Source organism: Diaporthe citri, assembly GCF_014595645.1.
Source record: "Diaporthe citri strain NFHF-8-4 chromosome Unknown scaffold_2, whole genome shotgun sequence".
Classification (NCBI taxonomy): domain Eukaryota; kingdom Fungi; phylum Ascomycota; class Sordariomycetes; order Diaporthales; family Diaporthaceae; genus Diaporthe; species Diaporthe citri.
This window is the reverse complement of record NW_025064847.1, coordinates 632,856-690,145: the sequence shown is the minus strand read 5'-3', so window position 1 is coordinate 690,145 and position 57,290 is coordinate 632,856. Positions and strand designations below refer to the sequence as shown.

General features: G+C 48.7%; 14 protein-coding genes across 14 annotated transcripts; 8 read left to right on the top strand and 6 right to left on the bottom strand.

The window, feature by feature from the left end:
- Window positions 1-8,326: 8,326 nt before the first annotated feature.
- INS49_005850 (uncharacterized protein) lies at window positions 8,327-8,990 on the top strand (the record flags this gene model as incomplete). The annotated part of the gene is made up of 2 exons (XM_043166627.1): window positions 8,327-8,361; window positions 8,741-8,990. 2 exons carry the CDS (start codon window positions 8,327-8,329, stop codon window positions 8,988-8,990), a joined length of 285 nt encoding a protein of 94 aa, XP_043027771.1.
- Window positions 8,991-10,442: 1,452 nt separating this feature from the next.
- Window positions 10,443-11,624, top strand: INS49_005849 (uncharacterized protein; the record flags this gene model as incomplete). Its single annotated transcript, XM_043166626.1, has 1 exon — window positions 10,443-11,624. One exon carries the CDS (start codon window positions 10,443-10,445, stop codon window positions 11,622-11,624), a length of 1,182 nt encoding a protein of 393 aa, XP_043027770.1.
- Window positions 11,625-14,298: 2,674 nt separating this feature from the next.
- On the bottom strand, window positions 14,299-15,547 carry INS49_005848 (uncharacterized protein; the record flags this gene model as incomplete). The annotated part of the gene is made up of 3 exons (XM_043166625.1): window positions 14,299-14,647; window positions 14,696-15,427; window positions 15,483-15,547. The coding sequence occupies 3 exons, from the start codon at window positions 15,545-15,547 to the stop codon at window positions 14,299-14,301; spliced, it is 1,146 nt and encodes a 381-aa protein (XP_043027769.1).
- An 887-nt stretch (window positions 15,548-16,434) lies between these two features.
- Window positions 16,435-17,451, bottom strand: INS49_005847 (uncharacterized protein; the record flags this gene model as incomplete). Its single annotated transcript, XM_043166624.1, has 2 exons — window positions 16,435-16,683; window positions 16,759-17,451. 2 exons carry the CDS (start codon window positions 17,449-17,451, stop codon window positions 16,435-16,437), a joined length of 942 nt encoding a protein of 313 aa, XP_043027768.1.
- A 988-nt stretch (window positions 17,452-18,439) lies between these two features.
- INS49_005846 (uncharacterized protein) lies at window positions 18,440-19,775 on the top strand (the record flags this gene model as incomplete). Its single annotated transcript, XM_043166623.1, has 2 exons — window positions 18,440-19,135; window positions 19,701-19,775. 2 exons carry the CDS (start codon window positions 18,440-18,442, stop codon window positions 19,773-19,775), a joined length of 771 nt encoding a protein of 256 aa, XP_043027767.1.
- Window positions 19,776-20,311: 536 nt separating this feature from the next.
- On the top strand, window positions 20,312-21,219 carry INS49_005845 (uncharacterized protein; the record flags this gene model as incomplete). The annotated part of the gene is made up of 2 exons (XM_043166622.1): window positions 20,312-20,891; window positions 20,945-21,219. 2 exons carry the CDS (start codon window positions 20,312-20,314, stop codon window positions 21,217-21,219), a joined length of 855 nt encoding a protein of 284 aa, XP_043027766.1.
- Window positions 21,220-21,298: 79 nt separating this feature from the next.
- Window positions 21,299-23,892, top strand: INS49_005844 (uncharacterized protein; the record flags this gene model as incomplete). Its single annotated transcript, XM_043166621.1, has 6 exons — window positions 21,299-21,868; window positions 21,925-22,323; window positions 22,389-22,986; window positions 23,044-23,363; window positions 23,438-23,580; window positions 23,712-23,892. 6 exons carry the CDS (start codon window positions 21,299-21,301, stop codon window positions 23,890-23,892), a joined length of 2,211 nt encoding a protein of 736 aa, XP_043027765.1.
- Window positions 23,893-26,150: 2,258 nt separating this feature from the next.
- Window positions 26,151-27,443, bottom strand: INS49_005843 (uncharacterized protein; the record flags this gene model as incomplete). Its single annotated transcript, XM_043166620.1, has 3 exons — window positions 26,151-26,773; window positions 26,863-26,974; window positions 27,108-27,443. 3 exons carry the CDS (start codon window positions 27,441-27,443, stop codon window positions 26,151-26,153), a joined length of 1,071 nt encoding a protein of 356 aa, XP_043027764.1.
- A 3,879-nt stretch (window positions 27,444-31,322) lies between these two features.
- Window positions 31,323-32,215, top strand: INS49_005842 (uncharacterized protein; the record flags this gene model as incomplete). Its single annotated transcript, XM_043166619.1, has 2 exons — window positions 31,323-31,512; window positions 31,569-32,215. 2 exons carry the CDS (start codon window positions 31,323-31,325, stop codon window positions 32,213-32,215), a joined length of 837 nt encoding a protein of 278 aa, XP_043027763.1.
- Window positions 32,216-34,125: 1,910 nt separating this feature from the next.
- Window positions 34,126-34,776, top strand: INS49_005841 (uncharacterized protein; the record flags this gene model as incomplete). Its single annotated transcript, XM_043166618.1, has 2 exons — window positions 34,126-34,345; window positions 34,508-34,776. The coding sequence occupies 2 exons, from the start codon at window positions 34,126-34,128 to the stop codon at window positions 34,774-34,776; spliced, it is 489 nt and encodes a 162-aa protein (XP_043027762.1).
- Window positions 34,777-35,769: 993 nt separating this feature from the next.
- INS49_005840 (uncharacterized protein) lies at window positions 35,770-37,488 on the bottom strand (the record flags this gene model as incomplete). The annotated part of the gene is made up of 2 exons (XM_043166617.1): window positions 35,770-36,846; window positions 36,940-37,488. 2 exons carry the CDS (start codon window positions 37,486-37,488, stop codon window positions 35,770-35,772), a joined length of 1,626 nt encoding a protein of 541 aa, XP_043027761.1.
- Window positions 37,489-38,640: 1,152 nt separating this feature from the next.
- On the bottom strand, window positions 38,641-40,622 carry INS49_005839 (uncharacterized protein; the record flags this gene model as incomplete). Its single annotated transcript, XM_043166616.1, has 4 exons — window positions 38,641-39,468; window positions 39,536-40,023; window positions 40,118-40,153; window positions 40,292-40,622. 4 exons carry the CDS (start codon window positions 40,620-40,622, stop codon window positions 38,641-38,643), a joined length of 1,683 nt encoding a protein of 560 aa, XP_043027760.1.
- Window positions 40,623-42,242: 1,620 nt separating this feature from the next.
- On the top strand, window positions 42,243-44,926 carry INS49_005838 (uncharacterized protein; the record flags this gene model as incomplete). The annotated part of the gene is made up of 7 exons (XM_043166615.1): window positions 42,243-42,292; window positions 42,688-42,791; window positions 42,875-43,063; window positions 43,226-43,268; window positions 43,323-43,504; window positions 43,563-43,803; window positions 43,888-44,926. The coding sequence occupies 7 exons, from the start codon at window positions 42,243-42,245 to the stop codon at window positions 44,924-44,926; spliced, it is 1,848 nt and encodes a 615-aa protein (XP_043027759.1).
- A 3,056-nt stretch (window positions 44,927-47,982) lies between these two features.
- Window positions 47,983-50,467, bottom strand: INS49_005837 (uncharacterized protein; the record flags this gene model as incomplete). The annotated part of the gene is made up of 3 exons (XM_043166614.1): window positions 47,983-48,462; window positions 48,568-49,046; window positions 49,108-50,467. The coding sequence occupies 3 exons, from the start codon at window positions 50,465-50,467 to the stop codon at window positions 47,983-47,985; spliced, it is 2,319 nt and encodes a 772-aa protein (XP_043027758.1).
- Between the last annotated feature and the right edge of the window lie 6,823 nt (window positions 50,468-57,290).

Sequence of the window (57,290 nt, the reverse complement as noted above, 5' to 3'; positions counted from 1 at the left end):
TAAATTTAAAAATAAATTAAAAAGAATAATTTTATATATATTATTATAAGTTTAAAATAAAAATAAAATTATTACTTTAAAAAGCTTTTTTATAACTTAATATTTAATAATTAAATAAATATAATTATTATTAATAAAGTATATATAATTATTATATAAAAAAAAGCTTTTAAATTAACTTTTTTTTTATTTATTAAGTTAAAAAATTAATATCTTATTAAATATTATTATTTATTTATATAATTATTTTTAATTATATAAATTAAAATTATATTTTTAAATATATAAGCTTAAATATTAATAATATAAAAATAATTTAAATATTAATTAATTATTTTAAGCTTTTAATAATTATTTAACTTTTTATTTATAAATATATAAAAGATTTTTAATACTTATACTTTTTATTAAATAATATAAATTTTCTTAACTTAATTATTATTATAAAGAATTTAATATATATTAATAATAAAAATAAATTATTATAAGCTTATAAATTACTTATTAAATATTTCTAAAAATACTATAACTTTAATACTTAATAAGCATTAAACTTTTTAAAACGCTTTAATATAAATATTTATAAGCTAAATTAAAATTATATATTTATAAAGTTTAAAAAGCTAAACTTTAAATATTAAATAATAATTTTAATTATATTTTTTAATATTAACTTAAATATTAATAATATTATTATTATTATATAATTTAACTTATTATAATAACTTAATATATTTAACTTTTAATAATATAATAAATATAAGATAAAAAAGCAATAATCTTAAAGGCAATTTATTATATTTACTTTTACTTATTAATTTAATTACTTAAATATAAAAAAAAAGCAAATATATTAAATTTAATAAACTTAATTATTTAATACTTTTTAGCATAAGTAAGTATATTAACTTACTTAATTTAATTATCTTTATAAAGTAATGCTAATAATAAATAATATTATTAATAAAAATAATAATAAAAGTAATATATAAAATATTATAAGTATTAAGTCTTAAATAAGCTATATTTTTAATATTATTATTAATTTTATAATTAAAATAATAAATAGCTAAGCTTTTAATATTAAGTTTTAAAATCTTTAAAATTTAAAATTAATAAAATAATCTTAATTAAAAATAAAAATATAAAATATATTAAATCCTAAGTATAAGGCATTTTTAAACTTTTTTTATTTTTAAAAGTATATTATAAGTTTTCTTTAAAAGCTAAATAATCCTATATTAAAATATAAGCAGCTTATAAATACATTAATTTATTATAATAATTAAGCTTATAAGAATTATAGCTTAATATTTAAGCTTTTAATAATTAACTTTAGCTAAATTAATAAAAGTATAAAGCTATATATTAATTTTATTTAATATATAGCTCTTAAAATCCTATCTTTATAATACTTTATTAAAGCTTAAAATTTAATGCTAAAAACAAGTTATTAAAGCTTAATTAATAATAAAATATTTATAAAAAATATAATATAATAAGCTATTAATTATTTTTATTAAAAAATTTAAGCAAGAAAAGATTAATTTAAGAAGATTACTTTTTAAATAAGCAGTTTTAAGTAGTTTTTAAAAAAGGTTTCTGCCTTATAAGCATAAAAATTCCTTAATTATAAGAATAATATCTTACTTAGCTTATTAAAAAACTTTATTTTAGTAATTTAAAAAAGAATAAATATTTTTATTATAATTAAATATAGCAAGCATTTAGCTAAAAAGGTATTAAAAAATATTAAAGCTATAAAGTAATTAAATATAAGTTTATAAATAAAATAATAATAAGCATAATTTTAATTATATTAACTTAATTAAGATTAATAAACTCTTTATTATATTTTAATAAAAAGCCTATATAACCTTATATTTATAGCTTAAAATATATTACCCCTACTCTTAGCATTTATTATTCCTTCCTTAATAATAATAATAATAATAATAATATTAATAATAATAATAATAATAGCAATAATTAATTTATTATAAATTCTTTAATAATATATATTTATTTAATTATTAAATTAACTATTTATATAGCAATATTTTATAATTTTAAAGTAATTAATATAAAAGGCAGTAAAAAAATAATAATATAAATAATAATAGCTTAAATATATCTTACCCTTATAATTATATTAATATATATTAAATAAGCATTTAATAAATAAAGAATTATTAATTAGCTTAAAAATATATATAATATTAATCTTATTTTTTTAATTAAGCATTTTTAATAATTTCTTTTAATGCTTATATAAGATTATATTAAGGTAAATATTCCTATAATAATTATATATTACTTAATAATAAAGCTAAATAACTAACTTATTAAGAAGTTATTAAATTTACTAATAATTAATAAGCTTATTAATAATAATTATTATTATATAAATAATGCAACCTTTGCATTAAGCTTTACCTTTAATATATTTTTTATTAATAAAAACCTAATTATAATTCTTTATTAAGTTATTAGCTTATCCAGCCCTACTTATAATAAGTATTATTAATAGCATAGCTTATAGCAAAATTGTATAAGGGCTCTTAATATTAATTCTATATCTTTAATTTTAAAAAGTGCTTATTTAAACTATATATATAATAATTAAGCTAAAAACTATTAAACCATATTATAACTAGCTATTAATATATTAATACCTTAATTTATTTAGCTTATTTAGCCTTTTATTTATAAGCATTAAGTATATAATACTAAGGGAAAAAAAGAAAAAAAAAAGAAAAAGAATAATATAAGTTTTAATATTATATTTAATAAAAACTTATACTTATTATACCTTTTTTTAAATTTAACTTAAGCATTTATTTTTATTAATAATTAAAAGTTATTTATTAATTTAAATATAAAGGTTATAAATATTAATAAAGTTAAAGGTACCTTAATGCCTTAAAATTAAAAATAGCTAAAAAATTATTCTTTAAATCTTAAAAAAATAGCAAAGCTTAATAAGTTAATTATTACATTAATTTATTACTATTTATAAGAAGTTATAAAATAAAAGGAAACTTATAAAAGCAAGCTTTATTAATAAATATAAAATAAAAAAAATAAATTATCTTAACTTAATATTATATAAAGCATATAAGAGAGAACTTAAAGGGCTGCATTGCTATATAAATATATAAATAATATTTATAATTAGCATTTTATTTCTTATTTTCTTTATATTTACTTTTTATAATTAGGAATATTAATTAATCCGCTTAAATAAAATATAGCGCTTATTTAAGTAAATATAATTATTATAATATTTAACTTATTAGGTATATAAAAACTATTTAAAGTTATTATAAAAAGTTAATAATAAAAATTTATATTTAAATATATAAGGGTTAACAAACTTTCTACTTAATTTAAATAAGGAATTTATTAATGCTTATAGCTTTGCAATATATTTATCTTACCTTTATATATAAAAATTATTAAAAGTTATTAAAAAGTAAATCTTATAAATTAATACTTTAACCTATTAAAATTTGCAAACTTTTACTTAAATTAAATAGAAAATTTATTAATCTTAAAATTTAAATAGCAAATTTATAAGTTTTAATAAATAGCTAAGCTATTTAAAATAGCTCCTTTTATATAAATAAGTTACTCTTTTCCTTTTATAATAAATGCTTAAATAATATAATAATAATATATTTTATATAATTTAACCTTTAATTTATTATATATTTATAAAAATATATATATAATAAAGTTTAAATATAAAGGGTTTTAAGTTTAACCCTTAATTTAAGCAATTATTTTTAATACTTTTATATACCTTCTTTTTATATATATATATTTATTTCCCCTTTTTTATAATCCTTTCCTTTTTTAAAGTATTTTAAAATAATAATAAGAAACGTTAATATCTTAAGTATGCATACCTAGGTCCTTTCTTTTATAATCCTTTCTTTTATAATTCTTTTTCTTATACTTTATATTTATTAATTTATACTTTTAATATAGCACTTTTAATAATCCTTTTCCTCTTAATAATCCTCCTTTTTATTCTTATTATCCTTCTTTTTATTCTTTCTTAAAAAAAGTTAAGTTTATTTATTAAGTATTTATAAAGCTAAGATAAGATTTAAGGCTTATAATCCTTCTTTTTATTTTTATTATCCTTTTTCTTTTTATTTTTATTTTTATAAAAAAAAGGATACTTTATAAATAAATACTTATTACTTTTATTACTTTATAAAATAATAATAAAAATACTTAAAAGCATTTAATAATAATTAAGAAAAGTTACTTTATTTTAATAAACTTCTTATTAAATTTTAATAAGAAATTTATTAAAATAAAGTAATTTCCCTTAATTATTATTAAAATTAATAAATTTCTTATTATAAAATATACCTATTATTATAAAATAAAGGTAAATATTAAAATTTATAAATATGCTATATAATTATTAATTATTTTATATTAAATTACCTAAATTAATATTTTATATATTATTTATCTTTATATAATATAAATAGTTATTATTACTTAAAATAGTTAAAAAGTTCTTACTATTAATATTTTCCTTATTAATAAAAAGAACTCTTGCTTAAATAATACCTTCCTTTAGCTTTAAAAATATTTTATTTTATTAATTTAGCTTATTAACTAATATATTTTATCCTTTTATTATTAAGTTAAAAAACTTAAAGCCTTATTACCTTAATTATTACTTTATAATTTTATTAATATATAACTTTTACTTAAATTAAAAAATATTATTTTTAAAATTTTTAAATATATATATTTTTTTTAAATAAATATTAAAAAACTTCTTAATAATCTTATATATAATTAATATTTATAATTTATATTAAGTAAGCTAAAAAAATATTAATTAAATATTATAAATAAAATTCTTATTATATTTAATATTTATAATATAAAAACTATTAATATATTTATTAACTTAATTAATAAGCTTAAAGCTATATTTAATAATAATATACTTAATAAGCTTAGCTTTAAAAATATTATTATAAATTTTTATATTAAAAGTTACCTCCTTAATTAAAATCTATATTATATTAAGTATCTTAAATTTATAATTATATAATTTCCTATCTTAAAAAAAGGCTAAAAATTATATAATAATATTATAAATTAAATTATAATTATTATATTAAGTAACCTTATTAAAAATAAGCAATATCTTAATGCTTATTATATAATAATATTAACTTTAAAACTTAATATTAATTATTTTTCTATCTTTATATTTACTTATTTAGCCTTTATAGCTAAAAATTAATTAATAAATATATTATTTAAAATATTATTAAGCATCTTATTAAAAATTTACTTTATTATATTATAAAATTATTAAATATTAACTTTATTAACTTTAATTATTAATAATTTATATTAAATTAAAGCATTAATTATAAAAGTAATAAGCTAAGCATTAAAATTATAATAAAATAATAATATAATCTTATAATACTTAATATTCTTCTTATTAATAAATTTAATTTATATAAATAATAATATATTATATAAAATAATAATAAAAAACTTTATTTTTAAGTTTTTAATATTATAATAATTATAAAAGAAAAACTTAATATAATTTAACTTAATATAAAAGCTAATAAAGAAAGCTTTTATTTATCTTTAAACCTTATAAATATCTTAAAATTCTTATTAATTATACTTAATATATTAAATATAGCTAATAATCTTATAATTATTATATATTAAAATAATATATATTTTATAAAAATCTTTATTTAAATATAAATACTTTTTAAAAAGCTTATTATATATATTATAAATATTAAAAATTTTACCCTTATCCTTATATATAGCATTAACTTAAAGAAAACGGGTTTTAAAAAACCTTATCTTAATGCATTTAATATTAAGTAATAATAAATTTAAGTCTTTATTATTATAAATAAATAATTAATATATATAATATAAGAAAAGCTATTTAAATGCTTTATTAAAACTTTTTTATTATAAAAAAAGATATTTTTAAATTATTTATATAATAAATTATTACTTTAAATTAAAATTTATTTATTAAATATATTTACCTTTTTAGCTAAATACTTTAAAGCATATTATAATTATAAGATTTATAAATTAATTATACTTTTTATTAATATAATCTTAAACTTTATTTAAGAAATTAAAGTTATTATATTAAATTATTATTTTTAAATTATATATATATTAATAAAAATCTTAAATAATAATTACTTATATATAATTTAATAACTTATTTAAGATTTAATATAATAAATAAATACTTATACTTATAAATATTAATTATAAAATCTTAAATTAATTATTTATTTTAAATATAAACTCTTTACTTAATTAAGGTAAAAAGTTTATACTTAATTAAAAATATATAATTTTTATTTTTTAACTAAGCTAAAATTATAATATTTTTAATATATTATATAAAGAATAAATACTTATACTTATATTTATTAATTATAGCTTTAAGTATTATAAATTATATATATAAATATATTAATAAGTATATTAATTATATAAATATATATATTATTAAAAAATAAATATAATTTAAAAAGCTTTTAAAAAAAAAGCTTTATTTATATATAAATTTATATAAAAAATATAATATTATAAAGTAAATTTATAACTCCTTTTCCTTATTAATAAAAAAATTAAGAATCTTTTTATAACTTATATATTTATTTTAAAGAAATTATAAAAAAAGCATAAATAAGTTTAATGCTTTTTATTTTATAATAATTTATATATAATTAATATTACATTATATATACTTAGCTTTAATAATTAATTTTAAAATTACTTTTAAATTGCTTAATATATTTAAAAATTTATTATTTTTATTAAATAAATTAAAGGTTAAAAATAATCCTTTTTTTAAAAGGTTATTATTTTCTTATATAAAGTTATAATAAAAAGAATATTTTTTTTATTTTTATTTAAATTATAAATAATAACTTTAAATAATTAAAAAACTTTATAAATAATAAAATATTTTAAAGTATTTATAATAATAAATATATAATAAAAATCTTTTAATTATTTAATAAAGAATACTTAAAGATTATAAACTTTATTATTTTTAATATTTTTACTTATAAATTTATAAAGCTTTTTTTAAAGCATTAAAATTTTAAAAATAATATTTTTTAATATAATTTTTATATCTTTTTTATTATTAAAACTTTAATTATTATAATAAAAGCTTTTAAATAAACTTTTTTTATAAATAATTTTTAATTTAAAATTTAATTATATAATATTCTTTATATTAATTTAAAAACTTTTATAATTATATTATATTACTTAACTTATATTTATAAAGTTTAATAAATTTAAAAAAAAAAGATAATTTAAAGATATTAATATATAAATTATTAAATATAAAAGGAATTACTAAGTATTAATAAATTATTAAAAGGTTAATAAAACTTATATACTTTAAATAAAAATTAATTATTATTATTATTAATATAATAATTAAAATATAATATAAATAATATTAAAATAATAACTTAATTTTATAAATTTTAAAATATATATTAATATTTAATAATAATATATTTTTATAATAATATAAATAAATCTTAATTTTATTAAATAATTATTATACCTTAATTATAATTATAATTATAATTTAATTATAAACCTCCTTTATTTACATAACATTCCTTACCTTCCTAGCCATAATTATATAAGCCTTAGCAGGCTTCCTATTAAAATTTAGTAAGGAGTCTGCGTTTAGAAATGCGCTAAGTTATGCGGGCTGGAGGAGGTCTGTGTGTCAGAGATAAACCCTGCTTGTCTAACTCTGATACGGTTGGCTGAATACGGTGGGTGGTGAGATGGACTAGTGCCGTTTCGCCGCCGTTTCTAGCCGAACGCTAAATGTTGAACGGTGCCATCGTTCGGACGACCTGACTGTAGTTGTGTTAGAGGCCGTGGTGATATTGATTTGGGTTACACCTTGCTTCAAGTCCACAGCTGCTCAAGTGTCTCCAGTAAGGGTCTAACTTGGTCTCGAGTGCGGCTTTGCTCCTGCATCCTTCAGTAGAACCCAAACTCTTGGTTCATCGCGTCTCTGACGCTGTCGCTCATCTCACTAATGAACCTAACCAAGAATAGGACGTGCTATGTAATCAACCAACGCGTGTCTCCTTAACGCGCACACGTTCGTTGCCATCGTATTATTTCGGATCCGCAGGAGCTCAGTCTCCTTATGTCTACCTCGATACTAATTTTTTACAGCGTTCCCCGTGCATTCGAAGACCATAGCGAATTATCGCTATTAACATCGCCACGGATGATGTTGGATTGCGTGCGTCTCTTGTGGGGTCCGTTGTAAGTGTTGGTTTGCTCTCGGAAGCTGTCTGGCTTTACGGCCGCTTCCATCCCAATGTCCTCGGTTCGAGTATGACCAAACTTTGAGGACTTTCGGCTTGAAATCCTTCCACTTCCACATCAGAGTCGTAAGAATCTTGGTTGTAGGAATTGTAGCCAATTTTCTAGCGAGAACAAGACCATTGGAGTCAACAAATCAGAGACTGTGTTGGAGAAGCTGGATCATCACGACGAAGAAATATTGACGTCGCTATTGCAATTCGGGACGCCCCCGTACCCTCACGTTCCAGACAGCGAGACCTAAACGGCTGGTAATCGCGCGTCTTCAATCCAGGTACCGTCGATAAGACATGAAGTGCCTAGTCTCATGCCTGGGCAGACCCCGGCTCGTCGACTACCGCTACTTCGACGACGAGGCGCACACGGTGCCGGCGCGCCAGCTGCGGGGGTTCGAGAAGCCGTACCTGGAGCCCGGGGAGGCCGCCGAGGTGGTCTTCCCGCTGACGCGCCGCGACCTGAGCATCTGGGACGTGGTGGCCCAGAAGTGGGCGCTGGGCGGCGGGGAGTACAAGGTCTGGGTCGGCACCAGCAGCCGGAACCTGCCGTTGGAAGGGTCCCTTCAGATTTAGGGAATGACTATAGTAATTCTGTAGTACTAGGACTAGTACTAGTAAAGGAACTGGTCGGTAGAGCAAGAAAGGGGAAGGAGTAAATGAGAGACTAATTAATTACTTAGTGTAATAAGTGTATGCTGGAGTTTGTCTGCTGTGTATATCAATATGTTGATTGTCCAGACTTCCACGCCCCTGTCAGCAGAATTGACCACTACACGTGACTGCACATATGTGGCCCACTAGGTATCCCACCTGAAGTTCCATAAGCGGGGAACATGGTCCTCACCATGGCAGACTTTTGCTAAAATTGGTCTCATGAATCTCATACATTTATCCTACATTTCATCGTACTTTCCTAAACAGGCATTCTGGGACAAGCCTAAGACACTATACCCAAGAAGCAGACGCTCATAGATTGCATAGCATGTCGAAGCCCACAAAGCCTTCTTCAGAGGCCGCGTCTTTCAGTCAGCAGCATGCCACGGACGAAAAGAAGCCCTGCGACACATGCTGTGACTTGAATCCATTGTGTTCTGTGGAGCCGAGTACGACGAAGAAAATCGGTATCTTTAGAGGCAATCGCTTTATCAATCTCGACCAGACTTTGGGTGCTTTTAAAGCCAGCGAAGAGTTGGGGTGTCGTATTTGTGGTCTTGTGGCAGCAGTATTTGATCACTTTTGGCCCGCCCGGACGCGAGATGCGCAAGTGACCTTGGGACTGGCGGAAAACAATCCTCCATGGGTGATTGATTGCAAACATATACTTACTAGTGTATCCTTGTATACCAGTACAAGACTAGGCAAGTGTGCGCTCTCCACTCAGCGTTGGAGGTCTACAGCCCGGCACACTCTGTGTTATTAGCTTTGCCCTCGTTCTAGAAAACTGATGATCTCTTCCTCTATATCAGGTCAAGAACACGGCCTGCCACATGTTCCTGTGTTCCGGGAAATCAGTCCATCTGGCTCTTCCTGCGAAGCATTTGACTTCTTGCATCAGCGTCTTGCGGAGTGTATAAGGGAGCATACGTTATGTACTAACGCAAAAACCGGTGAAATGCCAAAGCGTCTTGTTCATATCAACAACGACCACCACGCGACCCTTGTCGAAACCACCATTGGTAGCAGACATGCCAACGCTATCTACGCAACGCTGAGCTACTGTTGGGGTGGAGACCAAAAGTTCAAGGCGGAAAGATCCAATGTGCCAGTATTGATGGGAAACGGATTTCTCATCGCCTCGTTGCCGGTCGTAATGCGAGAGACCATCGGGTTGTGCCGCAAGCTCGGTTTGCTATACCTCTGGATCGATGCATTGTGCATTGTGCAAGATGACGAGGACGACTGGGCGGAAGAGTCGGCTCGCATGGGCAGCATCTATCAAACTCCCACCTGACGATCGCCGCGGGCTCCTCCGTCTCGGTGGACGTGGCATATCTTGGCAATAGACGTGACCAAAGCAGACAATCCATGGAATTTACGGTCCCGCCGGCAACACCGGGTTGTCCATCGACCACCGTGTCTGCCAGACGCGATCCCACCGCTTGGCACATTCGCACAGTCACACACGCGGCCCGGTTCCAAGCAGATCCATGGCGCCTACGCGGCTGGACTTTACAAGAGGAGATTTTGGCCCGGCGCCTGGTTGTCTTTGGAGCCGAGGAGATGCAGTGGCGATGCAGAACGGCCACTGCCTGCGAGTGTCATTCCGACGGTTATGTTTATAGCCAATGGCCCGAGCCATTTTCCGAGGAGGACGAGCAAATCCCGAGAGAGCAAAGAGAAGATGATGTCCTAACTATATTCAAGTACTGGCACCATGATGTGGTACGCCGGTACGGTGCCCGGCGCCTCACCTACCCCCGGGACATATTGCCGTCGCTGTCCGGCATCGCTCAGCGGGTTGCTCGTGCGACTGGTGGAACATACGTGGCAGGTATGTGGCTGGAGACTCTTGTATATGAAATGTGCTGGGAAAATACCTTTGTCGAAGGCGTGGAATCGTTTTGCCGCGACTATACGGCGCCGACGTTCTCGTGGTGTTCTGTGAATGGACCGCGAGAGATTGACCGTTGGATACACTACCAAAATTTCACTCCCGACGCCGTGGTGGTCGACTTCAATATCGATTTGAGGCATACCGGTGCCCAGTTTGGCGCCGTAGTCGATGGATGCATAGTCCTTCGTGGCCGACTAGCTCCGGCCTTGATCGAATATATCGACGGCGAGTACCACATTGTTCTTGATAACAACACGCAAGACCATGATGGTGCGACTTGCAGGGAAGTACTTGGATTCTGCCCCGACACGCACATTCGAGCCGCCCCGGTAGCCACATCATCACCAGAAGACCACCAGGACAAAGTATGGTGCACAGGAGCTCGTGCTGCAGAAGCTCCAAATGGCGTTGGTACAGCACGATTAGGTGGTCCCCTCGAGTCTGGTGGATGTGTGGTGTGGATGCTACTCTTGGGTACAGTCATCCGATACAACGACGAAAAGGAGTTGCAATGCATTCTCGTGCTCGGAAAATCGGTTCGAAGGCCTGGTGCTTATGAGCGTCTTGGACTTGTCTCCAATCAAGGCGATGCCCTGGCGCACCTGAAGCCGATGAAAAACCGCGGGCGGACAGAAACCATTACTATCGTTTAGTGCCACGGCGAAGTATATATGTCAGTCCCAGGTATTCTTTGTTTCTCTGTTCTTGTGGAAGGCAGAGAAAGTCTATAACGACCTGCTTTTACACTTAAAGTACTTGTCCTTTTATCTCAACGTCTACTATTAAGCAGTTATAGCAAAATCATCTCATAGTAGTGAAGAAGATGTGAAATAAGGTGATCTTTTAAATATGTTTCTTCTCTGATTTCAAAATCATCACCCATATTGATCTGTAAGTCTTAAGAATGCGGATATCCGCACCGGCAAAAACTTTTAGTGTTATCCTATTACTATAGTGTAGCGGTGTGGGACGCTGTCTCAGTACCAACTGACTTCGAGACGGCCCTCGACATCAGCAATCAAAGGAGACTAAGCCGGGAAAGAGGAAGTTCGCTTTGGAGGGGACGGCTCTGCACGGCGACTCACTGGCACAGGCACAAGGATTAGGCGTCAGGTACCAGAATCACAAAACGTGCCACGGCTTGTGTCAAATCACTTACTAGATTATCACACCGTTTGCTGAGCAGTAAATGCATAGAGCTCTCAGACACGGTATGCAGGCATTAAATATTTTCTGCCATTGAGACGCATACATGTAGCGCATGATTGTAAGAGAAGCAAGTCGCCAATGACGATACCTTCCAAATCAATCTAAAGAGACCGAATGACCAATGCATCCAATACTAAGTCGCATCCAGTTCATAATGAAAGGTATGAACAGTCAAGCGACCGTGTTCCTCCTCACTCCAACTGCCGCGGTCGCAATACCAGTGAAGTGGCCCGTCAGTAAAAATCGGCCGCCTCTTAGCGAACATATACTCCTGATATGTCCACCCTCGTTGGTTATAATGTGATCCTTCGACAGAACCTAGCTGGTGTTTGGAGCCATTCCCCTGAGGAACGTTGAGACAGGAGATCCTCTCTCCGCCAGCTATGTCGAGAGACATTTGTTCCATGGGTCTTGGTGCCGAGATCCCCTGGATGCCTCGAAGCCCATGATTTGCATCTGTTCCGGCCCACGCGACGAGGCAGAGAATCGAGTTGTGGTATATGTGATGCATACAGTTCAGATCCTTGGACGCAGTATTTTCGTCTTGATCAACACACAAGCTGTCAACCCAGAGATACCTCTCAACCAGAAGCCTGGTTATACTCATGGCGTCCCGAACAGTCCGAGGAATGCCTGGTGATTTATCAGGGTGTAGCGAACCCCTTTCTTTCAATTGCCTAAGGTTCCCTCTAGTGTGTTTAAGACATTCCACGCCGCCCCAGGTGTATGAGAGCGCGATATATCGGGATCTTTCGGCATCGCATGGCACTATGCATTGGTCGACGACATCTACAAGCCACTCAGGCATTGCCATGGTTTTCTGACTTGATCTGATCACGGCTTGCTCTTGACAATCTTTGCCGTGTTCTTCCTGGCACGCACTATACCAGGCACGAGGGATCGAAGGATCCGACCATTGCGGATCGAGGAGTCTTGCCGTGCCGGGAGGTCCTGGTTTATCAGGCCTGGAGACAAGCCTGATCGGCCTCGAGAATTGAGGTTTCCCATCCAAGTCGAAAACTATCGTCCCGCGGCCATAGAACGTTATCCAGGCAGACCACCGTTGGGGAGCGGCCGTCTTGTCCTCACGAATGCTCTCCACACCCTGAATACCCAGTCGGCGTGAGGAGAGGGTGTTTCTATGATATCGGAGAGTGTTCCCAGCTCGATGGAGTAAGAGGCTCTCTCATCATAGGGAGCCTCACTGGCATGCAAGTGAAAGCCACGCATGATCCTTGCGCACACTTGGAAGCTTTCCAAGTCCGCAATTTCCATGAAAGTGGTGACTATGGCCGTTTCATAGGCGAACTGGACCACTGGGGGAGTATGTCAGTGGATTCCTTGGTTTTCGCATGCGGTGCCGGCTGAAAGACCAAGCTAGAGGACATCAAGTACAAAGTGCCTCGTCTGTTAAGTTCGAGAATGCAAGCAAGCTTGTCTCGAGCTGTGACCACAACGGTGGCCAGACCGGTCAGCTGATGACGCTGCCGCCACCCGATCCAAGACTTCCGCATATACGGGCTGTTGTGCAACCCACCAACCAGGAAGGCTAACCAAGTACGTCTATACACTTGGTAGGTGACACTCCCAGGGCTTTTAACACACTTAGGCTCCCTACTATATCTAGCATCTATACTCTTTCCTTAGTGACTCTCTAGATTTACAAGGGACCTGGACTCGTTATTAAACAGTCGTATATTTACCGATCATCAGTTGAGTACGAATTAACCTCGATTTCGATGAGTTTAGGACGGCATTAAATGATTCAATGCTGTGTGCAGACAGGTGGGTAATCTTGGGCGTGGCCGATATAGAAGCAGACACAAGCGAGTTTGCGGGTTTTCTGGCTTCATCCAAGACGCATCCCAAATATTCTGATCAACAAACAGTCCTCCTAGAATGCGCCATGTCAAGTAAGAAATCAAGCGATATATGCAAAGCGCAGTGGGGCGAGATCTGAACGATAATGAGAGGCTGGGACGTGCAATATCCCGCTGAGAGCCTATCGAGACTCCCAAAGACCTAACACATGGTCAGGAGGGAAGTGGTAGGCAATTGCCAGGACAAAAAGTCGCGAATCTCGCGGAGCGTCTACGGTCGGTTATAGGTTCCCACCAATCATGCCGCAATAGCTTTCATAAGCATTCCCAAGATCTCGAGATCTTGTCGAGCATCGGCTGGGGTTGTCTTGGGGACCTTTCCCTCCGTGACCCATTTGTACGCCTCCTGTAGCTCGAGCAGAAATGGATCTTCGTATGTCCGCCGGATTGTGGACTCCCGGTACGATCCGTCCGGTAGGGTCTCCTTGACGACCATCGTCGTCGGCAAGCCCCTGACGAACGGGGTATCTATGCACACTTTTACAGTCTTTTTGTCGCCAAAGACCTCTATCGATGCGTCGAAGCGTGCCACCTGGTCGACACCAGACTCGTATGCGACGGCGAAGTTGGGGTATTGAAATATTGCACTGTCATGGTCAGTCGGGGTAAGTTTGGTATCGGGCTTGGGATACTACCTCCAGAACGGCGAGCCGGTAGTGGCACAGGGCGAGAATCCTATGACACCTTTTGGCATGCCCAGGATCTCCCGCATGGCGCTCAAATCGTGCGAGCCGAGCATAGAAAGCGTGTGCCACATCATATCCGTCTCTGGTGTGACGGCGACTCCAAGCTCGGTCTGAAGAGCTTGCTCTATGTCTTCAGTCGTTTTCTTCCGCAGCGCTTCGGAATCTTCGTCTCGGTAATCGTTGAAAGTCCTTGGGAACGTGCCGGATTGTCCCACGAAGACCGAGTTCGGTCCGATGATGTCTCGAACGCGAGCGTAACGTACTTGTTCAATGCTGCCGACCTCTTTCACCGCGTCAACAAAAGCCGCGGCATATCTCCTCATGTAACCGACCATAGTTCTGCCACCGCCTGCGGCCTTATCCGCAGCGATGATGCGGTCCGTGTCTTGCAAGGTCAAGGCAATGGGCTTCTCAATGAAGACGTGCTTGTTGGCTTGCAGCGCAAGTACCGCTTGGGATGCGTGGAAAGCGTGATTGCTTGCTACCAGCACCAAGTCGACTTCAGGCGCGTTGCATAGTTCCTCGACGTTTCTGGTAGTCTTGGGTCTCGAGTTGCCTGCGAGCTTTTCCAGGCTGTGTTTCATGGCATCCTCAGAGACATCGTAGAGGTACGTGACCTGGAAGAGGTGGGATAACGAGTTCATGCATGGCACGTGGACGACTTGTGTGACCAAGCCGCATCTAAGATCATTCAGCATGCAATCCAATGCCCAAGTGTTGACAGCCCCTGACAAACCCTATGATTCCCATCTTGACGATGCGGCCACTTTGCGCCGTCTCAGTAGGCTTCATGCCCCACATTGTGAAGGCTCAGAATTATCTCGAGGAAGGGTTTGGGGTTGACTGATCTTGTTGTGGTCAAGAGATCTCAGGGACGCCAGAGCAATGGTTAGAGAAGCTTCGAGCGTTCATCATGGAGGGACAGCTGTCACGTAGATTGTATATGAAGGGAATGGGAATGTGGGGTTGATGACTAGTCGACAAAGGGAATAGCATCAACGCTGATCTTGTATGAACGCCTCTAGTGACCCCGAGGCAGGCATGTGCCATCTCAGAACTGAGGAGAGATCTCATGAGATAGGAAACAAGAAAATGTAGGGGTCCTCGACTACTTCAAGTCCCCATAAGAAAAAAGGGAAAATCGCATTTAGAATGAGAGGAATTCCGACTAGGAGCGCCGGATGTTCGACCACGGTATAGTTGGGTAAGCCTTGCCTGTCCAGAAGACAACAAATCCTTTCAAACTGAGGGAAGACCACGTTGCATTCAAGTAAATTGGCTTTAAATGGCCCCCGGGGGCTCTGATTGATTAATGTGTAAGCATAGGGCCACACCATGTAATCCGGCAGCTTGAGGCATCCCTGGATGCTCTACATAGACCACGTGCCTGCGAATATATCCATCATCGAGCGTTCTACGTTTCGATGTAGTTCATGAGTCGCTACCCTCTGGCGGGTGTTGATGACTCCACCGGCTGTGGCACGCACAGTATAGTATGATTCCCCTGCGCAACGCAACCATCATTCGGTCGGCCCTGTTAATGTCGCAGGCTTTTGACCGTGGGATTGCCACAGTGAGAACTTCCGTGTCCAGAAAAAGAGGTCCTGCACATGATGGCGGGGGGGATTTTCAGAGATTAACAAATTGAACGCACGCCTTGTCGTCGACCAGCGCTGCTGACCCTCGTCTCATATCAGCAGCACACCGCCGATGAGACCAGCGACCAGGCCCAGCGTCCGAGCGGGCACGGCCTCGAGGACACTGCCGCCCGCCGTGACAGCACCACTGCCAGAGCTCGTCGCGCTGCTCGAAGCACCCGAGCTACCGGATGTTGCAGAAGCCGAGGGAGTCGCTGCGCCCGTGGCTGCGGATGTGAGCAGCGTGCTGGAGGGAAGAGGCTGTCCTGTTGCGATTGGCGGACTCGGGGTAATTGGGACCTGAGAGAGATGAGCTCAGTATTTGTGTGCGATGCCATGCCCCAAGGGCGCTGGAGGAGGAATGTGGAGACTTACCGTTGCTTCAGATGTGGCAATAGGAGGAGTAGGGATGACAGAAGTAAATGTCGCGATAGGAGTGTTACTCGGGGCCACCGTGGTTGCAGGCGCCGACGGGGCCGCCGCACCACCACCACCACCACCACCACCGCCTCCATTGTCGACCATAATGCCGACACCCGCGCGGGCCGCTCGCATGTTGTTCGAGGCGAGGAATTGATCGACGTTCAGAGTCTCACCGGCTTGAGGAAGACCGGAGATGGTTGTGCCCGAGGGCTCCTGGAAGAGCAGGAAGGAGTACTGGCGTTGGCCCGTCTCCCCGAGGCTGCCGGGGCGGGCGTATGGTACGAGCGGCTGTGCCTGGGTGGAGATACCGGTCTGCACGCCGTCGGCCTTGAACTGGTCCTGGGCGAAGTGGAGCACGGGGGCGTTGGGGTCGGTGGTGTCGAGCATCATGATGAGGAATGCGATGCGCGTGTTGATGGCAGACTGGTCTGAGAGGGCGAATATCGGGTCTGTCGACACGTCCGTCGCCGAGACTGTACTACCATCTGGAATTCCGTCGAACCTGGTCCCCACGCCTTGGTAGCTAACCTCGAGGCCGAGACTGTCTGTGAACCCGGAGGTAAGCCCTGACGGTATGATGCTTCCCTGGGCGAAAGCCGTGGCTGCCAGGCTGAGGAGCAGCCAGAGAGATGTGTGAGTCGCCATGTTCGCAATGAAATCAAACAAACCTAGTAGACGGGTGTGAATCTGTCGTCCGGAAATTTATCAGACTAAAGAAAGTGTGCTGGACTTTGACCGATCATATACCGTACGCAATTCTGCGGACTTGGGCTCCATCTCAAAATTAAGCTTGTTTATAACGTTGTGTCCCGCATGCAGCTCCTCGTCAGGGGCGGAAGGCAAGTAGGGGGTCAAGTCTGAAGATCGGACCGAGAGGTTGGCGTTTCATCACCCCTCGCTGCGGTCACAATTACCAGCATCTCAGCACGGCACCGCCACTCTCGCGGCGCTAACGTCAACACCGTCACGGTTTCAGACGACTTCAGACTCACCAAGCCAATTCGTGATAGCGCCATTTTGCAGCCAGCCAGTTTTTGCCCATTCTAGACCGATTCTCACGGAGCTGCTGCATCACATTTCGGCCGCTGGGTGTTCCAGCTTGGCATGACGCCAGCCTGGCCAGCCAGAACGGCCTGGGATTGGACTTGGTCAGCCCACATGTACTTGTCCTCCCGCATTGGTTGCTGCACAATCATATTCACAATTTAATACCAAAAAGCACATGTTGCTAAACTGCACTTGAGAGCCACAATTGGCGGATTAAAGTCCAGTCTTTCGCATCTCTTACAATAGAAGGTCGGTATCTGGGTCGTGATGTCGCCGCGAAACACGCGACAGGCCGACTCGTGCGGTTACCCAAGCCTTGTCCAGTACGCGCCGTCCATTCGAAAGCACTCGAATCATGGGAGTCATTGGCTCGCATCGCGAAATCAAAGCTAAATATTTGAGAGCCAAATGCCTGTAGTAAGGCCATTGGTATTCAAGACTGTGCATATATAATACTGGATTTGACGACTCATTGTCGACAACGCTTTGGGAGCATCGTATCACAAGTATCACCCATCCCGGCTGTTCTAAGCTGGCCGTTAAAAATTTCCCCTTCAATACTAGCCTTTCAAATCAAGTCTTCACCATGAAGGCACGTCTATCTTTGCCACCGTTTGGGAGCTTGAGCTTCCAGGCGCTCCTGGCAATGATAGGAATGCTAGGCAGCATAGGTACGGTCGCAGCCATCAACCCGATCGTTCAGACCATCTATACCGCAGATCCAGCTCCACTGGTGCACGATGGCAGGGTCTACGTTTTTACCGGCCACGATGAGGATTCTGCAACAAACTACGACATGCGCGATTGGCGTTTGTTCTCGTCAGAAGACATGGGTAATTGGCAGCATCACGGTGTGCCTATAAGCCTGAGCACTTTCTCCTGGGCCAGCGCCAATGCATGGGCCGGACAGGTCATCGACCGTAACGGCAAATTCTACTACTACGTTCCGGTGACAAACAACGCAACTGGCGGCATGGCTATTGGTGTTGGCATCAGTCCACTTGTCGAACACGGGCAGATCGACCCATCGGTCTTCATCGACGATGACGGCCAAGCCTACATGTACTGGGGCAATCCAGACCTATGGTATGTCAAACTCAACGAAGACATGGTATCCTACAATGGGGAGCCCACCAAGGTCGAACTTACAACCGCAGGCTTTGGTGTTCGTGATGGCAACTCTGAACGACCGACCGCTTTCGAGGAAGGTCCCTGGATATATGAGCATATTACCTTGTATACGCTGCGAACTGCTGCGCCGAGGATATCCGATATTCGACAGGTACCAGTGATACAGGGCCATGGACATACGGCGGCATCATCATGCCGAGTGTCAAGGCGGCAGCTTCACCAATCACCCGGGGCTCAGCGATTTCAACAGCACTTCCTACTTCTTTGACCACAATGGCGCTCTACCAGGAGGTAACGGATTCGATCGATCCGTCTCTGTTGAGAGTTTCACTTACGATTCTGACGGTTCATTACCTACCATTCAAATGACTCTAGACGGCCCATCTCAAGTCGGTTCACTCGATACTTATTCACGGCAAGAGGCGGAAACGATGGCTTGGTCTTCCGGAGTAGAGACAGAGGCCAGTAGCAAAGGTGGTATTAATGTCTGCTGGATCAATGATGGCGACTATATCCAAGTCAAAGGGGTAGCGTTTGGTACTGGTGCCACACTTTTCAGTGCATCGGTTGCTTCGGCATTGGCTGGCGGTAACATCGACCTACGCATCGGTAGTCTTGATGGCACACATATAGGAACATGTTCTGTTCCCGGAACCGGTGGTTGGCAAACGTCGACCACAGTCACATGCACCATTACTGGAGCCGTTGGAACCCAGGACTTGTTCCTTTACTTCAGCGGCAATGGTTCTGATCCACCATTCAACTTTGATTGGTGGCAATTCTCCCAATAGTGGTCATGCTCCGAAGACAAATAACACTCAATTACAGCAGTGGTCATGGACGGACTCTGGCTGACACTGCACATGCTCCGACTCGGGAATTAAAGGTGGGAAGCCCTAGCAACCAATTATAGCACATCACCTAAACCCTACGTACAGACCCAATTCACATACCCAATTCACATACCCAATTCACACACTCAATTCAGACACCTAATTCACATATTCAGGGCTAATTTGCCCACCTAAGGCCAACTAGGTGCTAATTAGGTATGTAAATTGAGTGTGGAAGTAGGGTGTAAGAATTTAGTGTGAGTGTTGGTTGTGGTTGTTGGCTGTGGATGTTGGTAAAACCCCTAGTTCCCTGCTGGCGATGTACTAGTGCATCCTCCGTTTTTACCGGTGCGAATCTCCGTCTTCTTGGTGATAACCATCTTATCACCCTGACCCCAAGCAGTGGCCTGTCGGTCAGAACAATCAAGTACAGAACAAAGTCATACGCATAGCCATCGAAAGCTGTTACACCAAACTGAGAGCAAGTCGCAACCATGTCTGCCCCAATCAGTTTCGTTCCAAAGAAGGCTATGGCCTTCGACAGCAAGCTATTCGACATAATCGGAGCCGGCGAGACCCTCGAAATCGCCCGGCACACGATGACCCTCCTCCCCACTCCTCCCTTCCCTGCTGACGCCGTCATCCACGACGCCGCATGCGGCCTGGGGCCCGTCACCGAGAGCATCCTCGCCACCGCGCCGGCCCCGACCGTCAAGATCCACGCAACCGACATCGCCCCGCCAATGATTAACGTCTACAACCAGTCGGCCGAGGCCAGGCACTGGCCTTGCAGGGCCGAGGTCATGGACGCCCAGAAGCTCGCCTTCCCGGACGCTAGCTTCTCCCATGTGTTTCTGTCCTTCGGCCTGCCCATCATGGACGATCCTGTCGCCGCCGCCAGGGAGATGTACCGCACGCTCAAGCCGGGAGGCACCGCCATCACGGCCTTCTGGCTGCACAATCCGCAGGGCGAGTGTGGCGTCAAGGTCTGCCGGGCGATCCGTGGCCCGGACGCCCGGCTTAACATCGAGCCCAACCCACAGCACGGCGACAAGAACTATATCAGGAGTCTGTGTGAGTATAAGTTTTACGGTCCTTTGTCGTAGCAGACGACTAACACACACAAGTGGTCAAGGGGGGATTCAAATTCGAGGATTGCCAGCTGTACGAGCAATCAGCTCTGTTGCCTGTGAAGGACCTGGACGACCTTGCCACTGCGATTTGGAGCGCCATCGGCCAGCCCAAGGGTGGGTGGACCAAGGAGGATGATGAGCAGTGGGATACGGCAATTGCCAAGTACAAGGAGCTCCTACCGAGCCAGCCCGGCTACCAGGTGGACGGCAATGGAAATATCATTCTCAAGGCTACTGCCCAAATTGTCATCGTACGCAAGGAAGGGTGATTAGAGCGGCCATCGCAATGAACTCTTCGTTCAGGAGAAGTCATCGAGGGATTATTAGGACGGACGGGACTTAGATAATATGGTCAAAGCGGAGAAAAGCAGTAAGATAGATCCTAGGAAGCGCTTCACCATCCTCAAGCACTTCTGGTGGCCGTGCTTCTACGCCGTCGTCATCGTCTTCGCCGTCACGCCCCAGCTGCAGGGGATGCTCATGGACTACAACCAGCCTTCATGCCAGCTCGTGAAGACGCCCATGGGCGCGGCCGAGACCCCTGTCCTGACCTGGGACGAGTCCTGTGTGACGTCTGGTTGCGACCGGCTCACCCTGGGTCCGTCTTCTGCTAACTCGTCCCTATTCGACCTCATCAGGGCGAAGAAGGAGGCTTTTACCTCTATTGGCGCCGATGCAGCGACTGCGTTCGCCGCTGTCCAAGATGATCGCTCAGCATTTGTCGATTATGATAAGAACAACGCTGACGAAAATCTGGGCGGGTTGTTTCTCCCTTCGGACGACTCGCTCCCTTTGATCGGATACCGCCAGCGTGTCGGCAGCAGTACAGCCAGCGTCCTAGCCAACCTTTGGAGCCAGATGATCAGCGGAGTCGACATCATCATGTCCCGGGGGACATTCGGATCGACAGCTCGTCCGGTAAGATTCTACCAATCTAGCATTTCCTGGTCGCTTTTCTAACTGGATAATTACAGGGAGGAAGCTCTATCGGCATGATATACGTCATGTTCTTTGCCTTTGTACAAGCCATATACCCCGCGGTATTTTCTCTTTACCCAGCCATGGAGAGATCACGCAAGGTGCGCGCTCTCGAGTATGCCAACGGTGTCACCCGAGGGCCGATCTGGGTCGCCTACGGCATGTTTGAATTCATGTGGGTATTGTTGATATCCGCAGGTGTGACGTTGCTGCTCTCGACACGGAACTTGAACGGGTCCCCGGGGGTCATGTTCTGCGTGTTGGCCCTGTACGGCTTGACAGGCGTGTTCACAGGATACATCATTTCTCATTTTACCCGCGGGCCCTTGAAAACCTTCATCACGACTTTTGCCCTGAGTATTGTGTTCTACGCTGTGTCATTTCTTGCACTTGTGGTGAGATTCCGCCCCAGACTGTGCATAACACCAGTTTCAACCCGATCATTACTGACTCTTTGCAGGTTGGTGCCCAGAAAGCAGACGCGGCGCAGCATGATGCGACTAGCATGGGCCTCGCATTCGGTCTCAACTTGATCTTTCCGATAGGCAATGTTTTGAGAGCCATGTTCATCGGGCTGAACATTTTGCAATTCGCATGCTCCGGAGACGAGATCTCATCAACAGGCTCGATATATGGCCTTGGGGGTCCTCTGCTGTACCTCATCCTTCAATCGACCGCTCTGCTGCTGATACTCATCAACCTGGAGAACAACAGTCTTGCCTTTTTCTGGCGGCAAAAACGACCGGGCCGAGTTGTAGTGGCACCAACAGGTTACGTCCCCAGTCCTGAGGTTCAGCAAGAGCAGATGAGAGTCAAGGGGTCTCACGATGACCTTTTGCAGGTACTGCATGTGAGCAAATCCTTTGGCGCCCTCAACGCCGTTGATGATGTGTGCTTTGGCTTGCCAAGAAATGATATCCTGCCTTTACTTGGGCCGAACGGGGCGGGCAAGTCGACCTTGGTCGGCATGCTTCACTCACAGCTTGTCCCTGACGGCGGCAGCATCATCCTCTGCGGGGATGGCGCGAGGAGCCCTTCGGCGCAGAGAAACCTCGGAGGTAAGACCCTTTGTGTCTCGTCCCATCAGCTCGATCGTGTTCTGACTTGAGACCCAGTTTGCCCCCAGCACGACGCTATGGATCTCATGACGACCGAGGAGCATCTACCTTTTTACGCCCGTGTCAAGGGGGTCCGCGATCCCAAGAGAAATGCCAAGTGCATCATGGTTAAGCTGGGCCTGTCCCCTCATGAGAACACAATGGCCGCAAAGCTGTCAGGTGGGAACAAGCGGAAGCTCAGTCTCGCCATTGCGCTGATGGGCATGCCTTCTGTCCTCATCCTTGACGAGCCAACTACGGCAATGGATGCCCTGGCTAAGCGGGCGTTCTGGGGCATTGTGCGGAGTGTGGCCCGGGACCGGTCCATCCTCTTGACGGTATGTTAAGAGCACAACATGGATAAAACCACAGCAGGCATGAAAGCTAACTCATTCCACCATTAGACCTACAGCATGGAGGAAGCAGATGCACTCGCGACTCGAACGGCTATCATGAAGAGACGCTTCTTGGCGATCGGGACAACGGAAAGTACAGCGACTTGTTCCACATTAACTTATTGCTTACCAGCGCGCCCGGCTCGACGCAGCAGGAGACGTAAGATGTACGAAATAGTATCGCAGCCATGCTACCCGGAACAGAGCTGGAGCGAGACATGGCTGGGGGCCAGATCAGACTGATTGTGCCGGGCACGGAGTCCATGGGGCAGCTGATCGGTCTCTTGGAAGACAACAAGGACAGGGGCTTGGCATTGCATACTCCACTGTCACAAACTCGACGCTGGAGAACGTGTTTGCCAGCGTCATCGAAGAGTCAATAGCATACGATGAAGATCAAGCAGCGGGCCTGCATGGTGATGATATTCCTTTGAAGCCACTTCCGTCCGCCGCTGCCCGGCCAGACGAGTGAAGTAGATGCAGCCAAGCAGCCATCTTACATTCCAAGAATACGCCATGGATGTAGCCGGTCTACGCTCTTGGCGACCTCAATTTCAATTCCAACACGAAGACGCTGAACTATAATTTCTCTGCTCATATGTCATATTGAATCACAAGAAAACGCGTAAAACTTCGAACGGTGGAGATGAAGTTGATGCCCCCTCACTTGTTGATATTGCAATTAATTAGATACTCAAAATCGCCACTTTGAACTGTTCGATATCGGGGAATTAAGGAAAAGAAAAAGAAAAGTAAAGAAATGCACCGAGAAGGACCGCTTCTACTGTAGTTACACACGGCGTGGCCGAGGCCGTGTCGTACACACACTGCTAATGACGGAGCAACGTTTCTGCTCTCTGGTCGCATGCTGAAGAAGCGGTGACGCGTCATCCCGACTCCTTTTGGTGAATGCCAAGTACCTAGCTGTGCGCAAGTGGTTGGCAACGGTTGAAGATGAAATACCGAGGATTCCTGCGGCCAAGCGCTTGTTTTCATGCACCAAGCCCACGCTGTGGAACGGGCTTTGGTTTCTTTTTGAGGGAAGAACGTGACCGGGTCGATGAGTGGTCAATTGATTGCATTCGATTCCGAGTGGTGCCAGCCACTGGCGGTGACTGAAAGTGGGCTCACTCGCTCAGCAGATAAAAGAATTGCAAATGTGTTTTCGTAACAGTTTGAACTCTCGTGACCTTTAGGAGCGAGTCTATTTACGAACAAGGTTTGTAAGCGGCTTTCTCAGCGACGAACGGCTTGTTGGGTGAATTCCTAGGCTGGCTATGTAGCAATGGCCATGCAGAAAACCATGTTGTGTAACCAGGACCCCCACTAGAATGCACAAGACTGGTCATGAAGCTAGCCTTTGTTTTACGCGTATTTGAAATGCCCGCGTATAACTGACCGGTATGCACTCCTAACAGGATAGAAAAATGACAGATCCACCATGTCTTACCTTCACCTCGGCAAGAATTGCCACAGACAAGTAAAAGCAAGTTCTGTTGGGAGTAATATCAGTTACCACGAAATAGTTGCATGTACCTCAGACTTTCTCGGCCATTGCAACGTTTCTGTCTCGGACCTCGACCCGTAGGCATTCGATTTATGACAGGATTGGACGCTGGAAATTCTCATGCGAGGGACTTCGGGCCATGTCTCAATGCAGAAAATGATAGGCGTCACGGGAAGCTGCATCATGGATCGCCTCGGAGTGGTCAGCACCAATTTGCGGCTAGATGCACCTCGGGGACGTCAGACCATGCCGTGTCACCTTACACAGGGCATGCCGGCGGGCGATCCTCCCGAAGGCTGGTTGAACACCTCGGCCCCCGGGCTCTATAACATCAAGCCACACGGTGGCCGAGCCGCAAGGAGCTTATCTCCGAAGCGCGGAGACTCTGTGTACTTGGATCCTACGGGTCCACGGGGTCCTGCAAGGGGAATGATATATATGCACGAGGCTTACATAGCGGGCGGGAGACGAGGTCTCGCACCCCTGTGTGTGCAACCGGTGGCGAGATAACATATCGAATTGACCTTTGACACCCATGACTATGCACGGTGATGACTTCCACAAGGTACGGAAAGGCATCCGTTCAGCCGTAAAACGCCCCTCTCGAAGTATGCAGCCTATTCCAGATTCCCAACTGCAAGAAGCCTGCGTCCGGATCAGGCGAGACGAGAGTAGCCGCTGACCTGATGCACGTCGGCTAGCTTGCAATACCGAGGTCGCAAAGGTCCGTCTGTATCATGCAGCTCACATCATGCATGGCAGTTATCTCTAGCCCTTGCTGCAGCTAGGAAGGAGGAGGAAGATACTGAAGCTGTAGCTGGAGCCTAGATGATGGTAATTAAGTCTTCTCCATGCAAATTCTTCTGAGGGCGGCACTCAGTGAAGACATGGATAAATCAGTACTCAGACGAACATTCCTGGAGATTTTGAATCCATCTTCAGTCTATCTCACTGGACAAGAGAATTCACGTCGCTTTTCAAACAATTACAAGCGTTGAGCATGGGGTCGACAACATGTACAGAGATGTTTGAAATGGATCAATTTAGCTATTAGACTCGAATGTGATAGGAAAAGAGAAAACAGACAACAAGAACCTCCAAAGCAGATGAGGAGCTTGAAAGAGAAAAAAAAAAAAAAAAAAAAAAAAAAAAAAAAAAAAAAAAAAAAAAACAGAGTGGCCAGCCACTTTCATATTGAATGCAGACAAAAGCACTCACAGGCTTTAAACGCCTTCCGAAAACGCACCACCCCCTGCTCCAATATCCACCTGCATAGCATCACCAAGCCCACACACCTCAAACAGCTTGACCGGTGTGATCCCATCAGGCGTGCCGACAACGCCATGGTTCTTAAGCCGCAGCAGCGTGTCCCTGATAGCAGCATAAGCCGGCGCAAGCGTGGCAAAGGAAAAGATCATGATCCTGAACCCCATCTCGCGCGCCTCCTCGACCGTGATGAGCGGGCTGTGCCCGTTCTCGACCGAGTTGAGCAGCAGCGGCCACGGCGCCAGCTCCCGGACGGCCGCGGCCGCCTGCTCCTTGGACCGGAAGCCCTCGAGCAGGCCGACGTCGGCGCCCGCGTCCCGCGCCTCCTTCAGGCGCCCCACGCACTCGTCGTAGCCCAGGGACTGCAGCGCGTCGGTGCGCGCGATGAGCACAAAGTCCGACTTGAGGCGGCGCTTGGCCGCCACGGCCGCCCGGATGCGCGTCATGTACTCCTCGCGCGGGACGACCTTCTTGCCCGACAGGTGGCCGCAGCGCTTGGTCAGGATCTGGTCCTCCAGGTGGGCGCCGGCGACGCCCGAGCGGATGTAGTGTTCCACTGTTCGGGCGACCATGATTGGGCCTGGGGGACAGGTTGTATTGTCAGTTTTGTTCGAGGGTGGGGAGGGGAGGAGGGGGATGGGTGTGGAGTTCTCTGAATTGTATACGTACCACCGTAGCCAGTGTCCATGTCGGCAATTAGAGGGGGGCCAAAGGGGTCGAGGTTGGCTATCATGTCTGCGTTGTCCCTCATGTCGGCAAGCTGGGCGATAGCGAGGTCTGGCTGGCCGAGGCGAGATGCTGTTGTGCCAGCACCGGTCTATTGTAAAAGCCACGGGTCAGCACAAGTAAATCTAGCTATTGTGTATTGTGTCCAGTTGATGAGGCTTGGAGAATAGTAAAGCAAGACTTCTCACCATGTACAAGGACTTGAATCCAAGGTCAATAGCTGTCCGTGCAGACAGTCCATCATAGACTCCGGGGCACACGACAAGCTCGTCTGTGTTCTCCAAGAGATGACGGAGCTTCTTTGCTCCTGTGAAGGGCTCATCATGGGAAATGGACGGGACCTCCTCAACTTTGATGTGAGCAGGTGCGTTGCTATTGAGTTTCAGCCAAGTTGTCGTCGAGATGGATGAAGACCTCGAGGACGGGACTGCGTAGAGTGGTCCGTCTGGGCTTGGGGTTTCTGACAGGTCACCTGGGAGGTGCTTGGTGACAAGCTTGATTTCTTCGATAGCAGCGGGCGCCATGGCGTAGCAAATAACAAATATTGAAGGGGTGTTCTGTATCTTTTGATGAGTTCCAAAGGATGATGAGACTGATGTGCAGGAAGCGAGTGTTTGTCGACCGACCTCATCAGTGCGAGCGCGTTACTTTATACCTTTTCTGCTGCCATATTCAAGGCGGACGCATCTCCGGAAAACCTCATTTCCCATACCCCTTGCCAACCCTCGTGTCTTCTCTTTCCATTTCCGTCCCTCGCGTCTCAACTTTGGCCTCCGTGTCCCGCGTGGAGGGCAGCCAAGATACCGGCAATACTCCTCGATACCAGGCCCGCGATACCGCAGCCAAGATGTGATGTCTCATCGGCACGACGCACTTATGGTCAAGATCACCGAGTCGATAATCAAATAACACAGCAACTCGTCGTCGTCGTGATGGTGTGGGGAGCGCGCCGTCTCGGACACCCGGGCGCGAGATTGCGGCGTCGCCACCACCAGAGCTTTGATGATGCAGAGGCGCCCGCCAAGGGTCCAAGGTTGCAGCCATGTCAGCGACGGCTCGATGTCATACAGAGATGCTGTTGTCAGAGTCGCGATGGGTTGAGGGAGCCAACTTCTTGCTCACACACATCGGGGAAGCGGGCCACAGATCTTTCTCGCCAGCTGTTGGTCTCTCGTGCATATCGTTGGCCATCTCAGCCGGCCACTTCTCCATTTGGGGTCTTGGCGAGTCTTGGTGCGGTTGATGCAGTAAGACGTTGAGAGCATGGACGCAGAGACAAGCATGGACACAAGCTTTGCATTATGCTTGTCTTCGGCTGTGGGTCCAGCAAGCAAGATAGCCTAGTCACGTACATGGTACTTGCATACTCTAGCCCCCCCTGCATCCGCCTATCACGGCTATTGTGCAATTTTCTACGCCATACTCGCCACAACAGGGGCGGAGGATAGCAACAAGGAGATTGTGTCACGTAGGAACATCACCAATAGGACTTTCGGACTAAGTGATACCGACAGGAGACGCTGAGGAAAAGGAGGGTGCCATTAATTATACCAAGCCTCGTATACTCTTCTAACTCGAATACTTGCGCCACGCAGGTTTTGGAAACTAGTTGTTGGGCATTCCCATCTATTCTACTCCTCATTCAGCTACGCCTCAATCAGAAGCAATCTGACTCGAGTAAGACGGGCTGGTGTTACACAAATGACAGGCGCCTTAGAGATGCGCGTTGTGCGGAGCGTAGGACGGAGCATAAGACCGTGAGTCGAAATGAGTCCAGCAGCACAAGACGCGGCCCAGGTGCATGTGACAAATCTTCCAGACGAGGGCATCCTATCATTACTGAAAGTAACGACCCGTGACTCCGGGCTTTGCTCCACGCCCACCGGAGAATAGGACTCTAGATTCCGCATCCGGGGGCCCAAGCCTCGTCCTGAGTGGCTCCGGGCTATGTTCATCAGCATCCACACTGGAAAAATAAAAGTACTGAGGATTCAAGATCGACGGGCCATTCATACGACGTTACAGCTCTTCACCTCTGTAAGCCAATCATACAGGCGCCGGCCTCTGAAACGTCCCGAGGTGGCTGTCATTTGACACAATACGGCCTCGCATTGTTTGTGGAGCTTGGCTAGGAGCTGGGTTCCGCCCAATTACCCCGTAATGCCCCGAGCCTTGCCTACTCGAGGGATTTCAAATCAAAGTGCACCATGTGCGCAACAGGAAACACTGTGAAGAGCTTTTCAAGCCACAATTGTTGGGCTAATCCTATTTGTATGGCCACATTGAATCCTATTGTCCAGCCCATACGACTCCCAGGTTGAAATCCTGTGCACAATCCTCAGCAACATTATTCCGCCGCTCAGAATGCAACTCCCGAACTCTCATGAAAGTGGCATTGCCAGCGGAGTGGAACACATGGCCTTTCCCGCCGCGGAACGCCAGGACGGCAAATGGCTGGGCGGAACTTGGCATCGTCAACATCGGCATCGAGCCGCTGAGGACCGATCGAGCTCGGCATTGGCAAGGGGCCCAGACAGCTCTAATCTCTGATTTCCGTGTCAGATGCATGGGACCAAAATCCGACGTAGGCCAAAAAGGAACTGCCAAGGGGTAGTCGCCAAGTGCCAAGTGCGTATTGTAGACGAGGCTGAAATTCGAAGCTCCAATGGGGACGTGAATGTTACATTTTCGGCAGAATGGGCTTAACGGCGCTGCCGGATGAAGTAGGGCCCAAGCACTGATGGCTTGCGCATAAATCCGCCCGGGGCAGGCCGCGAGCGGCTGCATATGCGCATCGTATCTTGATATGCACTGCAGGCCCGTGGGAGGCAACTGAGGGAATAAAATGTCTCCACCCACTCAGCGTGGGGGCGCTTCTACCTCTGGGCCGCGTCGAGGGCGGCCGCGGGTCACGGGGCAGGCACACTCGTTCCTTCGTGCTCATTCACATTCGCATTGGTTCGCATTTACTTGCACACATACATCTCACTTTGAGTATTCACCACCGGAGCAAACCACCGCGCTCAGGAGATGGTCATGAGGACGACATGGAGCCGGCCGACTGAGGGCTAGGTTAGGTACACTGCATGAACGGCTCAAGGGCTGGCTTTTACACGTGCTTCCCCTGACTCGGTGAAGACATCGGCGAGACTCGATGGGGGCCAAGAGGCTGTTGTCACGCCAAGGCTGAGCCAAGGTCGTCGCCCGTTGCTCCGGATGGCAGCCCAGTGAGTCCAAGTCGTCACCGCCAAGGCCGTCCTCCTGGCACTCCCGTTGGCGGGCAGGGCGGGAGCTCCCGAGTCTACTTCCCCCAGGTGTCAGGTCTGTATTGGGCTAGAAGGTTCTGTCGTGCCTCGATCTACTCTCATCCGGACTCCGAAGATGCGCCAGCGGGCCAAGTCCCGATAGCTTGCTTGTTTTTCTTTTGTGCGTTCGCCCCATCCCCACGTGGGTTGGTCAGCCGTGCTGCCTGCTGTCGATCACCGATGGAGGCTCACTGTCTGCGGCGCCGCCTCCCCAGAGTGTACAACCCTAGTATCTTGGTTCATCGTGTTCGGGTAGACAGGCTCCATCTCTGGCGTCGACGATCAGCTGACGCGAGGTCCTTTCGGCCGGGGCATTCCAAAGCCCGACGGTCACGTCCTTCCCAAGCGTCTGAGGCCCGTCGCACAACCTCGGGTCAAGATATGCACGACAGACATGGAGGGAGCCGTGTTTTGTCATCCCCCACCAGTCTAACTTGGCGGGATGGATGTACATCATAATTTCCTCTCTTGCCAGCTCCGCATTCGTCTACTGCTATCCAAGCTTGGGCTCCTTTTCTCGCGACCCGCTCTCACAATCCTCGGCGTCTATGGCCAAGGCAGAAGCGACTGGGCGCGAGGGCTCGCAGACGCCCCTTGGCGCGTCTAAGTACGTGACATGTCACCCTCCCTGGCAGGAGATGGATCAGTTGAGACGGCATCAAGAGGACGGAATATCTGTCGCCCAACAGGCTGATCTTTGCGACGACGACCCTGACTCGCTTTTCTCGCTCTGATAGCCCAAATTGTGTCACACCCGGCCGAGATCACCATCAATCGGTCCCTTTTGATTCTTCTCTTCCTTGCTCCCATGTCCGCCTAAGGCATGTATGGTCAGCAAAGCCAAGGCTGTGGCTGCCGCGTCTACTTGTCTAGCGTCCACGACATTATCCGCCTGGAATGTGCCAAGGGACCGACCATCGGACATGGGGCCTGCCTCCGCCGTGATCCGCGAAGATGTTGAAGTTCAGGCCGAAGAAATACCGATGTGAAAGACGGTCTCCGAGGTCTCAGCATCCCCCAGCATCATCTTCTCTCGGGAGCCAGCTCCAAGACCCAAGAGGAGTGACGGTACGCACACGCAGCTTTATCAATTTCAAGATGAGCAAAATCGTCGAGAATCAACAGCAGGAAGCGAGCGAGAATGGACAGTATGAGCCTAAAGCCGACTCGGGCCTCTCCTATTCTATGAGGCGGCGATTGGACGACATTGTCGACCTCAGCCTTGCCAATGTTCCACTCCTGGCCTGCTGTTTCATCACCGGCCTGCTGGACACGACCATGTTCCAAGGTGAGAATAAGTGAGACCTGAGTCTCTAAATCCTACTAATATGCCTTCTTCCATAGCATACGGCACCTTCGTCTCCATGCAGACAGGCAACACAATCTTCCTCGCCCTCGGCGCCTCCAACCAGAACATCAAGCCCTACGACTGGGCCCGCTCGCTCGTCTCGATAGGCTGCTTCGCCATCGGCGCCGTCTTCTTCAGCCGCCTGCACAAGCACCTCGCGCCGCGGCCCACGCAGCGCGGCGTCCTCGCCCTGGGCTTCTTCATCCAGGCGGCGTGCGTGTGCGCCTCGGCCGCGCTGGCCGAGGCAGGCGCCGTCAACCAGCGGCAGGTGGAAGGGGAGCACACCGACTGGCGCGAGATCGCGCCCATCGCCCTCCTGAGCTTCCAGGCCGCGGGCCAGATCGTCGCCAGCCGCGTCCTGGGCGTGAACGAGATCCCCACCGTCGTCATCACCAGTCTCATGTGCGACCTCATGTCCGACCCGAGGCTCCTGGCGAGGCCTGTGTTTACGGGCAACCGCAAGAGGAACAACAGGGTCGGCGGGTTCGTGCTGACGCTGGTTGGGAGCATCATTGGGGGGTGGATGCTGAAGGCCACCCGGCAGGTGCAGCCTGTCCTGTGGCTTGTCTTTGCGATCAAGTTTGTCATCAGCATTGGGTGGGTCGTTTGGAAGGGACAGGACCCTAAGGGAGAGGATGTTTGAGTCTGGTCATAGCAGAATTAGCTCAGTAAATATGTGAAGAGAGAGCAGGGCATCGCAGGCCACGGCGGTGGACGATGGGATTGATACACGGGAAGCAACACATATCTGGACGGACGGGTCGTGGGAAGTAAACCGTAGTCAGACGCAGTATACATACTAGACTTCATTCCCATCAGGAGCATAACAAATATTACTGATCTCTTCACTTCTGAAAATAATCATCCCAACAAACTGTTGGATTCAAGTATCACTCCTTTGCTTCATGGCGCTGTCTGCACCGCAGAGCAGACTTCTAGGGTGCCCACGTTCAGCTGGCTGAGTACAGCGTTCATATCATGTAGAAAATAGAAGATTTTGTATGTGGCTCCTCTAACCTCTTGTCTCTTTTCTGATAACCTCCCTTCATAGCCACCCATCCGCCATTCCAAGCTCTGCATTGCAATATCCATCGCCTTTGATTACCTATCCAGCTTCAAGCGCGTATTACGTCCCCTCCGTACATTTATTCAAATCTTCTCTAGATTCCGCATGAGTGGCTTTCTCGGCGGACATAGCGCTCCATTTTAAATTGCAGATCCTGAGGTCTGAGATCCTTCCAAGTTGCCTATACACAATAGCGGGCACCACTATCAGTGCTCTTGCATCTCCACAGAGCACGATGAAACCTCAACTTTGTGTCGATCAATCTCACAGCCCATCAAGATGTGTCTGCCATGAAAACTTTCGCAAGTGTTTGGAGGTGGGCCGGTTAGTGATAATATATCTAATCTTCTCATGTTTGCAAAAAGCAGATTTTCAAGCAAAAGGAAGAGAGACCATAGCATTGTCACAGGGGTCCCGTCGGAATTGCATGCATCAATGCCCCAGAAAGGCTTTGGAAGCCTTCACACTATCCATGCGTCGAAGCCAAAGTTGGCGCGAGATCAAATCCTTTCTTTTCCTGAAGTATCCTACCAGCTCCGAGTCCTGTGTCTCGTTCATTGGCAGTTGCAGTGATCACAATCGATCTCGTCTTCAATCATGAACTTCTTCGTCAAGCATACTGTAAAGGCGTGCAGGGCTCAACGCATCGACTTCAGACCATTATCCAAATGAGATTGGCAGCTAATTCGTCTCCGAGGTCCTCTAGTATGGTCTTTTCCGGCGCTCCCTTTCACTCGGCCCACTACCGGCCTTCTTCCATTCACCAGGTTCCAACATTGCCCAATTCAGCAGGATTGCCGTGATGAAAGTCCTTTATGCTTTCCAAATCGCGGCACGGCTCAGGAAGCCTAGAAGTGTTCCTCTTTCCTAGATTCCCTTATCCTCCAGGCCCGAAACACGAGACGCAAGGATACCACAACGGGGTCTCTCCGCGCCATCAAAGGAAGAATCATTTTGATATATGAATACGGGACTCGATCCTCCGATGCCTCACAATTTCCACAGTTCCACCAAATGCTGTAAGGTCCTTCGGAACTGTTACTTCTTGTTTCAATCAGAACTGGTGTTACAGAATACGTTCAGCTTTGACTACCATTATTATGGCCGTCCCTGCCGAAAACTCTTTCAATTTCAGGGACTCGAGTGGAACGATTCAGCGTCTATGCCCGGCGAGGATATCAGGACATATGCTTAGCCCTAGTAAAGTAAGCGAAGCGTTGCGCCCGCCTTGAACCACACCCACCCCAGCTGCCCCCTCCCCGCCTCCCGCTTCCTCCCTCGCCTACAAGTAATTAAGTGAGCCCTGAGCTCCGATGCTACATCGTTTGAGAAGCTCGAAAAACACTGACGAATGGTAATCTCATTGGCAGTGGCCCATCGAATACACAATCGATTATCTCGTCGAACAAAATTGGCACAACCAAAGATGCGTTGTCTGTGGAAGAGTGGGTGCTTCCAGAAGAAAGAATGGGCTTGTGTGCCGGCACATGGCATGCGTGGATGATTTCCACAACTTTGCGGACTACGCGGAACTAGACCTGGTTGAGATCGGGGAGGCCGGCCAGCTGGGCAAGGGCGTCTTCGCGAAGGAAGACATCCCCAAGTACCAGTTGCTTGGCGAGTACCTGGGGGAGCTCGTGCCAGCAGATTGGTACGTGGACGCCACTGATTCATACATTTTCACCATCGAGGGCGAATTCGTCATCAGTAAGTCTCCCAGCGCCGCCCCGTTCCTAGGTGTGCTTGCGAGGTTCCCTCCCAGCTGAAGCACGTGTGGGAGGCTTCAACCCAACTCCGGGGGCCCGAGGCCACACAAATCACTAGTTATTGTAGTCCAAGAATCAACACACGGCTAACGCCCACCAACAGCGGCAAAGGACTATGGCAACTGGACGCGGTTCGTCAACCACCACTGCGACCCAAACGTAAGCGCCGCCGTAGGCATGTACGGGCACAGGCGGTCCGTCATATTCAGAGCGAACAGGGACATCGCCGCGGGCGAGCAGCTCTGCATCCACTACGGCGAGAACTACTTCAGCAATCTGGGGATAAACTGCAGCTGCGATGCCAACGCCGCGCCCCACCAGCCCGTCGGTAATGGCGATCCTTTCCCCTGGCCGCCGCCGACATGGTATTAAGGCGGCCTTGGTTCAGGCTTATGGAGAGATCAATGTGCGAAACCATGAAAGGACTCGGAATAGAGGATCTGTATCCGCCTAGCTTCCTCACTCGGATCTCACGAGTGCCTTAGATGGACTGGGGAAGAATGTATCAGCAACTTGGAGGATGTGGTCGAGGATCGTGTTTGTTTCCCGAGGAGCATGCCGTCGTCTTGCGGGTGTGCACCTATGATGCGGCACTGTGGACTCTGTCAGTTTTCTATATACGCCATCGTCCCTATTGAAGGATTTCTTTTGTCTGGTCATAGCATTAGAACTGTCAATCCGGACTGAAGGGTATTCATAATTCAGGAGAATCAGAATAAAAAACGTACTGAAACGTGCCGCCTGATAATTATTGGTCCCGTTATACATCCAGATCTCATGTCAAAAACCAGCCTCCTACACCTGGCATTATTTCCTAACGTGAGTACACGTTCCTGATTGAAAATATGTTAGGGAGGGGTTATAGATGATAGATTCCCTTCTAAAGACAAAAGGAGACGAAAAGGAGAAAGAGGGTGAGAAAGTGAAAGAAGAGACGGGGGCAAAATGGTCGAGACTAACGTGCTAAAGTCCCTCATCGGCGTGGGCCCTCTCAGAATTTCCCATTGGGGACATATTTCATAAACACGTCTCATGAAGTCATACGGCTAGGATCAACGGCTCAGCGGCACAGCCTTGGAGTGAGTGAAGTGGTCTTCCATTGAGTCTATCTCTGCCAGAAGGAAACACGAAAATTGAACAAGGGAACCCAATTTGAACGCCTTGTGCCCACCAGGACCATAAAATCTCGAGGTGGCGGAGGGTATGATAAAAGCACATGAAACCCATTTGACCGACCGGCTTGCCCGTCCAAAAACGCCAGGAAAGCAGTCAAGTAGAAGCTTACTAACACCCGAACCGGATGTAGTCACTCGTAAATGGGTTCAAAGATCACCACTTACAACCCCGAGCCACTCATTGCTTCACTCACTCACTTGTTCGTGTTCCCCCAGATGCCCCCATCCTAATCCTCTCCCTCGCAGCATCGACCACTTCGCGGCTCAACGTCACAGCACTGCCGTCATCCTGCCTAGGCATACTCCCTTGCGCATTATTATCGCCCACAGAGAGCTCGCCTTCATCTTCCCTTTCTTGCTCCCTGGCCCGGACGACCTCCCACCGCCGCAGCGGCCCGCTCATGCCCACCCACAGGTCGGTGGGCAGGTACTCGCCGACCTCGGAGCGGAATGCCTCGCGGTCCCGCCAGTCCGACTCGATCATCTTGTCGACCTGTTCTTTAGCCTTGCGCCACACGGCCTGGATCTTCTCGTCGACGGCGCGGCGCCGCTCTACCTCGAGGATCAGGCTATCGTACGCGCTCGCGTACCCCTCGTAGAAGTCCCGTAGCGACTCCATCTCTGCGAGCCGCGCCACGATACCCTCCTTCTCGGCCTCCCAGCGCTCGGCGAATTCGGTCTCGGCCGCGATGTAGCCCGAGAGCCGCGACCCGATGTCTTCAAGGACATGAAAGGCCTGCGTGACGGCCGCGTAGCCTGACCTGATGTGGTCCGCCTGGTCCTTGAGCTGGACAAACTCGACCTCCATCTGCTGCATCTCCACGTTTAGGTCGGCGACGACCTCTTCCACCTCAGGGGAGTCTTGCATAACCACCTGGACAATCTCGGCCTTTTCCTCCGGGTCGAGGTCTGCGACGTTGGTTTCCTGCTCGGCAATGACGCCTGATATTGACACGGCGTCGGCACCGCCGCTGTCCTCGGCTGCCTTGCGTCGCGCGAGGGCGGTGCCGCCTTCTGTGATGCGCACGGCGGTGACGCACATGTCGAAGTGGTGTGTGAGGGAGGCTAGGTGTTCGGCCATCGAATGGGAGTGGTCTGTCAGGGCGGCCAGGAGGTCCAAGATTGGAGGGTTTGGGGGGTGTTGACTGATCGAGTCAGCAGGCGACTTGGACGGTGTGGGCGAGGCGGACGAGTTGAGGATCTTGGCGATGGCGCGGAGGTCGTCGTCGAAGCGGAAGAGGTCGCCGTCGAAGGAGGTTTGCGTGGCCTGTGACATACATCAATGATAAGAATGGCTGTACTGGTAGGATGGATGGCGCAAGGGTCGGGAGAGTCAGTCGGAAAAGGGGGCAATGCATACCTGTAATTCGGCAATGCTGGCTTTCAGAGCCTCGCGCATGCCGTGGACCTGGTTCTCGTCGACAAAGTCCAACAGGTTCTTCGGTTCCTCGCCAGCCGGTCTGAAAAGAGCGTCGACAGTTGTATTCCTCAGCATGTCCATGGTGGTCTCCAGCTTTCCGTTTGCGACGTCGAGGGTCTTGATGATGTGCTTGAACTCCTTCTTGCCGGCATCGTACGTCCTTATCATGCTCCGCCGTACCTTGTTGAGTAGCCTCCTCTGCTCTGTGATCCCTTTGGTGAGAAACGCAGTCTGGGCGCGGAGGATGACGGATTCCTCGTGGAGCTGGCGAGCATGGCTTGTCAGGTCGTTGGCGCGGAGGACGAGCGTCATGGATGAGAGGGCACGCTTGGCGGCGAGGAGGTATTCGACGAGGACTTCGACAGGGATGGATGCGGCGGAAGAGACATCTTGACCATGCTGCTCAATTTGGTCGTCTGGGCCGGCGGCGTGGAGCGAGGAGCCATGTCGAGAGTTTGCAGGCGACGACGAGGCTGAGCTCGCCGCCATTTTGGACGATGCGATCTGCGATCTAAGCGGACTGGATTGAAACCTCCACTGCCTTTCGTCCCCTGAGAATGGTAATTGATAGCAACAACGACTGCGTGGGCTGCACTGTCCAGCAGTCTGGTCACATCTTTGGTGATGTTGGTGGTCGGAGAAGAATGGAGGATGAAATCAGGCAGGAGAAAAGAACAATGGATTGAAGAGCAGGTCGTCCCGTAGGCAGAGAGAGCTACAGGCAGGCCCGGGCGCAGGCACAGGCGGAGCTCAGCTTCCCATGTGATGTCACGATAAGATAAGCCCAGCTGCCGAGCGCTAAGACGGTTAATGGAAAAGGTACGTACAGCCCGTACCACGGTACTGAGCAGCAGCAGTGAGACAGACACGCGGCATGCGACACAGAGCCTATCTCAAGACATCACCACGTAGTCTACATATTCACATAGTCGAGATCCTTTCCCACGTTGTAAGAACCCTGTCCGCACGTGTCTGTCTGTCTACCCGTCTTGCATGCCTGACTGACCCTGGGCGGGCGCGAGTGAGCACCCGGATGGTCTCTGCAGATTGATGCTGCATTCCAGCCGGTCCGATACCCCAGGGTATATCTCGGTCCCGAGTCATACATGAAACAGTCAAAGACCAATGTATTGACCAGGGCCAGGGTTCGTTGGCGTCGGCTGCTCTACTGAGATCACCAACGAACAAGACGTGTTGATCCGGTTCGACAGCCGACGCGTGAGAGCTAGTTGACCTCGCCAGCTCATCTCGAGACGCAGCTGCAGTGCATACTGCCAGTTGCACTCAATTGAGAACAGAACCACAAAGTAAATGGTCCTCTCACGCTCGCTGGGCAATCTTTTCCTTTGTCGCGCTCCTCAGCCGCTTTGCAGTCGCGAGCCGATGAATGAACCGCCGTCCGAGACCTCCATTCCGGAAGCGGACAGCTCGTGCACAGCGGCACCTGGACAACTCCAGCAAGCGATCGGACTGATCTCATGCCCAGGGCCTAGTCGGGCTTTTCCAAGCCGCAAAGTTTTGCGTGCGCGTGAATTGACAGCACGGCGCACTCATAACACAGTGCCAGGTCGTTGATACGGGCATTGTGTCTGGGAGGCGTCAGAAATGCCTCGAACACTCAGAGTCGCGAAACGGGATGGGCTAGGTACCCGATTTTGCGCCAACAGAGCCACACTCAACCACCTCGTGTTCCTCTGATGCTAACTCCCTGGGGATAAACCGGGCCCTGACACCAGTAAGCATGGCCATGAAGTAATACGGGATCTCCTCCTCAGGCGGCATGGTGACCTCGACCTCAAAGTTCGCAACCAGCGCAGGCACAATCTTGGAGACCAACATCTCAGCGAGGTGCCTACCAGGGCAGGTCCGCGCGCCCCCACCCCAGATGAGATTATACCGCTCCATGGCTCTGGTCTTCTCCTCGTCACCGTCGCCGTCATCATCATCACCGCCAAGCCACCGCTCCGGTCTAAAGACGTCCGCGTCATCTCCGAAGATGTCCCGGCTGCGGTGCAGGGACACCGGGTTGCAGCCGACGGTCGTGCCGGGCGGGATGGCCAGCCCGTGGACGACCATGCCGTTGCTCGGCACCCTCCGCGGCAGTGCCATGCCGATCACGGGATGGAGCCGCTGGGCCTCCCTGATGCTCGCCTGAGTGAGCCGGAGGCGCACCGCGTCGTCGTAAGCGAAGGGCTCCGAACGCAAGGGCACCACCTCGCGCGCGACGTGCTGCTGGGCCTCGGGGTGGGTGCCGAGCATCGCAAAGGTTGAGATCAGCGTCGAGGTCATGGTCTCGTGGCCAGCGCCGAAGTTGGTGATGGCCATGCGCCGGAGGTACGGCAGCTTGAACTCGTCGGGCCGGTCCTGGTGCAGCTGGATCAGGTCGGCCGTGATATCCCTGCGGTTGTCGCCCCGGGACTTGCCGCGCAGGACTGCCCGCACCCGCGAGCTGATCTTCTTCTGCACGGCCTTGTCTGCGGTGTCAGCAGGGCCAAAAGTGCCCACAGACTCTCGTACGGAGGATCTATATACTCACAGGGAAGAAAGGCTTGAAACCCTCCTTGGGGGTGTGGTAGGTCACGCCCCAGAGAACGGAGAAGGCTCGGCCAAAGTGTCTGGATAGCGGCTCGATGATAACGGCGAGGGGGAAGAGGCCGAATACGCTCTTCCGCCTCCAGCCCATGTAGGCGTGCTTGCCAGAGGCGCCGTCCGACTTCTCGGCCAGGTAGCCGGGCGACCACGACAGGCTGACGGCGCCGAGGCACTCGACGGTGATGATGTGCATCCACTCCTTCAGGTCCACCTCGGCCCCGTCCAGCGCCCGCAGCTGGTCAATGACCCGGAGCAGGACGGCGTCGACGGCGGCCTCGTAGCGCTTGACATTGTTGGTGTGGTAAATGGGGCCGATCAGACGCCTCTGCAGGCGGTAGCGCTTCATGTCGCGCTCGGCAAGGAGGTCGAGCGTGTCGGGCGACTGGATGCCGAGGCGCGCGTCGAGCTTGGGCTTGAGCAGCTCCGTGGCCACTGCAGCAGGGGCGGTGTTAGACATGACATGAGCAGCCCCCGACCTGGCGGCGCCGGGGCCAGTGGAAGCGAATGCCGAGGTGGTATCACGTACAGTAAAAGGATGACTTGTCATAGCCATTGGTTGGGCCTGGTCGAGATTCAGTTTGTGATAGTGAAGGAGACTCTCGAGACCAGGGATAGACAGGCCGTGCCTGACAGGTGTGCAGGCATGGCAAGCCACTGCAAAGCAATAAAATGCAAAGTAATACAATGGCAGGTGGCTTACTGTAGATCAACCTGAAGGCATCCTTGGTGTTGAACCAGACCTCGTTGGGGCCAACCCGGACAGCCGGGCCATACTCAGTGTGCAGCGTCTTGCCCAGCTGGAGCATGCGGCCGTTTCGGACATGGTAGGCGAGCCAGCAGTTGGTGACGCCGGCAAGTTTGGGGCCTGGAATGCGAGACAAGGGGTGCAAGAAGAGACGGTAAACCGCTACAGCCAGGAGAAGAGCAGTGCCGAGGACGAAGCCGCCGAGGGACAGCCGTGCGATCAAGCCGGCAGCGTGAGAGACCCAGCAGAAGACGACAATAACCTGGGGTGGCATTCGCATGGGCATTGACGGTGGTGACATCGAAATCGGCTTCGGCTTCGGTATTGCCCGCCCTCTCGCCCTGCCAAGGATTATGTCGAACTGCTGGTGGGGAGCACAGGGAGGTCGACGATCTGATCACCGACCAAGCTCAGATTTGATCACACAGATCACGGCGGGACTGAGGCTACAGTGGCGTCAACAAACAATCACACAAAATTCTAATGACAATGCCGATACTGGCAGACCGGGAAATCACCAGCAGACAAAACCCTGTTGAGAATCAGTTGGCAGCGTGTCGATCGGATCGGTTCCGTGGTCCCCTCGCATGTCACCCAACCCGATGTGCGTGTTTGTGTGTGTGTGTGTGTGTGTGTGCACGCACGCCCACTCGCAAAACCGCCCCCTTTCCGATCCACCACTCCTGCACTCGTACCGTCCCCGCCCGGATAACGATCCCGCAAGGTCAAAGAGCTTCGTGTCGAGGAAATGACGTCTCGGTTTGTCTGTGCATCTGGCCAGATACAAAAGAATAAGGGTCACGGTGTGACGAATTTGGGGTGGGTGAAATGCAGGAAATTTTAAGCCAAAGACGTCGCGTGCAGCTTGGAGCTGGTTGGCCGTCTACGCAAAGTCTACTGTGGTAGCTGCCCATCCTTGAGCCACGGGCTGCTGACTCATCAACCTTCAGACGAAATTGGTCGTCGGTTGAACCCTCCAACGCAAATCATCGTGGGTACGCGTGCTGCCGTAGTGCGCTCACACCGGAGTCGCATTCCGGTCCTCTTCTCGGCCGAAGATGAGCCAGGATCTTCATTTGACCTTTGCCCTCATTCAGGGACCTTTTGGATTTAATGATATGGTCCAAATCCAACTCAAAGGTGATCATCACTTACCACTCACCCCTTCTCAATGGACTGCCGTCTGCCATCCGATGTTGCCGATTTCGATGTCGTGCCTCCTCCACTCTCACGCAATACTGTCACATTGAACTAGCTGTGACCCAAAATGACATGTCACAGCCGGGATGCATCTGCAAGCGAGAAGGAGAGATAGCACGTCTCGTTCTTGATCCATTAATCCGCAGTCATGACCTGACTTGACCTGACCTGGTTACCGGTATGGATTTTCGGATATTCCACCCTCGTGCGCAATTACCACAGTACATCGCGCACACGATTCAACCACCGACATACCGACATACTTACTCAAACAAGACCCGGCCCACACATCGCTTAAGCCCATATCTAATGTATCAGTCTCTATCCGGCCCCATAGCCGCACTCGCATGTCCAGATCTGGCCTCCATGCCAGCCATGATACAACCGTTGGTGGCACTATTTCCAGCCCTGCAAAGATGGATGTCTTGGCCAGGTGGAGACGGTGCCTTGCTGAGGCTCTCCAGGCCTCAATCTGAGATCCCATCTGTGTTGGCATAGTGCCATGTGTTGCTATTTACATCGCGTTTGACAGGCCTCGAGGTTGGCAGCTGTGTTTCAGACAGATTCCCATCCTGCAGCAAGCATGTAGAATCGAGCGCGCTCATGCTCAAAGCGGCAGCTTCATGATCAAGCTGCAGCCAGCCGCAGGCATCAAGGGCTCAGAAATGAGGCCGGGCAACCTCTTCTCCACGCGGTGGTTCCCGCCATGCTGATTCGTGTGGGCACCCGTGTGCACCGCGCCTTCAACCCGAAACCGTGAGTCTGCACCGGGATCACCAACCCACGTGGGGCCCACGCCCACCCCCATCGAGTCATGGATGCCGCCCTCTGCGAATGCAGGAACTGCTCCGAAATGCGACCACGCCTTTTCCCACCACCACCTCGCATCCGGCCAAGGGGTCCGCGACGGCACCCGGACTGCTGCATGGCCCACTTCCAATGGGCCATGTCTTGCACCAGCCCGCCGCCCTACCACAGCACCACCCATCCCTTCCGTCCCTCGAGTCCGGTCCAATCTCGTCATTCCTTCCCCCGTCCTAACCTTCCTGCTTCCTTTATACTCGCGGGGCCTTGGGTCCTCCGGAACACTATGGTACGGCCGCCACCGGATGACAATATCGTGGAATGGGAGCCTTTCAGCTTCCCGACAGCGTCCTGGGCGATGCTATCGGATGCCTAATCTACTCGTTCCTGTGCCTGATCGCCAACAGCCTCCTGGTCTGGCTGATCTGGACGCACAATGAGAGGAAGACTTGTACGTCGACGCCGAGGTCCAGCACACAAACAAGCTGGAATTGTTCTAGCTCGTTCGCCACCATTCGACTAACAACAAATCAGACATCGCCTTCATCGCATACTTCACTCTCATCGCCACCTACTCGAGTATTATCCAGCAGCTCTATGACTACATCTTCTGGAGGGACGTCATGGTCGCGCAGTACTACTATGGCAAGGACCATGCAGATGACGCCGAGGTGCAATACCAGAAGGGCATCTTCGGCCTCAAGTTGGTTCTCTCATATATCCGTGCGTGTTTTCCACCCTCTCTCCTTCTCACCTCATCCGTGACATCCTGTCCCTCTGCGCGATCCATCATGAGAGAGACCAGCGCAGCTTTCGCGGTCTTCCACCGCCAGCCAGTACTCAGGCCTAAAGACATCTTCTCAACTAACACACCACGATGAGCAGGCATCTTCGCCTTCACGGTGGAATCAACTTTGGTTTTCTTTTTGTAAGTACACTCTGAACTCATGACTTTGTGTGCTCCTACTAACCAAGACGCAAGTTCCTTTTCCTTGACGGCAACCGTCTATGGCTGGTGGGCAAAGAAGCCAAAAGCCCTACGAATATTATCCATTACGGGCCGGATCGTCCCAATCACCCTGGCAGTGATAATGATCATATTGCTCCAGCTTGACTTCACTCATGCGGACTTCATGGTCTACATGGCCATAGCAAATGCGCAATGTACGTGTCTGTGTATTGAAGACGGGCAGAATTGTATAACTGACCACCATCCATATAGTCTTGCTCAGTCTTGTGGGAGCATGTATATTCCTGCTCATGATTCTCTTCAAGTACATGCAGACGCGCCGGCTACTGAAAACATGGGATGGGGTCCAGTACGGAAAGGGGGGGACATCAACTGCTACATCAGGGATGAGAAGCCTCCGGAGCCGGGCCAACTCAAATAGGAACAGGCCGACCAACGGTTCATTCGACAACTGGCTCGTCATCCGTCTCTCAATAGCTTTTGTGATGCTATGGTAGGTCTTTGCTCCACATCAGCATCTTATCTCCTGGCCGCCTCTCCTTCCACGATGTCTGAAGCACAACTGACCGCACCCCAGCGTATTCGAATACACCAATGTTGGGCCCAGGCTTACGGCAAAGGGCCACGTCGTAGAAAGCGCATACAAGCCCGAGCCCGACACATCACACAAACGGGCACTCTCCAGCGTCAGAGGCTACCTATCAGGGGTGTCGCCCAGCCTCCTCGCCTTCATAGTCTTCGGCACCACCAAGACGTTCCAGAAGAAGATGTACAGGGCCTTCGTGCCCAGGTTCCTCCGAAAGGGCAGCCGCGCAGATGACGACGACGACATGTTCAGGTGCCGGACCCCGGCCCAGCTGCCCTCGTCGAGATACAGCAGCACCGTCCGGGCGTCCTCGACTACGCTGCCGCCGCCCCCGAGCACGGCCACCACGTACGTCAACTCGACGCGCTCCCTCTCGCACCAGGACTCGAGCCTCTCCATGCGCAAGCCCGAGCCGGCCGCGCTGCTCTCCACCATCCCGGACGAGCCCGACGACTTCGCCGAGGTTGACCCGCGGTTCCCGCGCCGCAGCCAGATCGGCATGGCGCTCAGCAAGTTACCCACGCCGCCGAGGGTGGACGACGGATACGGGTGTAGCGGGTCCTGGCAGGACAGCAGCAACAACGGCCCATACTCACCGAAAGCTCCCATCTACTCCAGCATCCGCAGCCACTCCCGCAACGAGAGCCTCCCGAGCCCCCGGCCCCACTCGCGCCACCACAGCTTCTCCAGGCCCACGAGCCGGTCCGTCGACCACGGGCAACCACCCCCTCCAACCACCCCTCGGCTGCCGACGCACTCGATCGAGCTGAGCCGCGGGCGCAGCCGGAGCCGCTCGAGGTCGAGGGTTAGGACGGGCGCCTTCTCCCGGGACGCGTCGCACGACAGCAGCAGCAGCAGGGTGCCGATGTCGCGGTTCAACAGCCTCGCGGGCGGCGGCGGCGGTAGTATCAGGGGCAGGACCGCCGCGGCGGAGACCATCATCGACGACGGGGCCAGCAGCGCCGGTGCTTCTATGACGACCATCTGGAGCGATTCGCCGCGGCGGGGCAGTAAGCATAGTAGGATATGATAAACTGTCGGGACTGGGTCGCACAGGGCCTTGTGTAATTCAGGGGCTGGCTTTGGGATGATTGTTTTAGCATGTACTCACCTTTTTAGTTAGACGTCAAATGCACGCAGACATTATTTTTCCTTTCTGTTACTCTTAACATTGACAAATAATGCTCAGCTGTAATCATAATATGAGCTTCGAGATGTGTTGGCACCACGAGGTCAGTTCTTCAAAGTAGAGAAACCTGACAAAGCTTTTGTCACAGGCGCCAAGTGTTCATTGTGCATTGTACTTTCTCAATTTGGGAAGCCAGCGAAGGCCTTTGCAGGACGTGGCTAAAGTACAATTAGACGCCAGGGTGGGCCATCCCCCAAGGTGGTCTCTCAAGAGGAAGTTTCCCTCCAGACTGCGGTCAGATCACCTACACCGGGCTTCGTGGTGCATAAGCCGTGGAGTTTGAAGCCCGAACCAGGGAAAACCCCCCAATACCGGGGGAGGTGGGGGGCATTCAAGTGACCGAAACTTGAGCCAGCAAAGCTCTCAAGCCTGCCACACGGGCCAGGCCAGGACTCTGGCAAGTACCTTGCGAAGGTAGGAATGCCTGAATACGAGGTGAAAGTGGTCCAAATATTATACCAACGGCCGATCAGTTGCTAGGTTCCCACAAATTGCAGACGGGTGTGCACATTCAAAGCAGCTGCACCGCCTTGCCTTGCCCGAATTGACATATGGTGTTGTACCTCGATATCTGAGATCTGTTGAAGACCAGTTGAAGCTGCCTTAATCTTTAGTCAAGTATTGTTTAGGTGAGCGAAGCTAGCCCGCGATATTCTGTACTACGCCTTTGGCACGAGTTTTTGTTAAAGCTGGTTTCTTGGTTGCTAAAGGGCTGTCACTCATACACATGCGTACATCCATCCATATTTCTTTTGGGAAGGTTGGGGGGGGGGGTTAGGCCTGGGATAGACAGCTTGGAGTTAACAAATAGACATGATTCATGACGAGCTCGGGGTCGGCCAAGAAAAAAGGCTGAGATACAACGTCTGTTTGCCAGAGTCTTGATCTCCTACTCTACATTCGTGTTATTCATAACGGATCTCATTCTATATGCAACGTTCAGTAATTAATGGCTTAGTCCACTTCGATATGAATAGACATAGGTGGTCTACATGTTTCGAGGGCCCATGGAGAAATCTAGAGTGAGTGCCAATTGCGAATCGAGGCTCTGCCATACTTCCAGTGTGGGTTGTCTTCATCTAAAGCACCATCATAATTACATCAACTAAGATATATTGCCGAACGTCGTCTTCCAGAGCGGCACGGGGACGTGGTGACGAGAACCTGGCTCCTGTGTATGTACTACTGCATGAGAGGTGATCGCCCCTCCAGAGAGAATACAACTAAATGGATCTTCTCTGTTGACATATTTAACGCAATATTGTCCTATTCCCACCCTATTGTTTCATGCAGCAGCGACTGTGCCAGAGCCGACAAGTCAACCCTGAACATGGCACCGAAGGCAATTAAAACGTGTTCAGCAAAGACTCAGTGCTTGAGAAACCTAGCGCAGAGAAGCCCAGGCCTCTCGTCCGTCTAATGCACAGAATGGGGTTCGGTCGTCCACGGTGATTTCAACGGTCTGTACTCACAGTTAGGAGGGCCCTTCGAAAGCAGCAATTTCCATGCTGATAGCAAGAGACCAGCACGGACAAATAGAGACTTATCACCTACGCGAACTGCCATGAAGAACATGTCCAACGAAAAGAAAAGAAAGGGAGGAGGAAAAGGAAATTAAGGTCACCAGAAGCATACACGTCACTGCCGTCATCATTTGATCTTGATGGCTGTACATATTCTGTAAATTCTCAATTTGATCTCGATATCGATACCTATAGCTTTTCCCAAGACCAGACCCCAATTCTATACCTAACTACCCAGTCACTTCGAAAACACAATCCGTTTCCCTTTCTGTCCGAAGCCGCTGCCGAACCTCGCCAATGTCCCTAGCAGAAAGAAAACAAGCAGGCTTGGAGCAACCAGTCTCGAGGAAGAACCTGCCATTGCTGGGCATTCCTTGCTCCATCCCTACCCAGTTCGGCGGCATCACGCGCGCTTGTCCCGAGGTTCCCGTGTCCACCTCATCTATCATGTCCGAGTCCCATCGTCTTCCCATCGTGTGCTTCCCAGGGCCTCGTCCGGCCAACCCATGCATAAGGAATCAACCAAAGAACAGAAGGCCTCCTTGACCAGAGACTCCTGGAAAGTAAGTGGGGATAAAGAACTCGACGAGACCGTGCAAACCCATCAACAAAGTCCACTCATGCAGTGAGGAGAGAATGTCAGAGTAAGAAGGACACGGGATGAATAGAGTTCTTGGAAGGGAAGACTGGTTGTGCATTAATTCTGCAGATACACACTGGTTGCGTCTGCCTTCCAAAAACCAAGTGAGCAAAAGCCGTCCCAACCAACCACACCATAAACCTGAAGCGGCGACACAGTGCTTGCTGGCTACACAGATGATGCCTCCCTCCGGCCCCGTCAAACCCTGTCACCAGAACCAACTGACACGCTATCAAAGCTGGATGGGCCCAGATGCAGCAAGCGATCGAGAGAGCAGAATGCGGCAATGAGGAAGAAAGCAAAACAGTTTGAAAAGCAACCCTAGGTATGATGACCATCCGGAACTCCGTTTTTTGTGGAACCGTTGCACCCCGACCTGAAAACCCCTCAGTATTATCCCTTTTTTCCTCTCCAAACAATTTCGACGCCCCACCCTTCGTATGCTCGGGGACCTCATTCATCATGCCATGATAGTGTTCGCTCGCTGCGATTGCCGTACGCCATGAAACCAGAAATATGCTGAAAGACAAGGTAGAAAGAAAGTGGTTGGTGTGAAGCCGATGCGTACAAACTTCGGCTGTCATGTCGCATCCCACCGGGGACTAGAGTGGTGGGATGCGTGAGGTGGATTGTGGCCGATGATGATGAGCCACTGGTCAACACGCACTGAGTGAGAAGGATCTCAGGCGGGTGTCGTGTAAGTGTACATGTGGATCCGCCATGGTTTTCAACCGCTAGTTGCCCCTAATAGCTGTCGCAGAATGAGCGTCGGGACCGGAGAATGGAAATCGATCGTGCATGTAACTCGCAAACTCATCTGGCGACGTACCGGTGAAGGGTTGGAACCCACCTACCATGGACGCCGGCGAGGCCGTTCGTCCGGTGGACTGGCCCATCACCGAAGGCGAGGATCGTGGCTGCCCGTTGGAGGCACTATCGGCCCGGACAATGGTGCTGCCAAGGGGTGAGACGTTGGGGGACGCCCCCACGGGAGGGAGCACGGCCGAGTGCTGGAAGTAGGGGTTTGGATCCGACGTTGCCCATTGTCGTTGAGATCCACGCCCGCGTGGCTGCGAGCCAAAAGCAAGAGGACTGCCGCTGTTGCTGGCCCCATTGCTGTTCAGCCCACGCGCCAGGGAATCATCGGCCCCATCGAATTTTCCGCCTCCCAATGTACCGTCCTTCATCTGTGGACTTGACTGCTTCGATCCAAACTGCATAAAAAAATAAATGTTAGTACTGAGGTCGTCGCTGATGGCGGTCCGGCGCCGGGGTTTGCTGAAGGAGCTCGAGAGCAGACATCATCCATGGGTACGTACAAAGCAGTATTTGTTGACAATTTCCTCGTATGATGACGACGCAATGCTCGTTGCCCCAGGAGACCCGGTGCCAGGAACGGCCGGCAGTGTGCTCTTTGCAGAGGCCGAGGTTTTGTTCGTCGCGGTGGGTTGTTGGTCCTGAGAGAGCGGTCTCCCCATGTTGGTTGTCGTCAAAGACGGGTTCTTACGGCGTGACTTCATTTGCAAGTCGTCCGGCTTGGTCATGGAATCCTTTGCGGCCTGCATCGCAGCTGTGAGGGACGCGCCAAAGTCGTATCTGTTGGAGAAGGCCTGCCCACTCGGAGCGGACAGCCGGTTGGACAGGTTGTCGCTCGGGATGTTAGTAGTGGACTTCGAGCTCTTCAGCCGCAGTGCAGGACCGGGCTCGCCCAGATACTCGTGGATCGACTGGTCGAAGTTGACCTTGGGGCTGTCACCAAAATCGTCGAAGCCCACAGGCATGGACTTGGGCCGTGGGGCTGTGGACGGGTTTGACCGGCGGTTGCTCCTGGGAAGGGAATGAGCAGGTCTGTTCGGCACCAATGGCACCCTTCTTGCCGTTCTGGGGCAACATCTTCTTGCGGAAGTCCACCTGGAAATTGGGACCATTGTTGTTGTCCCAATGTTCCTGGCCGTTGGCCATAAACTTGATAGCAAAGTACAAAGTCTTGGATTCCAAGTTTGCCAGATCAGCCAACTTGATGCTGAAGTTGAACCTGTCGTGTCCTTGCTCAGTCGTCCTGGGCGTGACCTCGGACACATACTCGCCGGTGACCTCGGATGTTGTCTTCCAGTAATCCAGGGTAAATCGACAGATAACGGACTTCTGGAAGGCGATGTTGGCCACGGCCACCGAACCAATCAGGAATTTGTGGTCATTGGAAAGCCACACTCGCTCTAGGCGTACTGGCTGAGCCTTTCGGGCAGGCGTCTCAGAGGGGAAGTTGTGGATCACCATCTCCCACTCGAACGGAGGCGATCGGGCACCGTGTTTGTCCTCGTTGCCGAAGGGATACTCAGTATCACTATCATAATTGTCGACTGGCGAGGAGCCTGCACTGACAGCGAGTGGGCGGTCGACTTGGAGGAAGTGGCGGACGTGCTCGAGGTGAGAGTCAAAGTGGACGGCCTTGGAGAAGGTAGGGGTGCCGGGCATGCTGGACGGCCGGCGGCGAGAGGCGGGTCGCAGGGCAGGACGCACAAGCTCGCCGGACTTCTTACGCAGCATTTGAGGCCTTGGAATGAGTTCGTCCTCTTCCTCCTCTTCCGAGTTTGTTACTGAAGCCTCGGCGGATTTAGACATGCCCACGTCTGGCATTGTCATGGACCTGTTGTGCGAAGTTCTGCGGGCATGAGCAAGGTCGTCCAACGAGCTTGCGCTAAAACTGTGATGCACCCCGTCGGCGATCTTCTCGGCTTGTGAGGGAAGAACAAGCAAGTCCCCGGACTCAACAACATCTTGTGTTTTGCTGGGAGAGCCCTCGCGATGTTGTGGGATCTGGCTGATGGCGTCGTGCAACTTCTTGAGGTTCTCGATGCGCCGACCGCGAAGTTGTGGTAGGTCGTCATCGTCGCTAGATGCTGACGACTCGGGTGGTGAGATAACGGCGCCGTTGGGCATGGTCTGGCCGTCAGTGACGGGAGGAGGTGACTGCCGGACGCTGTGATTGAGCATGCCCTTGAGGTCGGCCACGGTGGCCTCGGGCGAAGGTTGATTTATTGGGCCATGGCTGGCTCCCACCGCAGACGGTGTTCTCCGGTGCTTGGTCAAGTACGAAGCGGAGCGAGGGAGGACCGGACGAGAACCACCAGGCGATGCCTGCAGAGACGGGCGACGGCTGGTGTCTGGTGATGTGGGAGCTGACGAGGCAGGAGACTTGCTAGGGGGCGTGTAAGGCATCCCAGCGGCTGGGCTGTTGTACGGGAAGTTTCTGGTAGAATGTGAAAGAGGGTGAGACAGCACAAGCATCTGGGGAGGAATGCTTTGGTGTTACAGCTGATCGACGCAGCAAAGCGGATCTGGGCAGAAGAGAGGAGGGGTTAGTCAATAAATTTATTAGAATGCAAAAACGGCAATCCAGGATAGTGAGTAAAGGTCGGAAGAGTCGACGCCGACACTGGAGCATGCGGGTCGTGCACCATTTCAAGGCCGGACCAGTCGAGAGACCAGCCAGGACAGATCCAGAGTGATATTTGTTTGCAAGCCATGGACTGGAACATTCACTTACCAGGCAGTAAACGGACTGTCTCGGAAGGAGCGGGCGAAGTGAGAAGATGCACAGGCAATATTCCAGCAACTGAGCAGCCTTTCGGAAGTGGCGGTAAGACGTGGGATAACCGCAAGAATTACGGGCCAACTCGTCTCGATCGCCGATGGACGAGAGTTCGAGTTTGTGTGTGGTGATGTGTTGTGCGGATCACAAACGGGGCTTGGTGGAGAGCGAGCAATGGCGGGCGGGCTCGCTCTTGGGTCTCGTAGGGCAGGAAGAGGGCGACGTCGACGGCAGCAAAGTGGCGTTGACGATGAGGATGTCCTGATGGGTATCCTTTGCTCTTTCCTTCCTTTATTATGGTGCTAGGCTTTCTTTTCCGCCGCCTGTTCCCCGTGGCAGTCGTGGGTGGACGCAACAAGAAGTGGATTGCGACAGACAGATCGACGAGGACCAGGTGTGGGAGAGGCTGGCTCGTCCGTCGAGATGTTAGTCACGATGATTGACGCAACGGCGAGGCAGAGACATATAGATGATTCGGGATCGAGGGAGAAGAAGCCGTTTGCATCTATCTGGTTTGCCGGTCGGGCAAGCTGTGGATAGACGAGGAATGGGAGCCAAAGAGGTGCTGGGCTGGGACGGTACAGGTTGCTTGGAGAGCGTGGGTGGGTGCGGAAGCGGCCTGGTTTTGAATGGGCAGGAATGCTGGCGCGGGACGGGAGTTGTGTGTGTGTGTGTGTGTGTAGGGGTGGTGTGGGAGTGGGTGGGAGACGGTCTAGAGTAAAAGTAGGTAGACAGGCAAAAATTGGTGGTAGCGGTGGTGGTAGCGCTGAGGTAGCGTGGGGAGGGTGGTTGAAGCCAACAAAAAATGCTGTCAATCACCCACCACCAGGGGGAACAGCAAAGACCTTAGCATGGCATAGGCCTCGCACCAGAAAGCAGGCCGGTCCAGGCCAGCCAGCCAGGCCAGACCAGATGCACGGTAATCGCAGGTAATGGTGCAATACCAGCACTAAATTCACTCACTCACCGGTAGGGACAACGCCGTGTCGAAGAAAATGCGTGGAATGCCGGAAACACGCTTTGAGGGCAGGGCGGAGAGGCGGGAGCGAAGAGATCAGCTCGTGGCCTCGAGAGGGTGAGGTGTAGGAAGGGGAGGAGGGAGGAACTGGAAACAAAACTCAAGTTGGTGAGGATGAGAAGGAGAAGGAGAAGGAGGAGAGGCTACACATACATACTTGGTGGTGCGGCGGGTTTCACGGGATGGTACATGGGTACAGGATACATCAGTGGGCACAAGGGTACAAGGGTACAAGGTGCGGCAGGGGTACAGGGGTGTCAGGGTGCCCGGCACACGGTACGTACCTGGAGCAGCACAGAGAAGCACAGTAGCACTTGAAATGGACTTTCTGGGTTTCTCATGTTTCTGGGCACTCCAGGGCCTACGCTATGCTTGGTGCTCTGCTGCTAGGAAAGCTGCTGGCTGTAGCTGCAGATGAAGCAGCAGCAGCAGCAGGGATGGGCAGGGACAAGGTTTTGGGTACCTGTGCGGTACGGTACTGCGCACTACCACTGTAAAAAATAAAAAATAAAAAAAACTGGGACTGGGGGCAAGGAAGCAGCTGGAGAGAGCGAGGAGAGAAAGGCGGAGGGCGTCTGGAGGAGGAGGAGTGTGTGGAGAGAGAGAAGAGAGAGAGAGACAGGAAGTACGGACAGGGAACAGGGAGCTTGGCGGAAGCGACAGGGAGCAGGCATGAAGGCGACAGACATTTTGGGGAAGGAAGGAGACTGAAAATTCAGCAGTCGGCCGCGCACTGTCCCGCACTGTCGTCTAGCCTTCCTGCTGCGGTGCATGGGGGGAGGGGAGGCAGGGGGCAAGACAGACTGGGGGGTTTCGACGGTGTGATGCATCTTAGCTATGGTACGACCACAGCAGATTAACCTCGATATACAGATTGATATGAGATGAGATATCTGTCTATGCTCGCTCAATCACCTCGAGTCCTCGGTCCTCGGTCTGCAGTCGAGTCGATTGACGGCCGTCCCCTCCCTCTGGACTGACGACAGCCTGCTCGGCTGCACCTTCTGCTTCTGCTCTGCTTCTGCTCAGCTTTTCTACGCGGCCTGGCCTCGACGTGTGTTGTTGAGGCCGTCTGGCGATGAATCAGACATAACAAAGATCGGTTGATCCATTGAGGATGCGGTCGAGATTTTCAAGCGAAAACTCTATCACGGCCTCCTTTCTCCATCCGCCAGACAGTCCTCGGGACGGGCGATGATCGCGACGGGGGCCGTCGCTGTCACTGCTGCTTTTTCTGGAGACGGGCACTTCCTCTCCTGGGGCCTGCGGAATACCCACAGACCAGATTTGTCGACCCGGGCTCCAGTTGACCCACCTTTGTAAATAGGAAACGATTCAAGAGCCCTATTTGTTGGTGTGTTGGGGTGGATTTGATTTGGCTTGACTTGGCCTCTGACCTGACCTGAGCTCACTTTCTTCACTTGCTCCGGGCTCATTGCAGGACAAAGCAGTCGTCTATACCCGGGAAAGTCTGAGTTGGGTTGGGCCAAGCTTGCGTGTATGTCTGCTGCATGTGTCGTCAGTAGGGAGCCACAGCCGTGTTTGCTGACCGCTTGGGTGAAGATCACGTATGTCCTTTGTCAATAATGGAGAATTTTCTCGTGCGTGCGTACGTGCGCGTCTATCCATGTGCCCATCTCTCCTCCGTCTCTCCACCAGCACCGAACAAATCTTTTGCACTGAGCGAGCGAAGGCCCAGGCTGCCAGGCCAAGTAGGGTTGGCACAGGGCACGTCTGACCTCACTCATTCTAGCAAGTATCTCACGATCCATCATCATCCAGGCCATACGGTGTGTGTATGTGAATGTTCTTAAAATCCTCTAGTTTGGGTTTACGCGAGCCAGCCAATCTCGCAGTGACGTCGTCTTCGGTCTCACTGGGCAGTCGATGGTCTTTGCTTTTTTTTCTCTCTTCTTTCTGCTCCTTGCTCCTTGCTGTTTGTGCCTTGCTCCTTCCTGTTGGGCCGCTTCCTGAGTCCTCGCCAAATTCTGCCTGGCCGAGACCGCCCCACAGGCCATTTGGCACCTGCCGCTGCTAACAGCTGGCCCGTCTTCCCAATCAGTCGAGTTGTACTTACCACAAATCCCCGGACTCCCGTCATTCGCCAATTCCTTCCAAGACGCCTCCCAATGCTGATCCCCAAGGTGCCTACCAAGGCCCTACCAAAGTTCATACCAAGCATCCTTCTGCCCAGAATCGAAAGTTGTGCCTGTCGAGTCGGGCTCTGCATCCCGATGACCTGACCCAGAGGACAGAGGAGCGCATGCCCTCGCATCCGGGCCTCGTCTCACGGCGTCGTTCACATCGGAAGACAGCTCATCGCACCCACTCGCCTGCTGTGCTGTCGCCTGTCCATTTTCCCCCCTTCCCCAGTCCCCTCAGTTCCCCAGGCCCCCTCCCGTGTGTTCACAGACCAACCAGACCCGGACACAAAACATGCCTCTCCAATAAATACGCTTTGGGCGAGCTGAAGTGGAAACCAGCGTTGTTGTCTTTGGGGCGATGTTGGGGCAGGGCAGGCGATGCAAAGGACCTGTTTCATCCGTCGCACAACACAGCACACAGCAGCAGCGTGTAATACCCTCCATACGGCTGCCGTTGCCATTCATGTCCTCTCTGCCAGCCACGCCACAAGAGCCTCCAAAAATTGCTGCCCCGCCGATCATCGCGTCTCATGTTCTCCAGGTTCTCAGCCTTCAGCCTCAAGTCGCCTACCTGCCTGCCTGACTGAAATAGGACTCGCGCCATCTCCATCACGTTGTCAGGCCTGTCCACTCCGGCCAGCTGGAAGACTGCTAGGCAGCGTTGCCGGACAAGAGTTGGAGCACCGTAGGATTGCGGCACGGTGCACGGTACGCGGCCACCACCGCATCCCACATCAGCCATTTTTATCTCCAGCCCGTCCCCAAATAGAGCAGCAGGGTGGGGGGAGACCAGTTGGCTGGCTAACCCACATCCGGTAGCATCCTCCAGTCAAGGGCCATGATTCTTGGAGCTGTCATCCCAGACGGGACAAGGCCCAGGAGATAAGGACCACATCAAACCACATCCACACCAGCGCCAGATGCTGTCAACAAGCGCGAGCTCCACTACTGTACATGTACTGTGTGCTGTGGTAGTATGTCGCTCACCCTGCTTGGTCTGGCCTGGCCGTGGCCTTGGCCCCTTGACGAGCCGCCTCGCCCAAGCTTCCAAGCTTGCCGGGGTACGCCGGCGACCAAAGCGTTGGCAACGCTCACCAAGGCAAAGACTGTTGCACTAGGAGGCACCCCGACCATCTCGTCGAACACCTTTATATTTTTCGTGCGCAGCATCTCCAATTTGTTGAGGCAATGGCTTCGGACTCGGGCCATACCGACTGCTAGCATCGCTGGTCAAGGGGCCTCTGCCTACCTGGGTACGCCGGCTCAGGATGAGATGCACAGAGGCGGCAACGTTCCGTAGTTGCGTCCTCGATGAACCAAGGACGAGCTGGCTGGTGCAGGTTCTCTTGTGTGATCGCCATCCGAATCCCGTCTGGCTTACAGGGCAGCGGGTGGATGATGGGTCAACTGCAATGCACCTTCCTCAACTCAAAGCAGCGACCGAGCAAGCTCAAACTACGGACGCAAGCCGGCGCAGCACGGCCTCGTCTTATCAGATAGCAACTCTCGTCCCCCTCCCCCATTCTGGCCGCAGCAGCGCCTCGCCACCGGTCAGCAAACGCTGCAGTCTCGTCCCGGCTTGACGCGGCCTGCCCTGGTCCTGTCTTGCTGCCTCGGGATGCTGTAAACGTCGGACTGCATGCAAAATCGAAATTCACCATGCACCCTTGTCACCCGAAAGGGCAGCTATATCCCAGTCTCGCTCCGGTTATCGCTACAATGTCAACAGCGTCGGCCGTTACTCAGATTCCACCATCATCTCCCGAGTCCCGCCATTGTCCCGGCGTCAATGCCTGCTTTGTTTCTGTTTCACAAATTGTCCAGCACCGCCCGTTCAGCCAATTGATAACTCCGAACACCCTGCCGCCGGGCTGCCTGTACTGTATGTGGTGTTCGGCAATTTCAATCTCAACATTCGGAGTTGGTGATGACGGCTGCGTACGCCCTCCAGTAGGGGTGCAGGCGCGCCATGAGGTGGACCAGGAAATGCACCACCCCATCAGCTGGAGTTAACCGTGCCCCGGATCTATGAAACCTGGAGATGGGTCCAATCATCTCCAGGTTCAGATGCTCATCCAGCCGATGTTGGCGTCACGTGGGGAAGTGGGGAGTTGAAGCAGCCCACGATGGAAAGATTTGAGGATCTGACGCGGCTCGATTGCCAGTGCCCGCCAATTATCTCCAGTTTATCAGCTCTTCCCCGTACAACACCAGAAGCACCCCCTCGCTGTCGACATCTTGGTTTGCTGTGCAGCGTACTAAAGAGCCGTTGCATGCGGCTTATCTCAACACACCCTCACCGGAAACTCGCAATTGTCAGTCGCTACTCAGCTCATTCTCAACATGAGCGAGGCATTCTGCGACAACATGGTACGCCACCAATCAAGGCCATGCAGCGTCCCTTTCTCAGCACTGGCGTGCATGCAGCTGCAAGGATGGTATCCTTGTCGGCGAACTTGGGATTTCCGCTCTGAATCAACAACACACAGAGTAACTCAATAATTCGCGAAGATGAACAGAAGAACTCCTCCGCAGTCGCTGCATCAGATTTGCGTGCCACAAACTCTGCTCAGCCCCCTCGGTCTTCCGATCTTGAAATAACGTTTTCTCACGTAATCGTCATGATCGTTAATTTAATGGCCGCCCAAGTGCCTCCCACCCTCCCATCTCCTACTCCAACTATCCATAGACACGCCGAGCCTCATCCTCCAGGTGCAAGGAACCAAGTCAGATAACGGCGCCTATTGGCTAGAGCTTGGAAAGGAGTTTCCCATCCTTCAACTTTTCACCCCAGGAGATCCGAGCTCAGAGACCCCAGAACCCCATGCTCTCTGCTGGGAAGCCCTGTCTGTTGCGCAATCACTGTTGCACCGGGTGGGGACAGTGATTTTCGTCGCTTAAATAAATTCGTCGGCAGGGCGTGGCACTGTGTACACAGCGGGTTCTGCATTGCATTGACAGCTTCTCACCCAGCCTAGGCCAGCCAGTCGAATCCACCTCCTGCCGCTGTGGAAAATTTTCGACGAATACGAGCGCGCGGCGCAATGAGGCTCATCTCTCTGGATGCTTGGCCGCCTGGCTTCGAGCGTTCGACATGACATGTCGACATGGGGCAATTGACGGCAGCAACGGCACTTACATTTCGGCCTTCTGAATCTGTTTTTCGTCTTTACGTCTTCAGTACTGTGCGGCCAGATTCTGTGGTTAGTCAAAGTGACGCCGCTGCTGCCTTGGCTTTAAGTGATATCGAGGCCCGGCCGGGTTATGTATCACGCCATCCCCGCGCGT